General features: G+C 46.0%; 1 protein-coding gene across 1 annotated transcript; it reads left to right on the forward strand.

Moving 5' to 3' along the window:
• Positions 1-288: 288 nt before the first annotated feature.
• Positions 289-30,960, forward strand: LOC140198303 (zinc-binding protein A33-like). The gene is made up of 6 exons (XM_072259375.1): positions 289-743; positions 830-925; positions 10,780-11,013; positions 12,515-12,537; positions 12,634-12,752; positions 30,272-30,960. Exons 1-6 carry the CDS (start codon positions 333-335, stop codon positions 30,850-30,852), a joined length of 1,464 nt encoding a protein of 487 aa, XP_072115476.1. The 5' UTR covers positions 289-332; the 3' UTR covers positions 30,853-30,960.
• The last annotated feature ends 41,129 nt before the right edge of the window (positions 30,961-72,089 follow it).

Here is a 72,089-nt window from a genome sequence, read left to right on the forward strand (position 1 = left end):
GACACACGTTCAGTGGGGCAGAAGCACCCAGGAGCAGGGTCGGACAATAGGCCAACAGTCTGTCTCGCTTTTCAGGAATTGCCCCTTCCGGTTCTGCCTTACACTGAACCAGGCTCCGCGCTCCGGGTCCATTTATATTCAGACCTCTTCAATGTGTTTCTGATCCCACCCTGACGTGGAAATTGCTACGATTCCTGCCCAGAGAACACTTGCAGCAACTTTATGTTCATTCCCCAGACTACAGCGCATCTACTGGACAATCGCGGTACTGCAGGAGTTCAGCAGCTCCCCGAAAGTGAAAGGATCCTGAACCAGGAAGTGCCGGAGTTAACATGGCTTCGAAAGGACAGGTCGAGAGTTTAACCGAGGAGGCAATTTGTCCCATCTGCCTGGATTTCTTTACCGATCCAGTGTCACTGGAGTGTGGTCACTACTTCTGCCGCTCCTGCATCACACGGTGTTGGGAAAAGGCGGAGAGAAACTCCTGCCCGGAATGTAGAGAGGAGTTTGCGGACCGCACCCTCAGGGTCAGTCGGGCCTTAGCAAATCTGTCTGAGAAAGCTCGAAAATTAAACCTGAATCCGAAAGAGAAAGAAAGTAAACTTCACTGCGAGGAACATGAGGAAGAACTGAAGATCTTTTGTGAGACGGACAAGACACTGATCTGCGTGATCTGTAGAGATGCACTGGAACACAAGTCTCACAACTTCATGCCGATTAAAGAAGCCGTTAAAATTTACAAGGTAAAAATAACTTGCTTTCGATCGTCTTTTTGTCTGAGCCAAGAGTGACGTCTTTTTGTCTAATCCATTCACTCTTTGATTCTCAGGATCGGGTTAAATCTTCCTTAGACTCTTTCACGAAAAAGAAATCAGACTTTCAGGAAATGGAGCAGCAACAGAAAGAGAAGATTTCTGGAGTTCGGGTGAGGCTTCCTGAGCAGAATTTCCAATATTGCTGTGTAGTTTTGTTCCCTTTAATGCAGAATAGCAGAGAATCGCAGCTCCAGTGCCCTGGGTTCGATCCTGACCTCTGGTGCTGTCTGCGTGGAGTTTTCACGTTCTCCCCGTAACCAGTACCTTCTTTTCCCCGAAATTCCATGGTTGAACGGTAAACTAGCTACTGTAATTAACCCCGTGAAGGGGGTATGTATGTGAATCAGGTGGGAGTTAATAGGTAAGTGAGGAAGACTGGGTTGCAGGGAAATGTCATCGAAGATCTGAGATTCACTTACCTACTGCCTGTTATGCCACTGGCGTTTGGGACAGCAATAAAGGTCCTCCACCTTGGACTTTCATATGAAGAAAGACTGGATCAACTAGGCTTATACTCGTTGGAATGTAGAAGATTGAGGGGGGATCTGATTGAAACGTATAAAATCCTAAAGGGATTGGACAGGCTAGATGCAGGAAGATTGTTCCTGATGTTGGGGAAGTCCAGAACGAGGGGTCACAGTTTGAGGATAAAGGGGAAGCCTTTTAGGACCGAGATTAGGAAAAACTTCTTCACACAGAGAGTGGTGAATCTGTGGAATTCTCTGCCACAGGAAACAGTTGAGGCCAGTTCATTGGCTATATTTAAGAGGGAGTTAGATATGGCCTTGTGGCTAAAGGGATTTGGGGTATGGAGGGAAGGCTGGTACAGGGTTCTGAGTTGGGTGATCAGCCATGATCATACTGAATGGCAGTGCAGGCTCGAAGGGCCGAATGGCCTACTCCTGCACCTATTTTTTATGTTTCTATCTCTGGCAGTGTTCATGTCTTCATTGAACATGTCAGTAGCTACTTCTTGGTTTTCACCGCTGTCAGTCATGCAGGTCCTGAGTGAAGACTCAGCAATAGTATGGCACTCAAATGTAGAAAGAGTGGAGAGCGGCCAGTGAAGGAGTGGATCTTTGAGGTTTTGGCAGTTGGATTGTGCAATCAAGTCAATCAAGATTTGAATAGCTCAGACTCAGCAGAAAGCAGATGACTGGGCAATCGAGGTCAGGTGACCAAGCAGTTTGATTGGGCAATCTAAAATTGAAAAGCTCAATAAATAAATAAAAAGAGGGGTAGCTCAAGAGGAGTGACCAGTGGAGAGCAGCCAGTGGTGTGAGTGGAGATTTGAGGTTTTGACTCAAGAGGCTTTGGTGAGTGGAGGATGAGCTTGCTCCTAGTGAGGTGAGGCTGGGTAAGTTTCCTTAATTAATTTGCTAGCATGGTTCAGGAGGGTTTAAACTAATTTGCAAGGGGGATGGGACCCAGAGCGATAGATCAGTGAAAGAAGTGCATGGAGTAAAGCCAGATCTAACATACAGAGAGGCTTTGAGGAAAGAGAAGCAGAATAAATGGTGTAAAGACAGTAAGGTAGAAGGGCTGAAATGTGTGTACCTCAATGCAAGAAGCATCAGGAACAAAGGTGATGAACTGAGAGCTTGGATACATACATGGAATTATGATGCAGTGGCCATTACAGAGACTTGGCTGGCACTTGGGCAGGAATGGATTCTCAATATTCCTGGATTTAGTGCTTTAAAAGGGATAGAGAGGGTGGAAAAAGGGGAGGAGGGGTGGCATTACTGGTCAGGGATATTATTACAGCTACAGAAAGGGTGGGTAATGTAGCAGGATCCTCTTTTGAGTCAATATGGGTGGAAGTCAGGAACAGGAAGGGAGCAGTTACTCTACTGAGGGTATTCTATAGGCTCCCTGGTAGTGGCAGAGATACAGAGGAGCAGATTGGGAGGCAGATTTTGGAAAGGTGCAAAAATAACAGGGTTGTTATCATGGGTGACTTTAACTTCCCTAATATTGATTGGCACCTGATTAGTTCCAAGGGTTTAGATGGGGCAGAATTTGTTAAGTGTGTCCAGGATGGATTCCTGTCACAGTATGTGGACAGGCCGACGAGGGGGAATGCCATACTAGATCTAGTACTAGGTAATGAACCGGGTCAGGTCACAGATCTCTCAGTGGGTGAGCATCTGGGTGACAGTGACCACTGCTCCCTGGCCTTTATAATTATCATGGAAAAGGATAGAATCAGAGAGGCAGGAAATTTTTTTTAATTGGGGAAAGGCAAATTATGAGGCTGTAAGGATAGAACTTGTGGGTGTGAATTGGGATGATGTTTTTGCAGGGAAATGTACTATGGACATGTGGTCGATGTTTAGAGATCTCTTGCAGGATGTAAGGGATAAATTTGTCCTGGTGAGGAAGATAAAGAATGGTAGGGTGAAGGAACCATGGGTGACAAGTGAGGTGGAAAATCTAGTCTGGGGGGAAGAAGGCAGCATACATGAGGTTTAGGAAGCAAGGATCAGATGGGTCTATTGAGGAATATAGGGAAGCAAGAAAGGAGCTTAAGAAGGGGGTGAAAAGAGCAAGAAGGGGGCATGAGAAGGCCTTGGTGAGTAGGGTAAAGGAAAACCCCAAGGCATTCTTCAATTATGTGAAGAAAAAAAGGCTGACAGGAGTGAAGGTAGGACCGATTAGAGATAAAGGTGGGAAGATGTGCCTGGAGGCTGTGGAAGTGAGCGAGGTCCTCATTGAATACTTCTCTTTGGTATTCACCAATGAGAGGGAACTTGATGATGGTGAGGACAATATGAGTGAGGTTGATGTTCTGGAGCATGCTGATATTAAGGGAGAAGAGGTGTTGGAGTTGTTAAAATACATTAGGACAGATAAGTCCCAGGGGCCTGATGGAATATTCCCCAGGCTGCTCCACGAGGCGAGAGAAGAGATTGCTGTGCCTCTGGCTAGGATCTTTATGTCCTCGTTGTCCATGGGAATGGTACCGGAGGATTGGAGGGAGGTGAATGTTGTTCCCTTGTTCAAAAAAGGTAGTAGGGATAGTCCGGGTAATTATAGACCAGTAAGCCTTGCGTCTGTGGTGGGAGAGCTGTTGGAAAAGATTCTTAGAGATGGGATCTATAGGCATTTAGAGAATCATGGTCTGATCAGGGACAGTCAGCATGGCTTTGTGAAGGGCAGATCGTGTCTAACAAGCCTGATAGGGTTCTTTGAGGAGGTGACAGGTATATAGATGAGGGTAGTGCAGTGGATGTGATCTAAATGGATTTTAGTAAGGCATTTGACAAGGTTCCACACGGTAGGCTTATTCAGAAAGTCAGATGGCATGGGATCCAGGGAAGTTTGGCCAGGTGGATTCAGAATTGGCTTGCCTGCAGAAGGCAGAGGGTGGTGTTGGAGGGAGTACATTCAGATTGGAGGATTGTGACTAGTGGTGTCCCACAAGGATCTGTCTGGGACCTCTACGTTTTGTGATTTTTATTGACGACCTGGTAGAAGGGTGGGTTGGCAAGTTTGCAGATGACACAAAGGTTGGTGGTGTTGTAGATAGTGTAGAGGATTGTCAAAGATTGCAGAGAGACATTGATAGGATGCAGAAGTGGGCTGAGAAGTGGCAGATGGAGTTCAACCCAGAGAAGTGTGAGGTGGTTCACTTTGGAAGGACAAACGCCAAGGCAGAGTACAAAGTAAATGGTAGGATACTTGGTAGTGTGGAGGAGCAGAGGGATCTCGGGGTACATGTCCACAGATCCCTGAAAGTTGCCTCACAGGTGGATAGGGTAGTTAAGAAAGCTTATGGGGTGTTAGCTTTCATAAGTCGAGGGATAGAGTTTAAGAGTCGCGATGTAATGATCAGCTCTATAAAACTCTGGTTAGGCCACACGTGGAGTACTGTGTCCAGTTCTGGTCGCCTCACTATAGGAAGGATGTGGAAGCATTGGAAAAGGTACAGAGGAGATTTACCAGGATGCTGCGTGGTTTAGAAAGTATGCATTATGATCAGAGATTTAGGGAGCTAGGGCTTTACTCTGGAGAGAAGGAGGATGAGAGGAGACATGATAGAGGTGTACAAGATAATAAGAGGAATAGATAGAGTGGATAGCCAGCGCCTCTTCCCCAGGGTACCACTGCTCAATACAAGAGGACATTGCTTTAAGGTAAGGGGTGGGAAGTTCAAGGGGGATTTTAGAGGAAGATTTTTTTACTCAGAGAGTGGTTGGTGTGTGGAATGCACTGCCTGAGTCAGTGGTGGAGGCAGATACACTAGTGAAGTTTAAGAGACTACTAGATGGGTATATGGAGGAATCTAAGGTGTGGGCTTATATGGGAGGCAGGGTTTCAGAGTCAGCACAACATTGTGGGCCGAAGGGCCTGTACTGTGCTGTACTATTCTATGTTCTTAATTAACGTAGGAGTTGGTAATGGAGGCAGTAGATAGGACAGTCCAATGCTCCGATTGCAGGATGTGGGAAGTCAGGGACAGCACAATTGTCTCTGATGACTACACCTGCAAATGATGCATCCAGCTGCAGGTCTTGTCAAACCAAGTTAGGGAACTGGAGCTGGAGCTGGATGAACTTTGGATCATTCGGGAGGCAGAGGCAGTAATAGATCGGAGTTTCAGGGAGACAGTCACCCTGTCACCCTGAAGGAGACAGGTAACTGGGTGACTATCAGGAGAGGGAAGGGAAATAGACAGAAAGAGCAGAGCACCCCTGTGGCCGTTCCCATCAACAATAAGTATGCCGTTTTGGATGCTGTTGGCGGTGACGATCCACCAGGGACAAGTTGTAGTGGTCACGTCTCTGACACCGAGACTGGACCCTTATCTCAGAAAGGAAGGAGTGGAAAGAGGGGAGCAGTAGTGATTGGGGATTCGATAGTTACGGGGACAGAGAAGAGATTCTGTGGGAAAGATTGACAATCCCGGATGGTCTGTTGCCTCCGTGGTGCCAGGGTCCGCGATATCTCAGATCAAGTTCTCAGTATTCTCAGGAGAGAGGGTCAGCAGCCAGATGTCGTGGTCCACGTGGGGACCAATGACATAGATAGGAGTAGGGATGAGGTCCTGAAGAAGGAATATAGGGAGTTAGGAAAGAAGTTTAAAAAGCAGGACCTCAAGGGTGGTAATCTCAGGATTGCTGCCTGTGCCGTGAGACAGAGAGGGTAGGAACAGGAAGTGATGGCAGATGAATGCGTGGCTGAAGAGTTGGTACAGGGGGCAGGGGTTCAGATTTCTGGATCATTGGGATCTCTTCTGGGGAAGGTCTGACCTGTATAAAAAGGACGGGCTGCACCTGAACTGGAAAGGGACCAATATCCTGGCGCGCAGGATTGCTAGAGCTGTTGGGAGGGTTTAATCTAGTTTGGCAGGGGGGTGGGAATCAGAATGTGAGTGCAGAGATTAGGGTAGAAGGACAAGGGTATGATGCTGTGTGTTCTGAGTTAGTGAGGAAGGACAGGCAAGGGACAAAACATAAATGTAGCCAGTTAGAGGGGTTGAAATGTCTCTATTTCAATGCTAGGAGTATAAGGAAAAAAGGGGATGAACTTAGAGCATGGATCAGTACGTGAAACTACGACGTTGTAGCCGTTACTGAAACTTGGCTGGAGGAAGGGCAGGATTCACTGATGCAGGTGCGGGGGTTTAGGTGTTTAAAAGGAAGAGGATGGGAGGTAGAAAAATGGAAGGAGTAGCAGTACTGGTCAGGGATAGTATCACGGCTATAGAAAGGGAGGACGCTGCAGAGGGAGTGTCCACTGAGTCGGTGTGGGTGGAAGTCAGAAATAGGAAGGGATCAATCACTGTGCTGGGAGTAGTCTATAGGCCCCCAAATAGCCCTCGGGACACCGAGGAGCAGATAAGCAGGCAGATTTTAGAACGGTGCAGAAAATACAGGGTTGTAGTTATGGGTGATTTCAACTTCCCTCATATTGACTGACACCTCCTGACTGCAAGGGGGGTAGATGGGGCTGAATTTGTCAGGTGTGTTCAAGAAGGATTCCTGACACAGTATGTTGACCGGACTACGAGAGGAGAGGCCATACTGGATCTAGTTCTGGGTAATGAGCCTGGTCAGGAGGCAGACCTCTTGGTGGGGTGCGTTTTGGTGAGTGTGGCCACAACTCCCTTAGCTTCAGCATAGCTATGGAAAAGGATAAAAACAGACAAAATGGGAAAGTGCTTAACTGGGGAAGGGCTAACTATGAAGGGATGAGGCAGGAACAAGTGAGAGTAAATTGGAAACAGATGTTCAAGGGTGAAAGCACAGAAGTAATGTGGAGGAAGTTTAGGGATCACTTGTGCTGGGTTCAGGATAGGTTTGTCCCACTGAGACTAGGGAAAGGGAACCGAGGCTGACGAAACACATAAGGCAACTCATCAAGAGGAACAGGAAGCATATGTTAGATATAGGAAGCAGGAAGCAGGAGGGGCTTATAAGAAATATAGGGTAGCCAGGAAGGAGCTTCAGAAAGGACCTGGGAGAGCTCGAAGGGGGCATGAGAAGGCCTTGGCGTCTAGGATTAAGGAGAACCCCAAGGCGTTCTGTGCTTATGTGAAGAACAGAAGGATGACAAGAATGAAGGTGGGGCTGCTAAAGGATAAAGAAGGCAACATGTGCCTAGAGGCGGAGGGGGTTGTGGAGGTCCGAAATGAATACTTTGCTTCAGTATTCACAAGAGAAAAGTTCCATGATCAGGGTGAGGTCGAAATAGAACAGGCCTGTGTGCTGGACAATGTGGAGATTAAGGAAGAAGAAGTGTTGGATCTTCTTAAAAACATCAATATTGATAAATCCCCAGGGCCGGACGTGGTATGCCCCAGGTTGTTGAGAGAAGAGATCGCTGGAGCAGTAGCTCTGATCTTTGAATCCTCTTTGGCTGCAGGGGAGGTGCCGGAGGATTGGAGAATGGCAAATGTAGTTCCCTTGTTTAAAATAGGGAGAAACCTGGGAACTATAGACCGGTGAGTCTTACGTCGGTGGTCTGCAAACTATTGGAAAGGATTCTTAAGGATAGGATCTACGAGCATTTGAAGTACAGTCTATTCAAGGATAGTCAACATGGCTTTGTGAAGGGAAGATCATGCCTCATGAGTCTAATTGAGTTTTTCGAAGAGGTAACAAAAGAAATTGATGAGGGTAGGGCAGTAGGTGTGGTCTACATGGATTTTAGCAAGGCATTTGACAAGGTCCCCCACGAGAGACTCATCCAGAAAGTCATGAGGCATGGGATCAGTGGAACCTTGGTTGTTTGGATAAAAAATTGGCTTAAAGGAAGAAAGAAGAGGGTAGTTGTGGAGGGAAAGTATTCTGCCTGGAGGTTGGTGACTAGTGGAGTGCCACTGGGACCCCCGCTATTTGTGACTTTTATAAATGACCTGGATGAAGAGGCGGAAGGATGGGTAAGTTTGCGGATAACACGAAGATTGGAGGAGTTGTGGACGGAGCTGTAGGTTGTTGAAAGTTACAAGAGGATAGAGACAGGATGCAGAGTTGGGCAGAAAAGTGGCTGATGGAGTTCAATCCGGGTAAGCGTGAGGTGATGCATTTTGGAAGGTCAAACCAGAAGGCTGAGTACAGGGTTAATAGTCAGTTACTTAAGAGTGTGGATGATCAAATCCATACATCCCTCAAGGTCACTGCACAGGTTGATAGGGTAGTTAAGAAGGCCTATGGGATGCTAGGCTTCATTAATAGGGGGATTGAGTTCAAGAGTAGAGAGGTCAAGTTGCAATTCTACGAATCTCTGGTGAGACCACACTTAGAGTATTGTGTTCAGTTCTGCTCACCTCATTAGTCATAGTCATACTTTATTGATCCCAAGGGGAAATTGGTTTTCATTACAGCTGCACCATAAATAATATAGTAATAGAACCATAAATAGTTAAATAGTAATATGTAAATTATGCCAGTAAATTATGAAATAAATCCAGGACCAGCCTATCGGCACAGGGTGTCTAACCCTCCAAGGGAGGAGTTGTAAAGTTTGATGGCCACAGGCAGGAATGACTTCCTATGACGCTTTGTGCTGCATCTCGGTGGAATGAGTCTCTGGCTGAATGTACTCTTGTGCCCACCCAGTACATTATGTAGTGGATGGGAGACATTGACCAAGATGGCATGCAACTTAGACAGCATCCTCTTTTCAGACACCACCGTCAGAGAGTCCAGTTCCATCCCCACAACATCACTGGCCTTACGAATAAGTTTGTTGATCCTGTTGGTATCTGCTACCCTCAGCCTGCTGCCCCAGCAGACAACAGCAAACATGATAGCACTGGCCACCACAGACTCGTAGAACATCCTCAGCATCGTCTGGCAGATGTTAAAGGACCTCGGTCTCCTCAGGAAGTAGAGACGCTCTGACCCTTCTTGTAGACAGCCTCAGTGTTCTTTGACCAGTCCAGTTTATTGTCAATTTGTATCCCCAGGTATTTGTAATCCTCCACCATGTCCACACTGACCCCCCGGATGGAAACAGGGGTCACCGGTACCTTGGCTCTCCTCAGGTCTTCCACCAGCTCCTTAGTCTTTTTCATGTTAAGCTGCAGATAATTCTGCTCACACCATGTGACAAAGTTTCCTACACTCCCTGTACTCAACCTCATCTCCCTTGCTGATGCATCCAACTATGGCAGAGTCATCTGAAAACTTCTGAAGATGACAAGACTCTGTGCAGTAGTTGAAGTCCGAGGTGTAAATGGTGAAGAGAAAGGGAGACCAGACAGTCCCCTGTGGAGCCCCAGTGCTGCTGAAAACTCTGTCGGACACACAGTGTTGCAAGCACAGGTACTGTGGTCTGCCAGTCAGGTAATCAAGAATCCATGACACCAGGGAAGCATCCACCTGCATCGCTGTCAGCTTCTCCCCCAGCAGAGCAGGGCGAATGGTGTTGAACGCACTGGAGAAGTCAAAAAACACGACCCTCACAGTGCTCGCTGGCTTCACCAGGTGAGCGTAGACATGGTTCAGCAGGTAGACGATGGCATCCTCAACTCGTAGTCGGGGCTGGTAGGCGAACTGGAGGGGATCTAAGTGTGGCCGGAGCAGCTTCAGAACAAGTCTCTCCAGGGTCTTCATGATGAGGGAGGTCAATGCCACTGGTCTGTAGTCATCGAGGCCGCTGGGGCGCAGCGTCTTCGGCACAGGGACGATTATAGGAAGGATGTGGAAGCTATAGAGAGGGTGCAGAGGAGAGTTACCAGGATATTGCCTGGATTGGAAAACAAGTTTCATGAGGCAAGGTTAGCAGAGCTGGGACTTTCCCTTTGGAGCATAGAAGTATGAGAGGGGATTTCAGAGGTCTACAAGATCATGAGAGGCATAGATAGAGTGGATAGCCAGTACCTGTTTCCCAGGGCACAAATAGCAAAGACCAGAGGGAATACGTACAAAGTTAAGGGAGGGAAGTTCAGGGGAGACATCAGGGGTAAGTTTTTTACACAGTGGGTTGTGGGTGCCTGGAATGACTTGCCAGGGATGGTGGTGGAGGCTAAAACATTAGGGGTATTTCAGAGCCTCTTGGACAGGCACATGGATGAAAGAAAAATAGAGGGTTATGGGGTAGTGTGGGTTTAGTATTTTTTTTAAGGATTATATGGGTCAGCACAACATTGAGGGCTGAAGGGCCTGTACTGTGCTGTAGTGTTCTATGGTTCATTGTTTCTGCAGCAATTTTGTTTCACCGGTCAGTATTGTTAGCCCTGAGCTGAACCCATCAACCTGGAGGACCAGTAGACCACTCTTACTCTGGCCTCTACCCTTTGACCTGTTTGTCATGGGTGACCCCACCAAGAGTCAAAGCATAAAGCCCACATTCCAGCCAATATAGTTCTTTGGGTCATTGAGGCTCACAATCCTCCAAACGCAACGGCAAGGTTGTGGTCCTCTTGGAAGATAATGGGCTGGATAGACCTTCCATATCATAAGGAAATACATCAGGGCCAGATAATAAACCAGCCTCTCCTTTCATTTGACAGGAACAGTCACAAAGCGTTCAGTCCCACATCACATCCCAGTTTGATGAACTGCGCCGGATTATCACCGAGAAAGAGCAGCGCGCGCTCCGAGATGTCAGGGAAGAAGAGGAGAGGATTCTAAATCCAATGGAGAAAAATCTTCGAGAGATTCAAGAGAATTTAAATTCTATCCAGGAGGAAATCTCAAAGTTACAGACACGGATGGATCAGAAAGACAATGTGAAATTCCTCATGGTGAGAGATTTGAGTTTGGATCCGTAAAAGTGCACAGTCACAAAATGATGCATTTTAAATCAGTGTGGTATTTACAAATACTGTCATTGTAAACTGATTTAAACCTGGCAGATGTTTTCACTGTTCCGGACTGTTGTCATTCCCCAAACCGGCCTCCCACAACATCTGTACATTACAGGACAGTCTGCAACCTTCTCGGGAATGAGTTACTCTGATCAGAGCACGGAGCTGGTGATCGTTTCTGTGATTCTCACGTATAATTTCCCCTGATACTCGAGTAACACCCAGTTACAGTCACAGGCTGTGAGTGTGCCTGGTGTGGTGGGTGTGAGAGTCTCTCTGTCAATCAGTGGGAACTGAGGTTGAATTGCAGAATGTGACCCACACATCAGATTTACCGTCTTTCTCTGGTTTGTATCAGGTTCATTGTTTTAGAGAATTTGTACCATCTGTTTTGTTTTTCAGATATATTCTTTTTTGGATTATATCCCATTTTCCATCAAAGACAGGTCTCTCAGCCCTTCTTCTCCTATCAATTTTCCTGCTTCACAAGCAACCTTCCACACATTCACCACACAGAGCAACAGTGCCCCGAACTCCATGGTCCCTCATGTGTTTATGCAGCTTCCCCATTACATTCAATCTCTGCTGTTCCACTTCAGCCACTCCTGTGAGTTCCACATTCTCTTCACCACATTTCTTGTGGCATTTATTCACCATCAATTGATGTTTCATCTTTGACTTTTGGTCTCTGCCCAAGCAGAAATATTTTCTCCACTCCCACCCCATGAAATCCATTTGGAATCTTAAATTCCTTTATCTTATCCTCTCTGACATCATATCCAGATGAAAATTCACAACCTGTCCAGTCTCTCCTGTAAGTTCCATCCCCTCAGTTATGGTATAATTTTCATAAACATTCCTTGTACTTTCTCCTGTGGTTCTGTGTCCCTCTTTCATGCCTTATGAAAACAGGTTGAGTGAACTGGCCTTTTCTCCTCGGAGTAACGGAGGATGAGAGGTGACCTGATAGAGGTGTATAAGATGATGAGAGGCATTGATCGTGTGGATAGTCAGAGCTGAAGTGAGTGCCACAAGAGGGCACAGGTCTATGGTGCTTGGGAGTAGGTACAGAGATGTCAGGGGTAGGTTTTTTGTTACACAGACGGTGGTGAGTGCTTAGAATGGGCTGCCGGCAATGCTGGTGGAGGCGGATACGATAGGGTCTTTTAAGAGACTTTTGGATAGGTACACAGAGCTTAGAAAAATAGAGGGCTATGGGTAACCCTAGTAATTTCTAAAGTAGGGACAATTTCGGCACAACATTGTGGGCCGAAGGGCCTGTATTGTGCTGTAGGTTTTCTATGTTTCTTTCTCCATGTGTGTCAGTGGAAGTAAGTGGGAATTTTCAGCAGTTTGTAATAACTTGTCTCAGATTCCTGCTGTTCGGATGCCGGCAGTAAGTCTCAGTCAATTGAGATCTGTGTTTTATTTATTTCAGGAGGAAGCTCGTCGGAAGAGGAGGTAGGACATGGTCTTGACTGAAACTCTGGATGGATTTGTAAAATAGTTCAAATATCACTGATGCTCAGTTTATAACCAGCTGTATCATATTTACAGGATCAGTGATGAACTCCAGACCTTGTCAGTGACAGATGGTGCTCTACTGGTTGAAAAGTTCGCTCATCCCTATTTGCTCGACATAGCGTCGGAAGAAGTGTTCGACAGCATTAAGCGAGGTAAAACATACAGATTCATTTCTCTTTGTTTATGAGACACAATTAAGTTATAATTCGACGCAAAATATGACTGTAATAATAGGGTTGAAGGGGATCTAGAGACAATAAGACATAGGAGCAGAATTAGTCTATTTGACCCATCTTTGAACATCCTTTGAACCCCCTCCAATGCCATCACATCTTTTCTCAGATCAGGAGCCCTAAACTGTTCACAATACTCAAGGTGAGGCCTCACCAGTACCTTATAAAGCCTCAGCAACACATCCCTGCTCTTGTATTCTAAATCTCTTTAAATCAAATGCTAACATTACATTTGCCTTCCTCACCACTGACTCAGCCAGCAAGTTAACCTTCAGGTTGTTCTGCACAAGGACTCCCAAGTCTCATTTGCATCTCTGATTTTTGGATTTTCTCCCCACTTAGAATACAGTCTGCAGATTTATTTCTCCTACCGAAGTGCATGACCATGCATTTTCCAACATTGTATTTCATTTGCTTCTTTCTTGCCCATTCTCCTAATCTGTCTTAGTCCTTCTACATCCTACCTATTTCCTCAACACTACCTTCCTCTCCATCAATTTTTGTATCATCTGCAAACTTGGCAACAAAGCCATCTATTCCATCATCTAAATCATTGATATACAGCATAAAAAGAATCGGCCCCAACACCGACCCCTGTGGAACAACACTAGTTACTGGCAGCCAATGAGAAAATGATCCTTTTATTCCAAGTCACTGCCTCCTACCAATCAGTCAACTCTTTAAACATGTCAGTAACTTTCCTGGCTCTTAACTTGGTAGCAGCATCGTGTAGCACCTTGTCAAAAGCCTTCTGGAAGTCCATTTATACAACATCCCCTTCATCTATCTCGTCATGTAATCTCGTCAAAGAATTCCAACAGGTTCGTCATGTAATCTCGTCAAAGAATTCCAACAGGTTCGTCATGCAAGATTTTCCCTGAAGGAAACCATGCTGACTTTGTCCTATCTTGTCCAGTGTCACCAAGTACTCCATAACCTCAACCTTAACAATTGACTCTAACATCTTCCCAACCACTGAGGTCAGGTGAACTGGTCATAATTTCCTTTCTGCTGCCTTCCTCTTTTAAAGAATGGAGTGGCATTTGCAATTTTCCAGTCGTCTGAAAGATAGTTTCAAATGCAATGTTAGCATTCATTTCAAAAGGTCTAAAATACAAGAGCAAGGACAATGGCCACTCCACTTGTCCCTTCCGTACTTTTAAACAAGCGTTGCCAACCTGCGAGGAACCTCGCCGCTGAGGCCTGCTCCTGCCGCTGATTGGGCCGTCAGAATGAGGCCGAACGCCTGTGAAGCTCTTCTTTTAAACAAGCGTCGCCAACCTGCTGGAACCTCGTCACTGTGGCCTGTTCCTGCCACCAATCGGGTCATCGGAATTGAAGTTAATTCCAGCACCAACCCCACCTGTCAGGAAGCATCACTGTCACATGGTCAGCTGGAGATGTCAAATCCCTGAACAGACTGACACAGGGGCAACATACAACCAATACACGGCACTGTTATCCACTGCATCCTGATCCCATTCACACTGGACAAATACACCAATGCATGAGTTTGAATCCCAACACAGTAGCTCTTGAATTAACATTCAATGAATGATATTAAAGGGGATAAAATCTGGTATCACTGTGGTGACAGGGATTGTCAGAAAAATACACCAGTCCTTCGTGCCACTCACCCTGTCTGACCTGTCCGTGACCGCAGTCTGATTGACTCAGCTCTGCCCCCTGCTGGACACATAAGTCTCACTGTTGTTATCAAACCACCACATTGAAGCATCGTCAGACTGAGCCCGGACTCACCGATCAGCATTGACCTTGGTGAACGATTGGAGAAGATCATGTAACCAGCCTGGCAAATCTCCCTCACACACATGCACAAGCACGATTGATAGATTGTAGTCAGAGCCTCAGCATTGCACAGCATTACACACGCACACGCACACACACACACACCAACAAGTGATAACTACCCAGACGCACCAGTAGACTGGGACACAGCGTCAGAGACACAGACACCACCTTTATTCAACCTGCCTGTTTTTGTGGCACTGAACTGCCCTCTGGACTGACGTCACACCAACAGTTCACAGACAGACTCCAGGGTGAGATTCCTCGGGAGGATGATCTGGGAAGGGGTTTGGTAGATGTTGAACCCATGGCCCAACTCATCCATCCGGGCTAAGATGTCTTCTTGAGTAAGTCCCATTTCCGTATGTTTGGCCCATATCCCTCTAACCATTTCCTATCTGTGTACCTGTCTAAATTTATTTGAACATATTTTAAATATTTTAATGTTTGAAATTAAACCATAGACCATAAGACTAAGATATAGGAGCAGAATTAGGCCATTTGGCCCATCAAGTCTGCTCCGCCATCTCATCGTAGCTGATCCAATTTTCCTCTAAGCTGGAATCTCCTGCCATCTCCCCATATCCCCTCATGCCCTGACCAATCAAGAATCTATCAACCTCTCACTTAATTATACATAAAGACTTGGCCTTCACATCAGCTTGTGGCAAAGAATTCCACAGATTCACCACTCTCTGGCTAAAGAAATTCCTCCACATCTCCGTCCTGAAAGGATGCTTCCCCATTGTGAGACTGTGTCCTCTGGTCTTGGACTCTCCCACCATAGGAAACATCCTCTCCATATCCACTCTATCAAAGCCTTTCACCGTTCGATAGGTTTCAATGAGATCACCCCTCATTCTTCTGAATTCCAGTGAATACAGGCCCAGAGCCCTCAAACGCTGCTCATATGACAAGCCATTCAACCTCAAATCATTTTCATGAACCTCGTTTGAACTCTCTCCAGTTTCAGCTCATCCTTTCTGAGATAAAGGGCCCAAACCTGCTCACAATACTCCAAATGAGGCCTGACCAGTGCTTTATAAAGTTTCAACATTACATCCTTGCTTTTATGTTCTAGTCTTCTTGAAATGAATCCTAACATCACATTTACCCTCGTCGCCACAGACTCAATCTGCAAATTAACATTTCGGGAATCCTGCACAAGGACTCCCAAGTCCCTTTGCACCTTAGTTTTTTAATATTTTCTCACAATTTAGAAAATAGTCAAGCCTTACATTTCTTCTACCAAAGTGCATGACCAACACTTCCCAACATTGTATTCCATCTGCCATTTCTTTGCCTATTCTCCAAAACTGTCAAAGTCCTTCTGTAGCTTCTCTACTTCCTCAAAAGTACCTGCCCTTCCACCTATCTTCAGATCGTCTGCAAACTTTTCAACAAAGCCATCAATTCTATCATCCAAATAATTGACTTACAATGCAAAAAGAATCAGTCCCAACACGGACCACTGTCGAACACCACTAGCCACTGACAGCCAGCCAGAAAAGGCTCCCCTTATTCCCACTCTTTGCCTCCTACCAATCAGCCACTGCTTTGTCCGTGCTAGGATCTTTCCTGTAATACCGTGGGCTTGTAGCTTGTTAAGTAGCCTCATGTGTGGCACCCTGTCAAAGGCCTTCTGAAAATCCAAATATACAACATCAACTGATTCTAAAAACGCAAATGTTTTTGCGTTTTCCCTCCTGGCACTTATCCGTGTAAGCGGAACAAGTGCTACACATGCCCTTACACTTCCTCCCTTACCACCATTCACGGCCCCAAACAGTCCTTCCAGCTGAGGCAACACTTCACCTGTGAGTCGGCTGGGGTGATATACTGCGTCCGGTGCTCCCGATGTGGCCTTTTATATATTGGCGAGACCCGACGCAGACTGGGAGACCACTTTGCTGAACACCTACGCTCTGTCTGCCAGAGAAAGCAGGATCTCCCAGTGGCCACACATTTCAATTCCACATCCCATTCCCATTCTGACATGTCTATCTACGGCCTTCTCTACTGTAAAGATGAAGCCACACTCAGGTTGGAGGAACAACACCTTATATTCCGTCTGGGTAGCCTCCAACCTGATGGAATGAACATCGACTTCTCTAACTTCCGCTAATGCCCCACCTCCCCCTCGTACCCCATCTGTTACTTATTTTTATACACACATTCTTTCTCTCACTCTCCTTTTTCTCCCTCTGTCCCTCTGAATATACCCGTTGCCCATCCTCTGGGTCCCCCCCCCCCGCCCCCCAGTCTGTCTTACCGGACCTCTTGTCCCATGATCCTCTCGTATCCCTTTTGCCAATCACCTGTCCAGATCTTGGCTCCATCCCTCCCCCTCCTGTCTTCTCCTATCATTTTGGATCTCCCCCTCCCCCTCCAACTTTCAAATCCCTTACTCACTCTTCCTTCAGTTAGTCCTGATGAAGGGTCTCGGCCTGAAATGTCGACTGTACCTCTTCCTAGAGATGCTGCTTGGCCTGCTGTGTTCACCAGCAACTTTGATGTGTGTTGCATCAACTGATTCTCCTTTGTTTATCTGGCTTGTTATTTCTTCAAAGAATTCCAACAGATTTGTCAGGCAAGATTTTCCCTTGAGGAAACCGTGTTGACTACGGCCTATTTTATCATGTGCCTCCAAGTACCCTGACACCACCACCTCAATAATCAACTTCAACATCTTCCCAGCCACTGAGGTCAGACTAACTGGCCCAGAGTTTCCTTTATTCTGCCTCTCCCTTCTTGAACGGTGAAGTGACCTTTGCAATTTTCCACTCTTCCAGAACCATTCCAGAATCTAGTGATTCTTGAAGGATCATTACGAATGCCTCCACGATCTCTTCAGCCACCTCTTTCAGAACTCTGGCATGTTCACCATCTAGTCCAGGTGACAGCTACCTTAAGATCTTTAAGGTTCCCAAGAGCTTTCTGTCTAGTAATGGCAACTTCACACACATCAATCCCCCTGACATCTGGAACTTCCATCATCCTGCTCGTCTCTTCCACAGTGAAGACTGATGCAAAATATTTCTTTAGTTCATCCACCCTTTCATTGTCCCCCATTACTACCTCTCCAGCCTTGTTTTCCAACAGTCTGATATCCACACTTGCCACTCTCTAATCCAGAAATTAGCATCTCCTGCGTACTAATTTCTGATTGCTGCCTGTGACACACGCCACTGAGGGTAGAAACAGGATGATTTGGCAGATAAATGTGTGGCTGAGAAGCTGGTGCAGGGACAGGGCTTCAGGTTCTTGGATCTCTTCTGGGGGAGGTATGACATGATCAATAGTGATGGGTTGCACCTGAACCCGAGGGGGACCAATATTCTCGCAGGCAGGTTTGTTAGAGCTGTTGGGGAGGGTTTAAACTAATTTGGCAGAGGGGTGGGAACTGGAGTGAAGGGACTCATGATAGGATGGATGGTAAAAATGTAAAGACAGCGTGCAGTCAGACTGTCAAGAAGGACAGGCAGGTGATGGGACTCAGTTGCAGCCAACAGGCTGAGTATCAAAACATTAGGGATGCAGAATCAGAAAGGACAGCAAATACGTCCTCAAGGTGTTGTATCTAAATGCACGTAGTATAAGAAATAAAGTGGATGATCTTGTTGCACGATTGCAGATTGCCGGGTATGATGTTGTAGCCATCACTGAATTGTGGCTGAAGGATGATTGTAGTTGGGACCTGACTGTCCAAGGTTACACGTTATATCGGAGTGATAGGAAGGTAGACAGAGGGGGTGGTGTGGCTCTACTGGTAAAGAATGGCATCAAATCAGTAGAAGAATGTGACACAGGATCGGAAGATGTTGAATACTTGTGGGTTGAGTTAAGAAACTGCAAGGGTAAAAGGACGTTGATGGAAGTTATAAACAGGCTTCCCAACAGAGCTGGGAGGTGGACCACAGATTACAACAGGAAATAGAAAAGGCGTGTCAAAAGGGCAATGTTATGGTAGTCATGGGAGACTTTAACATGCAGGTCGATTGGGGAAAATCAGGTTGGTAATGGATCTCAAGAGAGTGAGTTTGTTGAATGCCAAAGAGATGGCTTTTTAGAGCAGTATGTGATTGAGCCTACAAGGGAATCAGCTATACTAGATTGGCTGTTATGTAATGAAACCGAGGCGATTAGGGAGCTTAAGGTAAAAGAACGCTTCGGAACCAGTGATCACAGTATGATTGAGTTAACTTGAAATGTGATAGGGAGAAAGTGAAGTCTGATGTAGCAGTATTCAGTGGAGTAAGGGAAATTACAGTGGTATGAGAGAGGAGCTGGCCAAAGTAGATTGGAAAGAGCTGCTGGCAGGGATGTCAGCAGAGTAACAATGGTTTGCGTTTCTGGGAAAAATGAGGAAGCTGCAGGACATGAGTATTTCTTCATTTCCTCCAACAGTGGAGAAATACTCAAATGGTAAAATAGTCCAACCATGTCTGACAACGGAAGTCAAAGCTATTGAAAAAGCAAAAGAGAGGGCATACAACAAAGCAAAAATTAGTGGGATGATAGTGGATTGGGAAGTTTTTAAAAACCTACAGAGAGCAACTGAAAAATCATTGGAGGGGAAAAGATGAAATATGAAAGCAAGCTTGCAAATAATATCAAAGTGGATGGTAGAAGTTTTTTCCAAGTATGTTAACATTAAAAGAGAAATATGTCCCAGAGTGGATATAGGACCACTAGAAAATGAGGCAGGAGAAATTATAACAGGGGACAAGGAGATGGCAGATGAACTAAATGACTATTTTGCATCACTCTTCTCTGTGGAAGACACTAGCAGTATGCCTGATGTTGTGTGTGAAGGAAGAGAAGTGGGTGCAGTTACTGTTACAAGAGAGAAGGTGCTCAAAAAGCTGAAAGACCTAAAGGTTCATAAGTCACCCGGACCAGATGAACTGCACCCTAGGGTTCTGAGTGAGGTAGTGTTAGAGATTGTGGTGGCATTAGAAATGACCTTTCAAAAATGATTGGACTCTGGCATGGTGCCAGAGGACTGGAAAATTGCCAATGTCATTCCACTCTTTAAGAAAGGAGGAAGGCAGCAGAAAGGAAATTATAGACCAGTTAGCCTGACCTCAGTGGTTGGGAAGATGTTCAAGTCAATTGTTAAGGATAAGGTGATGGGGTACCTGATGACACAGGACAAGATAGTATAAAGTCAGCATGGTTTCCTTTTGGGAAAATCCTGCCTGATGTACCTGTTGGAATTCTTTGAGGAGATCACAAGAAGGATAGATAAAGGGGATGTTGTGGATGTTGTATATTTGGACTTTCAGTAAGGCCTTTGACAAGGTGCCACACATGAGGCTGCTTCCCAAGTTAAGAGCCTGTGGTATTACAGGGAAGTTACTAACATGGATAGAGCATTGGCTGATTGGTAGTAGGCAGTGAGTGGGAATAAAAGGATCCTTTTCTGGTTGGCTGCCAGTGACTGGTGGTGTTCTGCAGGGGTCGGTGTTGAGACCACTTCTTTTTATACTGTGTATCGATGATTTAGATGATGGAATAGATGGCTTTGTTGCCAAGTTTGCAGATGATATGAAAATTGGTGGATGGGCAGATAGTGTTGAGGAAACAGGTAGGATGCAGAAGGATTCGGGCAGATTAGGAGAATAGGCAAGAAAGTGGCAAATGAAATACAATGTTGGAAAATGCATGGTCATGCACATTGGTAGTAGAAATAAATGCGTAGACTATTTTCTAAATGGAGAGAAAATCCAAAAATCTGAGATGCACAAGGACTTGGGAGTTCTTGTGCAGAACACCCTAAAGGTTAACTTGCAAGTTGACTCAGTGGTGAGGAAGGCAAATGCCATGTTAGCATTAATTTCAAGAGGTCTAGAATACAAGAGCAAAGATGTGATGCTGAGGCTTTATAAGGCACTGGTGAGGCCTCACATTGAGTATTGTGAACAGTTTTGGACTCCTCAAGATGTATGGCATTGGAGAGGGTCCAGAGGAGGTTCACAAGGATGATTCCAGGAATGAAAGGATTATCATACAAGGAACGCTTGATGGCTCTGGGTCTGAATTTCAGAAGGATGAGGGCGGGATCTCATTGAAACCTTTCGAATGTTGAAAGGCCTAGACAGAGTAGGTGTGGAAAGGATGTTTCCCACTCTGGGAGAGTCCAGGACAAGAAGGCACAGCCTCAGGTTAGAGGGGCACCCTTTCAGAACAGAGATGCGGAAAAATTTCTTTAGCCAAAGGGTGGTGAGTTTGTAGACTTTGTTGCCACATGCAGCTGTGGAGGCCAGGTCGTTGGTGTATTTAAGGCAGAGATTGCTAGGTTCTTGAATGGACGTGGGGTTGAGGAGTAGATTTAAAAAAAAAAAAAAAAAAAAAAAAAAAAAAAGGATCAGCCATGAGTGAATGTCGCAGCAGAATTGACGGGCAGATGGCCTAATTCTGCTCCTGTGTCTTATGGTCTTTCACTCTTTATGTATCTGAAGAAACATTTGTTAACCTTTTTAATATTATTGGCTAACTTAATTTTGTATTCCATCTTTACCTTCCTTATTACTTTTTAGTTGCCTTCTGTTGATTTCAAAAGTTTCCCAATCCTCCAATTTCCCACAAATTTTTTTTGCTCTTTTATGTGCCCTTTCTTTGGCTTTTATGTTGGCTTTGACTTGTTAGCCACAGTTATATCATCTTGCCTTTAGAATACTTCTTCTTTGGGATGTAGAAACATAGAAAGCCTACAGTACAATACAGGCCCTTCAGCCCACAAAGCTGTGCCAAACATGTCCTTATCTGAGAATTTACCGAGGGTTACCCATAGCCCTCTATTTTTCTAAGATCCATGTACCTATCCAGAAGTCCCTTAAACAACCCTATCTTATCTGCCTCCACCACCATCGCTGGCAGCCCATTCCATGCACCCACCACTCTCTGCATTAAAAAAAACTTAACCCTGACATCTCCTCTGTACCTACTTCCAAGCACCTTAGAACTCTGCCCTCTCGTGTTAGCCATTTCAGCCCTGGGAAAAAGCCTCTGACTATCCACATGATCAATGCCTCTCATCATCTTATACACCTCTATCAGGTCACCTCTCATCCTCCGTCGCTCCAAGGAGAAAAGGCCGAGTTCACTCAATCTGTTCTCATAAGGCATGCTCCCCAATCCAGGCAACATCTTTGTAAATCTCCTCTGTACCATTACAATGGTTTCCACATCCTTCCTGTAGTGAGGCAACCAGAACTGAGCACAGTACTCCAAGTGGGGACTAACCAGGGTCCTATATAGCTACAATATTACTTCTCAGCTCCTAAACTCAATCCCTTTGTTGATGAATGCGAATGAACTGTATGCCTTCTTAACCACAGAGTCAACCTGCACATCAGCTTTGAGCATCCTATGGACTCGAACTCCAAGATCTCTCTGATCCTCCAGACTGCCAATAGACTTACCATTAATACAGGTTTCCCCCGCCATCCGAAGGTAAAGCGTTCCCAAGAAATGGTTCGTAAGCCGAAATGTCTTAAAGCGAAGAAGCAATTACCATTTATTTATATGGGAAAACTTTTGTGAGTGTTCGCAGATCCAAAAATAACCTACCAAATCATGCCAAATAACACATAAAACCTAAAATAGCAGTAACATATAGTAAAAGCAGGAATGATATGATAAATACACAGCCTATATAAAGTAGAAATACTTTTCCACAATCATTACTGAACTGTTCTCCGTAGCGAAAATCTCACGCAAACGCCGTCGACAGAAAATCTCACGCAAGTGCTGTTGGCAAGAACACTCTCTCCAGTAACCTTTAAGCTATGAAGCTGCCAAATCATACCAAATAACACGTAAAAATACTCAGCCTATATAAAGTAGAAATAATGTATGTACAGTGTAGTATCACTTATGGGAATCGGGAAGATAGCTTGCCGAGCACAGGGATGATGGTGTGTTAGACTGAGTCGTCGCAGGTTGGGTGGTGTAGTGGTCCCCACCCTCCAGGCCGCTGAGCGATACATTGCCGCGAGGCACGCAGGGGTCCAGCGGTAGCCAGGAGGTACACAGCACATATGTCAATATGAGTGGAAGTCAGGAACAGGAAGGGAACAGTTACTCTATTGGGGGTATTCTATAGGCCCCCTGGTAGCAGCAGAGATACAGAGGAGCAGATTGGGAGGCAGATTTTGGAAAGGTGCAAAAATAACAGGGTTGTTATCATGGGTGACTTTAACTTCCCTAATATTGATTGGCACCTGATTAGTTCCAAGGGTTCAGAATGGGCAGAGTTTGTTAAGTGTGTCCAGGACGAATTCCTGTCACAGTATGTGGACAGGCCGACCGGGAGAATGCCATACTAGATCTAGTACTAGGTAATGAACCGGGTCAGGTCACAGATCTCTCAGTGGGTGAGCATCTGGGGGATAGTGACCACCGTTCCCTGGCCTTTAGCATTATCATGGAAAAGGATAGAATCAGAGTGGACAGGAAAATTTTTAATTGGAGAAAGGCAAATTATGAGGCTATAAGGCTAGAACTTCCGGGTGTGAATTGGGATGATGTTTTTGCAGGGAAATGTACTATGGACATGTGGTCGATGTTTAGAGATCTCTTGCAGGATGTTAGGGATAAATTTGTCCCAGTGAGGAAGATGAAGAATGGTAGGGTGAAGGGACCATGGGTGACAAGTGAGGTGGAAAATCCAGTCAGGTGGAAGAAGGCAGCATATATGAGGTTTAGGAAGCAAGGATCAGATGGGTCTATTGAGGAATATAGGGAAGCAAGAAAGGAGCTTAAGAAGGGGGTGAGAAGAGCAAGAAGGGGGCATGAGAAGGCCTTGGCGAGTAGGGTAAAGGAAAACCCCAAGGCATTCTTCAATTATGTGAAGAAAAAAAGGATGACAGGAGTGAAGGTAGGACTGATTAGAGATAAAGGTGGGAAGATGTGCCTGGAGGCTGTGGAAGTGAGTGAGGTCCTCAATGAATACTTCTCTTTGGTATTCACCAATGAGAGGGAACTTGATGGTGAGGACAATATGAGTGAGGTTGATGTTCTGGAGCATGTTGATATTAAGGGAGAGGAGGCATTGGAGTTGTTAAAATACATTAGGACAGCTAAGTCCCTAGGGCCTTACGGAATATTCCCCAGGCTGCTCCATGAGGCGAGAGAAGAGATTGCTGAGTCTCTGGCTAGGATCTTTATGTCCTCGTTGTCCACGGGAATGGTACCGGAGGATTGGAGGGAGGTGAATGTTGTCCCCTTGTTCAAAAAAGGTAGTAGGGATAGTCCGGGTAATTATAGACCAGTGAGCCTTACGTCTGTGGTGGGAAAACTGTTGGAAAAGATTCTCAGAGATAGGAACTATAGGCATTTAGTGAATCATGGTCTGATCAGGGACAGTCAGCATGGCTTTGTGAAGGGCAGATCGTATCTAACAAGCCTGATAGGGTTCTTTGAGGAGGTGACCAGGCATATAGATGAGGGTAGTGCAGTGGATGTGATCTATATGGATTTTAGTAAGGCATTTGACAAGGTTCCACATGGTTGGCTTATTCAGAAAGTTGGAAGGCATGGGATCCAGGGAAGTTTGGCCAGGTGGATTCAGAATTGGCTTGCCTGCAGAAGGCAGAGGGTGGTGGTGGAGGGAGTACATTCAGATTGGAGGATTGTGACTAGTGGTGTCCCACAAGGATCTGTTCTGGGACCTCTACTTCTCGTGATTTTTATTAACGACCTGGATGTCAGGGTAGAAGGGTGGGTTGGCAAGTTTGCAGACGACACAAAGGTTGGTGGTGTTGTAGATAGTGTAGAGGATTGTCAAAGATTGCAGAGAGACATTGATAGGATGCAGAAGTGGGCTGAGAAGTGGCAGATGGAGTTCAACCCGCAGAAGTGTGAGGTGGTACACTTTGAAAGGACAAACTCCAAGGCAGAGTACAAAGTAAATGGCAGGATACTTGGTAGTGTGGAGGAGCAGAGGGATCTCGGCGTACATGTCCACAGATCCCCAAAAGTTGCCTCACAGGTGGATAGGGTAGTTAAGAAAGTTTATGGGGTGTTAGCTTTCATAAGTCGAGGGATAGAGTTTAAGAGTCGCGATATAATAATGCAGCTCTATAAAACTCTGGTTCGGCCACACTTGGAGTACTGTGTCCAGTTCTGGTCACCTCACTATAGGAAGGATGTGGAAGCATTGGAAAGGGTACAGAAGAGACTTACCAGGATGCTGCCTGGTTTAGAAAGTATGCATTATGAACAGAGATTAAAGGAGCTTGGGTTTTACTCTTTGGAGAGAAGGAGGATGAGAGGAGACATGATAGAGGTGTACAAGATATTAAGAGGAATAGATAGAGTTTATAGCCAGTGCCTCTTCCCCAGGGCATCACTGCTCAATACAAGAGGACATGGCTTTAAGGTAAGGGGTGGGATGTACAAGGGGGATATTAGAGGAAGGTTCTTTACTCAGAGAGTGGTTGGTGCGTGGAATGCACTGCCTGAGTCAGTGGTGGAGGCAGATACACTACTGAAGTTTAAGAGACTACTAGACAGGTATATGGAGGAATTTAAGGTGGGGGCTTATATGGGAGGCAGGGTTTGAGAGTTGGCACAACATTGTGGGCTGAAGGGCCTGTATTGTGCTGTACTATTCTATGTTCACATCTTTAAGAAAAAAGCCGAAATAAACAAGCTAATTAATTAGGTGCCGTCCGACACGTAATTGTCAGCCCAGATCAGTGCTGATTTTCAATTGCGTCATCTCTGCTTGTAGAATCTTGCTTGTCCTGGCCTCACCAGCATGTTGCACGGAGAGCAATCCTGAGATCACAACCCTGGGGGTCCTGCCCTTTAACTCAGCACCTTATGCCTTAAACTCCCTTTGCAGAAACTCGTCACTCATCCTACCCATGTCAGTGGTACCAATATGGAGCACAACTTCTGGCTGTTCACCCTCACACTTAAGAATGCTGAGGACTCAATCCGAGATATCCCGGACCCTGTTACCCGGGAGGCAACATCCTATCTGGGAATCTCGTTCTCGCCCACAGAGCCTCCTGTCCTTTTCCCCAACTAACAAATCCCCTGTCACCACCGCATGCCTCTTCTCTCCCTTCCCTTCTGAGTCACAGAGGCAGACTCAGTACCAGGGACCCGACCACTGTGACTTTCCTCTGTTCGGTTGTTCCCCCCCCAGACAGTATCCAAAATGATATACCTGTTGTTGAGGGGGATGGCCACAGTGGTACTCTGCACTGGCTCCTTAAACCCCTTTCCCTTCCTGACTGTCTCCCAAATGATCCGGAGTTCATCCAGTTCCAGCTACAACTCCTTAACGTGGTTTGTCAGAAGCTGCAGCTGGATGTACATCTCACAGTTGTAGTCCTCCGGGACACTGGAGGTCTCCCTGCCTTCCCACATCCCACAAGAGGAGCATTTGACTATCCTGCCTGGCATCTCTACCGTCCTAGCTGAGCAGATAAAAAGAAGAGAAGGAAAAAATTTGAGCTTTTCTTTCCTTTGTATTCCCTGTGCGAAGCCTCTTTTCACTGAAGCCTCAAGATCACCACTCTGATGATGTCCACTCAGACGATCGCTGCTGTGTTTGCCTGTCTTCCTTTAATTTGCTCTTCCTAATCAATCCCAGATGCCGATTGGTCACTGGTTGTCCTGCACCTCCCTTAAAAAACCTTCCCCTCTCAACCTTCCCTCTCTGCCCTCTGGTTTTGGACTCACCCTTTGTGGGGGGGAAAAAGACCGTGAGCCTGCACCTTACGTCTGCCCCTCATGATTTTATATACCTCAAATAAGGGTCACCCCTCAACATCCATCGCTCCAGGGAAATAGCCTCAGCTTATCCAGTCTCCTTTTAACCCAAGCCCTCCAGCCATTGTTACAGCTTCCTGACCAGTGTAATGACATCTTCCTGTAGTCGGGGACCCAGAAATATACACAATACTCTGTGTGTGGTCTACGATCAACATCAAAGGCCTTACTGAAGATTATGTGGACAATGTCTACCACCCTGTCCTGGTCAATCCTCTCTGTCACCTCTTCAACAAACTGGAATTTGTGAGATGTGATTTTCCATGCACAACGCCATGCTGACTGTCCCTGATCTATCCTTGTCTTTTCAAATGCAGCAGGCAGGATGCAGGGAGGATGTTTCCCCTGTCTGAGGAGTCAAGGGTCAGGGGTCACTGTCTCAGGATGGGGTGGACCCTCAGAGGATGTTGTGTCTGGAATTCTCTGCACCGGAGACTGTGGTGTCTCAGTCATTCAGTTCATTTAAAGTCAGAGTTATCATTGTACAGTATTGAAATGGGCCCTTTGGCCCGTCAGCTCTGTTCTGACCTGTTTAGGTCAGTCTCCTTCTGTGCCTTGTCTATTGAAGTGTCTGTCTGAGTGTCTCGTAAATAGAGTGATTGTATCTGATTCCATCACCTCCTCTGGCAGCAAGTTCCAACATCAACCACTCACTGTTCAAATAAATTCACCTTTAAAGTCCTTCCTCTCACCTGAGACATGTGACCTGCCATCTGCTCAATCTACACCCTTCATTACATTATATATTTCTGTCAGATCACCCCTCAGCCCATCTACCTGCATTTAGCTCGTACCCTTCTAAACCTTCCCTGTCATCATTTCTCTGTCGCAGGCCTCAACTTCTCTTCTGTGTCAGTTCCACAGGGCCCTCAATTCCCCCGTGCTACAGAAGCTGATCGATCTCATTTTCCACCACATTACAGAAGCGAATGTGCTGCAGGTCCTAAAATGCAGAAATGTCGATAAACGCCAGGTCCTGATCAAGTGCATCCCAGGACATTGTGGGAAGCTCAGGACAAAAGTGTGGAGCCCTTTTGGAGATATGTGTGTCATTGATAGCTGTGGGTGGGGGGCTGAAAGACTGGAGGGTGACTAATGTAGAAACTTTATTGAAGGTAGGTGTTGGGAAAAGCCTGGGAAGTACGATGATTTACAGTACCAGTGACCCACGTTCACGTCCCATCACTGTCTGTCAGGAGTTTGTACGTTCTCCCCGTGTCTGTGTGGATTTCCTCCGGGTTCTCCAGTTTCACAGTCCAAACCCGCCCCGGTTGGCAGGTTAATTGGTTATTGTAAGTTGTCCCATGGTGAGGCTCGGATTAAGTCAGGGGTTGCTGGGCGGTGGGGGTCAAAGGGCCGGAAGGGCCTATTCCGTGCTGTATCTCAATAAATAAATTACAGCTGGTGAACGTGCAGTAGACATCGTCTCCATGGAGTTTAGCGAGGGATTTGACAAGGTAGCAGAGAGTTAGATCACATGGGATACAGTATGATCTGGAATAGGATACAGAATTGTCTGGGTGGAGTCCTGTGACCAGCGGTTGTGCTGCAGGGATCGGTGCTGGGTCCACTGTTTTTCATCATTCATATGAATGATTTGGAGAGAATGTAGGTGACATGTTTAGTAGGTTTGTGAAGGACTCTAAAATTGGTGGTTTCATGGACAGTGAGGAGGTTATTTATTTATTTAGATACAGTGTGAAACAGACCGTCCCAGACCAATGACCTGCTCCACCCAGCACCCCAACTATTTAAAACTAGCCTAATCACGGGGCAATGTACAATGACCATTTAACCTACAAACCGTTATGTCTTTGTACGAGCGTCACAGAGTGATAGAAACTAACAGCACAGGCCCTTCAGCCCACCTGGTCTGTACCGCAACATTTAAACTACCTGCTCCCATCGACCTGCACCGGGACCATCGTCCTCCAACTCCTGCCATCCATGTACCTGTCCAAACTTCTCTTAAATGTTTAAATCGAGCTTGCATGTATCACTTGCACTGGCAGCTCGTTCCACCTTCTCACAACCCTCGAAATGAAGAATTTTCCCCTCATGTTCCCCTTAAACTTTTCATCTTTCACCCATAACCAATGACCTCTGGTTGTATTCCCACCCAACCTCCGTGGAAAAAGCCTGCTTGCATTTATCCTATCTATACCCCTCATAATTTTGTATACCTCTATCAAATCTCCCCTCAGTCTTCTATGTAACAGGAATAAAGTCCTAAACTATTCAATCTTTCCTTATGACTCAGGTCCTCCAGTCCCAGCTACATCCCTGTAAATTTTACCTGTAACACCACTTTCGATGTACTCTGGACCTGTGTCCCCAAATCTGCTGCAGAACAGAGTCCTCAGTGCCCGACCATTCACTGTGTAAGACCTACACTGGGGTCTTACAGAAGTGCAACAGCTCACACTTGTCTGCATTAAATTCCAGCTGACACTTTTCAGCCCATTTTTCCAGCTGCTCCAGATCCCACTGCAAGTAATGATGGTCTTCCTCACTGTCCACTCCTCCCCAATCTGAGGGATGAATCAAGAGGACCCAGAGGAAACGCATGAGGTCACAGGGAGACCGTACAAACTCCTAACAGATGGTGTCGGAATTGATCTCTGAACTCCAGAACGTCCCGACGTGCAACAGTATTGTGTTATCCAATACATAACCCTGTTGCTCATGGTTTAGTCAACGATGAGATCTTGATGAATTGGGTCTCTGGGCCATTGGATGGAAATTGATTTTCATTCAGAGAGATGTGGGTGTTGCATTTTGGAAGGTAAACCAGGACAGGATTACACAGGAATCAGTGGGGCCCTGGAGGGTGTTGTGGATCAGAGAGACCAGGAGGTGATTGCCTTCATCAGTCAGAATACTGAGTACAGGAGCTGGGACGTCACTTTATGAGTGCACAAGACATTGGTAAGGCCACATTTGGAGCAGAGGGACACACACAAATTGCTGGAGGAACTCAGCAGGTCAGGCAGCATCTATGGATATGAATAAACACTCAATGATTTGGTCCAAGGTTTCGTGTGTGTTGCTTTGGATTTCCAGCATTGTCAGACTTTCTTGTCTTTATGATTTGGATCACTCTGTACAGGTCTAGTTATCTTTCTACAGGAAGGATCTCATTAACCTGAGCAGGTATAAAATGGATTTACAAGGATGTTATTGGGACTGGAGGGTTTGGGTTATAACGAGAGGCTGGACATTCTGGGTCTTTTCTCCTGGAGCTCAGGAGGCTGCCAAAGGAAACTGTAGAGGTGGATACAGTTACAATGATTTAAAGGATGTCTGGACAGGTATGGGGGTGGGAAAGGGTTAAAGGAATGATGGATAAAAACAGGCAAATGGATCTAGTTCATTAAAGTGAGTTGGTCAGCACAAATGAATTCTGCCTGACCTCCTCTTTAAATGCCTCCAGTGTTCACTCACCCCATCCTCATCTGGATCCAGTTGCTCCACCCCTTCCTCATACCCGTTTCCACTGCTTTCTCCCGTCTTTCTTTCCAATCTTGAGGTAAGGTCTCGGCTTGAAACATCGACTGTACATCTCCTTTAAGACATGCTGCTTGACCCGCTGAGATCCTCCAGAATTTCGTGTGTGTTGATCGGGAGACATCCGCTCTCCATGTTGGGGAAAAATCTCGGGAAGATGCTGATTGCTCAGCCGCTGTGTTTGGGTAAAATCCTGGGAAAGGGTCCTGTCGGCCACCCGACTGAGCCTGAGGCCGAGCGGCCTCTCCCCCGGTCCTGTCCCGGGACCGTGCTGCCTGAGTCTCCCCCCGATCCCCGGGGACTCTCTAATTCTCTGCTTCTCCCCCCAGTCTCTGTCACCCTGGATGTGGAAACGGCGCATCCGGAGCTCGAGGTGTCTAGGGATCGGAAGAGTGTGAGACGGACCGGGACCTGGAGGGATCTCCCTGACACCGGGAAGAGGTTCACAGACTGGCTTTGTGTGCTGGGATCGGAGGGATTCACATCGGGGAGACATTACTGGGAGGTGGAGGTGACGGGGAATCAGCGCTGGTATCTGGGAGTCGCCGCAGAGTCTGCGGAGAGGAAGAGACGGGTCAAACAGAAACCGCAGACCGGATTCTGGTTTCGGCTCTTTGGACGGTTCACACTGAGTCCGGAGACCGGATTCTGGATCATCAGGCGGTTTGATGACGAGATGAAGGTTTACACCTCCCCTCAGTCCCGTCTCCCTGCCGGTCCCATCCCCGGGAGGGTGGGAGTTTATCTCAGTTACCAGTCCGGGACAGTTTCATTTTACAACGCGGAGACCAAGTCCCATCTCCACACCTTCACTGGGAATAAATTCACGGGGAAACTTTATCCTTTCTTCCGGACTGGAAATGAAAACGAGTGGCTGAGAATCTGCTCCGGTTCCGCTCCGGGTCTGTAAACGGGTCGGGTCCGGGACCGGCGTCAGGAGTAAGTCAGTGTAAATATAAATGTGCGGAGAGTGAAATAAACACGATGTGAGAATTATCGATCCATTAATTTTAACTCGTTCACCGCATCCGTCAACGGGACAGAAACACCGCGGATTCAGCAGCAGCCGCGGGCGGCGGGTCCTGAGCTCCCCGGCTCCCCCGGGTGCTGAAGACCACTAGGACTGACAGGGTAACTGGGACAAGTGGTGGTGGTGCTGACTGGGAGAGGGAGGTCAGGGCGACTCTTGCGGAGCCGGGACATGTGATGGTAACAGGCTGGAGAATCTCAGCGTGTCGGGCAGCATCTATAGAGGGAAATGGATAATTGATACGTTGGTTCTGCGCCCTTCAGTTGGGCTGAAAAGAAAAGGAGAGGTGACCGGTGTGGAATGATGAAGAGAAGGGTGGGGTAAGAACTGGCGGGTGATGGGTGGATCCATGTGAGGGGGTGATAGACAGATGAGGGAGGGGTAGAGGGTGGACATGTGTCAGAAGCTGGGAGGTGAGAGGTGGCAGTGACAAAGATGATGGAATCTGTTGGGAGAGGAAAGTAGAGCCCAGAATAAACGGAAGGAGGTGGGGGGAGTGTTTGGGGGATGGGCAGATAGGGACTGTGGGGAGGAGGGGGAAGAGACAGGGTGAAAGGGGTTGGTTGATCAGGAGGACAGAGAGAATTAAAAAGGAAAAGTGACAGGGAGGGTGAGGGAGTAAATACGGGAAGTTTCAGAATTTGATGTTCATGCCGCTAGGTTGCAGGCTGCCCAGATGAATGAGACAAATAGAACTGGGATCCCAGCAGGATTCAGCTAGTTGGTTTCAAACCTATTTTTGTTTGAGGAGATGCAGGAAACGTGCATCACATCAGTCCGAATCCCTGGAGTTCGTATTCCATGCCAATTCCCTCTCCTGGAATCTCCACCTATCACCTGCCACCGTGTACATCTTCCTCACATTCCCCCACCTTTTCAATCTGACTTCTCCCCTTCCTTCCCAATCCTGCTGAAGGGTTTCAGCCCAAAACGCTGACTGTATTCCTTTCCATAGATGCCGCATTGCCTGCTGACTTCCCCACACAAAATGCTGGAGGAACTCAGCAGTCCAGGCAGAATTGATGGAACAAAGCACAGTCGAGGGTTTGGCCCGAGACCCTTCAGCAGAACTGGAGAAAAAACAAAGCTGAGGAGTAGATATAAAAGTTTGGGTGGAGGGGAGAGAGAAACACCAGGTGACAGGTGAAACCTGCAGGGAGAGGGATGAAGTAAAGAGCTGGGAAGAGATCAGTGAAAGAGACAGAAGGCCACGGAAGAAAGAAAAAGGGGGAGGAGCACCAGAGGGAGGCGATGGGTGGGCGAGGAGATCAGCTGAGGGAGGGAAAATGGTGAAGTAGGAAGGGTGGGGGGAGGGTTATTACTGGAAGTTGGAGAAATCGATATTCATGCCATCAGGTTGGAGGCTACCCAAACGGAATATAAGCTGTTGTTCCTCTAACCTAAGTGTGGCCACATCACGACAGTAGAGGAAGTCATTGGTGCACATATCGGAATGGGAATGGGAAGTGGAATTAAAATGAGTGGCCACTGGGAGATACCACTTGTTCTGGTGGACGGAGTGTAGGTGCTCGGTGAAGTGGTCTCCCAATCAACGTCGGGTCTCACAGATATACAGGAGGCTACACTGGGAGCACAGAACACAGTAAATGACCGCAACAGAAGTGTCACCCATTTTAATTCCACTTCCCATTCCCATTCCAGTACGTCATCTCCCAGTGACCACCCATTTGAATCGAGAGAGATAAATATTAATTATCCTATGGTCGCCAACCAGTCCATCACAATCGACCAGTCGATCTTTGAGACTTTCCCAGTAGATCCTGAAGAAAAAAAATGAAAAATGAGCACGGGGCAGAAAAGACCAGAAATAAAACCCCACAACCCCAGAAACAACCTCTCTTTACAAACAGCGGGAGTATTGCTATATTACCAATATCCTCATTGGTGTTAACTTACCTTTATAATGCTCACATTACCACATTTCTCCCCCTTTAAATTCCAACATTCCCCAAATGTAAAAGAACTGGGAAACAAAAAGCAGTGGTGTCATTAGCTTGCGTACCCCTGAAACTTATACTAGTATCTCAGTAACAGTTTACCAATACAAAACACCTGAAAAATGTGGCAGATTCAACATTCAGTCTAACAAAGGAAACTGTCCATTGAAATATTCAGTCTGTCAGGAGGTTTGCGAGGGCGCTGTGCTGCAACAGATGAAAATTATTAGATCTTCTATTTGTAAGTACGGAGCTGTCTTACTGACAGACACCTCTCACACTGGATGGCTGTAGTTATGAGCCAAATTTCAGGGAACTAGCAGAAAGTATTCAGCCCCAGAAATCACACTGAGTGCAACAGTCAATTTTTATTGCTTTATTTTTCGTGTTGAAATAAAATTAAATAATGAAACACTGAATTAAAGGTGTTGTTATGTGAGCATTATAAAAATAGGTAATACTAATTAGGATAATGGTCATATAACAACACTCCTGCTACAGAAAGCTGTTTGTAAAGAGAGGTTGTTTCCGGGGTTGCGTGGTAGATACAGAAGACAGGAAACTGTGTGGACGAAGTTAAGACTGGGGCACTGTGCATTAAACAAAACATTGAAAATGATCGGGAAACACCAGACAGGATTGTGTGAGGAATGTCAGGAAGAGGAGTCAGTAGACCATGTAGTTCTGAGTTGCAGGAAGTATGGGATACAGAGAGAGATGACGAGAATTAATCTTAGGGAATTGGGGATGCAGGAATTCACATTAAAAGGTTTGCTGGACATGGGTGAGAGAGCACAGATCAGGGTATTTTTCGTGTTTTTAAGGGACATGGTTTTTTTTATATAGGATATGATGGATAAACAGGAATAGGGTACTAGGAAGGCCATAGATGGGAGGATAAAGTGGAGGGTAGGGTATATATGTGCAAACAACAGGAATTCTGCAGATGCTGGAAATTCAAGCAGCACAGATCAAAGTTGTTAGTGAACGCAGCAGGCCAGGCAGCATCTCTAGGAAGAGGTACAGTCGACGTTTCAGGCCGAGACCCGTCGTCAGGACTAACTGAAGGAAGAGTTAGTAAGAAATTTCAAAGTGGGAGGGGGAGGGGGAGATCCAAAATGATAGGAGAAGACAGGAGGGGGAGGGATGGAGCCAAGAGCTGGACAGGTGATTGGCAAAGGGGATATGAGAGGATCATGGGACAGGAGGTCCGGGGAGAAAGACAAGGGGGAGGGGGGGGGTAAAAAACCCAGAGGATGGGCAAGGGGCATAGTCAGAGGGCATAGCCATAGTCAATGTTCATGCCAGCCTTAGCGGAAGTTGAACATTGACTTCTCTAACTTCCGCTAATGCCCCACCTCCCCCTCATACCCCATCCGTTATTTATTTTTATACACACATTCTTTCTCTCACTCTCCTTTTTCTCCCTCTGTCCCTCTGACTATACCCCTTGCCCATCCTCTGGGTTTCCCCCTGCCCTTGTCTTTCTCCCCAGACCTCCTGTCCTATGATCCTCTCATATCCCTTTGCCAATCACCTGTCCAGCTCTTGGCTCCATCCGTCCCCCTCCTGTCTTCTCCTATCATTTCGGATCTCCCCCTCCCCCTCCAACTTTCAAATCTCTTGACTAACTCTTCCTTCAGTTAGTCCTGACGAATGGTCTCGGCCTGAAACGTTGACTGTACCTCTTCCTAGAGATGCTGCCTGGCCTGCTGCGTTCACCAGCAACTTTGATGTGTGTTGAGGGTATACATGTGTGTGTGATTGGGTGAAGGGATTCAGAATGGAAGTCTCTCGCTTATTCCGGAGCAGGAGGTGGCGGTAATGCACCATTAAGCTGGGTGCCAACCGCCGTAAAACAAGACGGAGAAGAAAAGGAAGAAAGGGTTGTGGGATTTTACTTACAGTCTTTTTTGCCCGGTGCGCTTCCGTGAGTCGAGGTCGATCTTGCTTTTCACTAAGGCCGAGGTAGGGAATCTTGGGCTTAAAAAGGTTGGCGACCACTATGTTAATAGAATACTAACCTTAATAAACAATGTTTAACAATATTGTTAAGAACAGATTTATATGGATGACACCACACGGAATGTAGTAGCTTAAGTCGCTCATTTTTCAAGGACATTCGGTGGCAGTAAATGTTGGTCCTGCTGTTGGAGCCCACATTCCGTAAACAATAAATTCTTGCCCCTGTCCCCCACCGCCACTGAGAGTTGCCTCATTTTCTTTCCGCTCCTCCTGCTGTACCAGTTCCCGCCAGCAGGTGGGGATCCTGCTCCGTGAAACTGCGCAGGTCTCTGGGCCGCCCGTCACCGCCACCCTGTGGTTAAATGTGGCACTGCAATGAACTGAACTCCAAACATCCATCATTAATGAAAACTATGTACAGTAATGTCATTTCCAGTACACAAGTGTAAACGAGAGCGAAATAATTGTCACTCCGGATCCGATTCAGCTAAGAAAAAGCGCAAAACATAAAGAACGATTGAGCAACGGCCAATCGGCGATCCGAAGCATGAGAAATCGTTCAGTGACGTGAGGCTTCAGTCAGAGAAAGAAAAAAGCTGTAGGTAGATTTTATTCCCTTCACAGTTTATTGATTGTTTTTCCTTTATATTTGTTCAGTTAGGATTGCTGGGCAGGATAGTACAATGCTCTTCTTGGTAGTTTGTGGGAAGGCAGGGAGATCTTTAGTGTCCCTGACAACTTCACCTGCGAGAAGTGCATCCAGCTGCAGCTTCTAGCAATCCACGGTAAGGAGTTGAACCTGGAACTGAATGAACACCGGATCATTCAGGAGGCTGAGGGGGTGACAGCTAGGACATATAGACAGGTAGTTACACCCAGGCAGCAGAATACAGGAAACTAGGTGACTTCCCTCAAGAGTATCACCGTGGCAATCCCCCTCAAGAGTACCACTGTGGACATCCAAAATATCAACTTTGGATATCGTTCGGAGGTGGGGGGGGTTACCATAGAAACTACAGCACAGAAACAGGACTTTTGGCCCTTCTTGGCTGTGCCGAACCATTTTCTGCCTAGTCCCACTGACCTGCACACGGACCATATCCCTCCGTACACCTCCCATCCATGTATCTGTCCAATTTATTCTTAAATATTAAAAAAGAACCCGCATTAACCACCTCATCTGGCAGCTCATTCCACACTCCCACCACTCTGTGTGAAGAAGCCCCCCCAATGTTCCCTTTAAACTTTTCCCCCCTCACTCTTAACCCATGTCATCTGTTTTTTCTCTCCCCTTGCCTCAGTGGAAAACGCCTGCTTGCATTCACTCTATCTATACCCATCATAATTTTATATACCTCTATCAAACCTCCACTCATTCTTCTACACTCCAGGGAATAAATCCTAACCTATTCAACCTTTCTCTGTAACTCAGTTTCTCAAGTCCAGGCAACATCCCTGCAAACCTTCTCTGCACTCTTTCAACCTTATTTATATCCTTCCTGTAATTTGGTGACCAAAACTGAACAGAATACTCCAGATTCAGCCTCACCAATGTCTTATACAACCTCATCATAACATTCCAGCTCTTATACTCAATACTTTGATTAATAAAGGCCAATATACCAAAAGCTCTCTTTGTGACCCTATCTACTTGTGACGCCACTTTTAGGGAATTTTGTATCTGTATTCTCAGATCCCTCTGTTCTACTGCACTCCTCAGTGCCTTACCATTAACCCTGTATGTTCTACCTTCATTTGTCCTTCCAACATGCAATACCTCACACTTGTCTGTATTAATCTCCATCTGCCATTTTTCAGCCCATTTTTCCAGCTGGTCCAAGTCCCTCTGCAGGCTCTGAAAACCTTCCTCACTGTCTACTACACCTCCAATCTTTGTATCATCGGCAAATTTGCTGATCCAATTTACCACATTATCATCCAGATCATTGATATAGATGACAAATAACAATGGACCCAGCACTGATCCCTGTGGCACACCACTAGTCACAGGCCTCCACTCAGAGAAGCAATTCTCTACCACCACTCTTTGGCTTCTTCCATTGAGCCAATGTCTAATCCAATTTACCACCTCTCCATGTAGACCGAGCGACTGAATTTTCCTAACCAACCTCCCATGCGGGACCTTGTCAAAGGCCTTACTGAAGTCCATGTAGACAATATCCACTGCCTTCTGTCATCCACTTTCATGGTAACCTCCTCGAAAAACTCCAATAGATTGGTCAAACATGACCTACCACGCACAAAGCCATGTTGACTCTCCCTAATAAGTCCCTGTCCATCCAAATGCTTGTAGATTCTGTCTCTTCGTACTCCCTCCAATAACTTACCTTCTACTAACGTTAAACTCACCGGCCTATCATTTCCCGGATTACTTTTCGATCCTTTTTTAAACTTCGGAACAACATGAGCCACTCTCCAATCCTCCGGCACCTCACCCGTAGACAGCGACATTTTAAATATTTCTGCCAGGGCCCCCGCAAATTCAACACTAGTCTCCTTCAAAGTCCGAGGGAACATTGTCAGGTCCCGGGGATTTACCCACTTTAATTTTCCTCAAGACAGCAAGCACCTCCTCCTTTTCAATCTGTACAGTTTCCGTGATCTCACTACTTGATTCCCTCAATTCCATAGACTTCATACCAGTTTCCTTAGTAAATACAGACGCAAAAAACCTGTTTAAGATCTCCCCCATTTCCTTTGGTTCCGCACATAGCCGACCACTCTGATCTTCAAGAGGACCAATTTTATCCCTTACAATCCTTTTGCTCTTAATATACCTGTAAAAGCTCTTTGGATTATCCTTCACTTTGACTGCCAAGGCAACCTCATGTCTTCTTTTAGCCCTCCTGATTACTTTCTTAAGTATTTTCTTGCACTTCTTATACTCCTCAAGCACCTGATTTACTCCCTGTTTCCTAAACCTTTCATACAACTCCCTCTTCTTCTTTATCAGAGTTGCAATATCCCTTGAGAACCAAGGTTCCTTATTCCTATTCAATTTGCCTTTAATCCTGACAGGAACATACAAACTCTGCACTCTCAAAATTTCCCCTTTGAAGGCTTCCCATCTACCAATCACATCTTTGCGAGAGAACAATCTGTCCCAATCCATGGTTTTTAGATCCTTTCTCATTTCTTCAAATTTGGCCTTTTTCCAGTTCAGAACCTCAACCCTAAGGCCAGATCTATCCTTGTCCATGATCAAATTGAAACTAATGGTGTTATGATCACTGGAACCAAAGTGCTCCCCTACACAGACTTCCGTCACTTGTCCTAACTCGTTTCCTAACAGGAGATCCAATATTGCATCCCCTCTAGTTGGTCCCTCTATATATTGATTTAGAAAACTTTCCTGAACACATTTTACAAACTCTAAACCATCTAGACCCCTAACAGTATGGGAGTCTCAATCAATGTATGGAAAATTAAAATCACCTACCACCACAACTTTATGTTTCCTGCAGTTGCCTGCTATCTCTCTGCAGATTTGTTCTTCCAAGTCTCGTTGACTATTGGGTGGTCTGTAATACAATCCCACTAATGTGGCCATACCTTTCCTGTTTCTCAGCTCCACCCATAACATAGAAACAAAGAAAATAGGTGCAGGAGTAGGCCATTCGGCCCTTTGAGCCTGCACCACCATTTATTATGATCGTGGCTGATCATGCAACTCAGAACCCCGCCCCAGCCCTCCCTCCATACCCCCTGACCCCCGTAGCCACAAGGGCCATATCTAACTCCCTCTTAAATATAGCCAATGAACTGGCCTCAACTGTTTCCTGTGGCAGAGAATTCCACAGATTCACCACTCTCTGTGTGAAGAAGTTTTTCCTAATCTCAGTCCTAAAAGGCTTCCCCTCTATCCTCAAACTGTGGCCCCTCGTTCTGGACTTCCCCAACATCGGGAACAATATTCCTGCATCTAGCCTGTCCAATCCCTTTAGGATCTTATACGTTTCAATCAGATCCCCCCTCAATCTTATAAATTCCAACGAGTACAAGCCCAGTTCATCCAGTCTTTCTTCATATGAAAGTCCTGCCATCCCAGGAGTCAATCTGGTGAACCTTCTTTGTACTCCCTCTATGGCAAGGATGTCTTTCCTCAGATTAGGGGACCAAAACTGCACACAATACTCCAGGTGTGGTCTCACCAAGGCCTTGTACAACTGCAGTAGTACCTCCCTGCTCCTGTACTCGAATCCTCTCGCTATAAGTGCCAGCATACCATTCACCTTTTTCACCGCCTGCTGTACCTGCATGCCCACTTTCAATGACTGGTGTATAATGACACCCAGGTCTCGTTGCACCTCCCATTTTCCTAATTGGCCACCATTCATATAATAATCTGTTTTCCTACTTTTGCCACCAAAGTGGATAACTTCACATTTATCCACATTAAATTGCATCTGCCATGAATTTGCCCACTCACCCAACCTATCCAAGTCACCCTGCATCCTCTTAGCATCCTCCTCACAGCTAACACTGCCACCCAGCTTCGTGTCATCCGCAAACTTGGAGATGCTGCATTTAATTCCCTCATCCAAGTCATTAATATATATTGTAAACAACTGGGGTCCCAGCACCGAGCCTTGCGGTACCCCACTAGTCACCGCCTGCCATTCTGAAAAGGTCCCGTTTATTCCCACTCTTTGCTTCCTGTCTGCTAACCAATTCTCCACCCACACCAATACCTTACCCCCAATACCATGTGCTTTAAGTTTGTACACTAATCTCCTGTGTGGGACCTTGTCAAAAGCCTTTTGAAAATCCAAATATACCACATCCACTGGTTCTCCCCTATCCACTCTACTAGTTACACCCTCAAAAAATTCTATGAGATTCGTCAGACATGATTTTCCTTTCACAAATCCATGCTGACTTTGTCTGATCATTTCACCGCTTTCCAAATGTGCTGTTATCACATCCTTGATAACAGACTCCAGCAGTTTTCCCACCACCGACGTTAGGCTAACCGGTCTATAATTCCACAGTTTCTCTCTCCCTCCTTTTTTAAAAAGTGGAGTTACATTACCCACCCTCCAATCCTCAGGAACTAGTCCAGAATCTAACGAGTTTTGAAAAATTATCACAAATGCATCCACTATTTCTTGGGCTACTTCCTTAAGCACTCTAGGATGCAGACCATCTGGCCCTGGGGATTTATCTGCCTTCAATCCCTTCAATTTACCTAACACCACTTCCCTACTAACATGTATTTCGCTCAGTTCCTCCAAGGACTCAGTAGACAAGCCCTCTAATCTGTCCAGCCTGAGCACTGCTGTAATATTTTCCCTAACAAGCAATGCTACTCCCCCACCTTTCATTCCTCTGCCTCGATCACATCTGAAACATCAGAACCCTGGAATATTAAGCTGCCAGTCCTGCCCCTCCTGTAGCCAAGTTTCACTAATTGCTATAACGTCATAATTCCATGTGTCAATCCACGCTCTCAACTCATCCGCCTTCCCGGCAATACTCCTAGCATTGAAATATATACACCTCAGAAGATTTTTACCACCACTCACAACCTTTCTATCAGCGGATTTGCTTGAACTTTCAACATCATTTATTTTCACCCCAGCCACACTGTCAGCTCTGGCACTCTGGTTCCCATCCCACTGCAAATCTAGTTTAAATCCTCCCCAATAGCACTAACAAACCTTCCTGAAAGGATATTGGTCCCCCTGTAGTTCAAGTGTAACCCGTCTCTTTTGTACAGGTCCCACCTGCCCCAGAAGAGGTCCCAATAATCCTGAAATCTGAAACCCTGCCCCCTACACCAGTTCCTCAGCCACTTGTTCATCCTCCAGAGCATCCTATTCCTACCCTCACTGGCACCTAGCACAGGTAGCAATCCTGAGATTATCACCCTCAGGGTCCTGCTTTTCAACTTCCTACCAAGCTCTCTATACTCACTCTCCAGGACCTCCTCACTCTTCCTTGCTATGTCATTGGTACTGATGTGCACCACGACATCTGGCTGGTCACCCTCCCACTTCAGAATGTCATGCAAGCGATCAGAGACATCCTTGACCCTGGGACCCGGGAGGCAACAAACCATCCTGGATTCTGTCACGATCACAGAACCTCCTATCCGCACCTCTAACTATCGAGTCCTCTATCACTACCGCTCTCCTCTTTTTCCCCCCTCCCTTCTGCACTGCAGAGCCAGACTCAGTGCCAGAGATCCGGCTACTGCAGCTAGTCCCAGGTAAGTCATCCCCCCCAACAGTATCCAATGCGGTATTCTTGTTGTTGAGGGGAATGGCCACAAGAGAACCCTGCTCTGCCCGCCCTTTCCTCTTCCCACGCCTGACAGTGACCCAATTTCTTGTGCTCTGCTCCTTTGGCGTAACTACCTCCCTGTAGCTACGATCTATAATCTCCTCATTCTCCCGAATGATCCGCAGGTCATCCAGCTCCTGCTCCAGTTCCCTAACGCGGTTTGTCAGGAGCTGCAGCTGGATGCACTTCTTGCAGGTGTCGTTGTCAGGGACACCAGAGGGCTCCCTGACTTCCCACATCCTGCAAGAGGAGCATTCCAACATCCTGCCTGGCATTCTCTCTACTCTAAACAATCTGAACAAAAAAACTTACCGGAACCTACCCTGGCCTCTGCCTGTTCTCACTGAAGCCTGTTGAGCCAAAGCCGTCCCACTCTGACTCAGTCCACTCCGACGATGGCCGCTGTATATGGAGGTCTGCTTTTAAACCTTGGCGCGCTATGTCACGCGCCTGCGCAGTGCAGACCCTTCTCCCCGAGCAGCGTTTTAAAAGAAATGACTTTTTCTACCCGATTTCTTCCACTCTTCTTCTCAGCTGCTTGCTTCGACTGAAACGTCGCAGAGAAACGTCAAAGCGGTCATGTCTCTGGCACAGAGTCTGGCTCTGACTCAGAAGGGAATGGGAGAGAAGAGGCAGACTGTGGTAATAGGGAATCATTAGTTAGGGGAACAGAAAGACGTCTATAGACAAGAACAAGGTTCCCAGGTGATATGTTGCCTCCTGGATGCCGGGGCCTGGAACATCTCAGATTGAGTGGGAGGGTGAGCAGCCAGAGGCCGTGGTCCATGTAGGTACCAGTGACATTGGCACAAGGAGTGACGAGGTTCTGCCAAGTGAGTTCAGGAAGTTAAAGGGCAGGAACTGCAGGATTGAGATCTCAGGAATGCTACCTGTGCCATGGGCTAGAGAGGGCAGACAGGAAGATTGTATAGTTTAACATGTGGCTAAGGAGTTTGTGCAGGAGGGAGGCCATCAGGTTTTTTGATCAATGGGCACTCTTACAGGGAATGTGGGACTGTACAGAAGATACGCTTTGCTCCTGAACTGGAAGGGGACTAATATCCTCGTCGGGAAGTTTTCTCATGCTGCACGGGGTGGGGTGGGTGGGTAGTTTAAATTAGAGTTGCAGGGGAATGGGAACCAGATTATGGAGACAGATGTTTTTAAGCCCTCAGACAAGGTCAGGAATCAAAAGGTTGAGCATGGTGCGTCTGATGTCCTGAGCTGCGTAATTTCAATGCAGGAAGTACCGTAGGAAAGGCAGATGAGCTCAGGGCATGGATCAGCACATGGAATTACGATATTGTAGCCGTTAGTGAGACTTGGTTGCAGGAGGGACAGGACTGACAGCTCACTATACTGGGGTTCCATTGTTTTACACATGACAGAGCGAGATGGATTGAAGGAGGAGGAATGGTGTTATTAGTCAGGGAAATTGTCCTGCTAGTGCTCAGCCAGGTACAGACTGGAGAACTGTTCGAGTGAGGCTTTGTGAGAGGAACTGAGGAATAAGAAAGATCGCAGATTGTTACAGGAAACATAAGGTTGTTAGAGTAGATTATTTTAATTTTCCACATATTGACTGTGGCTCCCATACTGTTAAAGGACTAGATGGGATAGAGTTTGTCAAATGTGTTCGGGAAAGTTTCCTTTATCAGAATAGAAGTCCCAACGAGAGAGTGTGCAATACTGGATCTGCTATTTGGGAATGAGACGGGGAAGTGATGGGTCTTTGTGCAGGGGAAGACTCTGCATCTATGACTCATAATGCCATTAGTTTCAAAGTAAATATGGAAATATATAGGCCTGGTCCTCGGATTGAGATTCTAAATTGGTGAAAGAGCAATTTTGATGCTATCAGAACGGATAGGGCAAGTGTGGATTGGGACAGACTGTTTTCTGGCAATGGTGTACTTGGTGAGTGGTAAATCTTTAAAAGTGAAATTTTGAAAGTATAAAGCTTGTGTGTGCCTGTCAGAATAAAAGGTAAAGATAATAACCATCGGGCAGTGAGAATCGGAGCGAGAGTGCGGAGGAAGCCATTTTTGAATTTTTCATTTCCACCGGCGTTCAGAGAGGCGGGGCTGCGCAGGCGTGTGACGTCAGGCAGTGCAACGCGGCAGATTTAAAAGGAACAGAGCCTCATACAGCGGGCAGTGTAGTTTGCGGGCGGCGAAGTGAGCCGGGAGCTGAGTGAAGGCTTAAGGGCTTCGGCTCAACGGGATTAGGTGGAAACGGGCGAGGCGAAGAGGGTTTGGTATTCATTTTTTGTTCTTATTTGAGGAGAGGGGCAGTATGAGTGTGAGGGCAGTTTGTTGTTCTTGGTGCTGGATGTGGGAAGTCCTGGCGTCTCCAAGCCTCCCGGACATCCACATCTGTGCCAGGTGCGCTGCGATGCAGCTCCTAAGGGACCGCATTAGGGAACTGGAGCTGCAGCTCAATGACCTTTGTCTGGTCAGGGAGAGTGAGGAGTTGATGGAGAGGAGTTACAGGCAGGTGGTCACACCGGGGCCACGGGAGGCAGACAAGTAGGTCACAGTTAGGAGGGGGAAGAGGAAGAGTCAGGTAATAGAGAGTACCCCGGTGGCTGTGCCCCTTGACAATAGGTACCCGTTTGAGTACTGTTGTGGGGGGGGACAGCTTACCTGGGGGAAGCGACAGTGGCCGTGCCTCCGGCACAGAGTCCGGCCCTGTAGCTCAGAAGGGTAGGGGAAGGAAGAGGAGGGCAGTTGTGATAGGGGACTCGATAGTGAGGGGGTCAGATAGGTGATTCTGTGGACGCAGTCCAGAGACCCGGATGGTAGCTTGCCTCCCTGGTGCCAGGGTCCGGGATATTTCTGATTGCGTCCAAGATATCCTGAAGTGGGAGGGTGAGGAGCCAGAGGTCGTGGTACATATAGGTACCAATGACATAGGTCGGAAAAGGGAAGGGATCCTGAAAAGAGAACATAGGGAGTTGAGAAAAAGGACTGCAAAGGTAGTAATCTCGGGATTACTGTCTGTGCCACGCGACAGTGAGAGTAGGAATGCGATGAGGTGGAGGATAAATGCGTGGCTGAGGATTTGGAGCAGGGGGCAGGGATTCAAGTTTTTGGATCATTGGGACCTCTTTTGGCGCAGGTGTGACCTGTACAAAAAGGACGGGTTACACTTGAATCCTAGGGGGACCAATATCCTGGCAGGGAGATTTACAAGGGCTACTGAGGTGACTTTAAACTAAAATGATTGGGGGGTGGGAATCAAATTAAAGAGACTAGGAGAGAGGAGGTCAGCTCACAACAGGGGGATGGGAACAAGTGCAGAGAGACAGAGGGGTGTAAAATGAGGATAGAAGCAAAAAGTGGTACGGTGAAAAGTAAAAGTGGCAGGCCGGCAAATCCAGGGCAAAAATCAAAAAGGGCCACTTTTCAACATAATTGTACAAGGGCCAAGAGTGTTGTAAAAGCAAGCCTGAAGGCTTTGTGTGTCAATGCAAGGAGCATTAGTAATAAGGTGGATGAATTACAAGTCCAGATTGTTATTAATGAATATGATATAGTTGGGATCACAGAGACATGGCTCCAGGGTGACCAAGGATGGGAGCACAACATTCAGGGATATTCAATATTCAGGAAGGATAGACATGAAAGAAAAGGAGGTGGGGTAGCATTGCTGGTTAGAGAGGAGATTAACGCAATAGAAAGGAAGGACATTAGCCAGGAGGATGTGGAATCGATATGGGTAGAGCTGCATAACACTAAGGGGCAGAAAACGCTGGTGGGAGTGGCGCACAGGCCACCTAACAGTAGTAGTGAGGTTGGGCATGGCATTAAACAGGAAATTAGAAATGTGTGCAATAAAGGAACAGCAGTTATAATGGCTGACTTCAATCTACATATAGATTGGGTGAACCAAATTGGTAAGGGTGCTGAGGAAGAGGATTTCTTGGAATGTATACGGGGTGGTTTTTTGAACCAACATGTCGAGGAACCAACTAGAGAACAGGCCATTCTAGACTGGGTATTGAGCAATGAGGAAGGGTTAATTCGCAATCTTATTGTGAGAGGCCCCTTGGGTAAGAGTGACCATAATATGGTGGAATTCTTCATGGATGGAGAGTGACATAGTTAATTCAGAATCAAAGGTTCTGAACTTAAAGAAGGGTAACTTTGAAGGTATGAGACGTGAATTAGATAAGATAGACAAGCAAATGATACTTAAAGGGTTGACGGTGGATTTGCAATGGCAAGCATTTAAAGATCGCATGGATGAACTACAACAATTGCTCATCCCAGTCTGCCAAAAGAATAAATCAAGGAAGGTTGTGCACCCATGGCTGACAAGGGAAATTAGAGATAGTATCAATTCCAAAGAAGAAACATACAAATTAGCCAGAAAAGGCAGCTCACCTGAGGACTGGGAGAAATTCAGAGTCCAGCAGAGGAGGACAAAGGGCTTAATTAGGAAAGGGAAAGAGATTATGAGAGAAAACTGGCAGGGAACATAAAAACTGACTGTAAAACCTTTTATAGATATGTGAAAAGAAAAAGATTGGTTAAGACAAATGTAGGTCCCTTACAGACAGAAACAGGTGAATTGATTATGGGGAACAAGGACATGGCAGACCAATTGAATAACTACTTTAGTTCTGTCTTCACCAAGGAGGACATAAATAATCTTCCGGAAATAGTAGGGGACAGAGGGTCCAGTGAGATGGAGGAACTGAAGGAAATACATGTCAGTAGGGAAGTGGTGTTAGGTAAATTGAAGGGATTAAAGGCAGATAAATCCACAGGGCCAGATGGTCTGCATCCCAGAGTGCTTAAGGAAGTAGCCCAAGAAATAGTGGATGCATTAGTGATTATTTTCAAAACTTTTTAGATTCTGAACTAGTTCCTGAGGATTGGAAGGTGGCTAATGAAACCCCACTTTTTAAAAAAAGCAGGGAGAGAGAAACCAGGGAATTATAGACCGGTTAGCCTAACATTCGGTGGTGGGGAAACTGCTAGAGTCAGTTAACAAAGATGTGATAGCACATTTGGAAAGCGGTGAAATCATTGGACAAAGTCAGCATGGATTTGTGAAAGGAAAATCAGGTCTGACGAATCTCAGAATTTTTTGAGGATGTAACTAGTAGAGTGGATAGGGGAGAACCAGTGGATGTGGTATATTTGGATTTTCAAAAGGCTTTTGACAAGGTCCCACACAGGAGATTAGTGTGTAAACTTAAAGCACACGGTATTGGGGGGTAAGGTATTGATGTGGATAGGGAATTGGTTGGCAGACAGGAAGCAAAGAGTGGGAATAAACGGGACCTTTTCAGAATGGCAGGCAGTGACTAGTGGGGTACCGCAAGGCTCAGTGCTGGGACCCCAGTTGTTTACAATATATATTAATGACTTAGATTAGGGAATTAAATGCAGCATCTCCAAGTTTACGGATGACACGAAGCTGGGCGGCAGTGTTAGCTGTGAAGAGGATGCAGGGTGACTTGGATAGGTTAGGTGAGTGGGCAAATTCATGGCAGATGTAATTTAATGTGGATAAATGTGAGGTTATCCACTTTGGTGGCAAAAAACTGGAAAACAGATTATTATCTGAATGGTGGCCGATTAGGAAAAGGGGAAGTGCAATGAGACCTGGGTGTCATTATACACCAGTCATTGAAAGTCGGCATGCAGGTACAGCAGGCGGTGAAAAAAAGCGAATGGTATGCTGGCATTCATAGCGAGAGGATTCGAGTACAGGAGCAGGGAGGTACTACTGCAGTTGTACAAGGCCTTGGTGAGACCACACCTGGGGTACTGTATGCAGTTTTGGTCCCCTAATCTGAGGAAAGACATTTTTGCCAAAGAGGGAGTACAAAAGAATGTTCACCAGATTGATTTCTGGGATGGCAGGATTTTCATATGAAGAAAGACTGGATCGACTAAGCTTATACTCGTTGGAATTTAGACGATTGAGGGGGGGAGCTTATTGAAACGTATAAAATCCTAAAGGGATTGGACAGGCTAGATGCAGGAAGGTTGTTCCCGATGTTGGGGAAGTCCAGAACAAGGGGTCACAGTTTGAGGATAAAGGGGAAGCCTTTTAGGACCGAGATTAGGAAAAACTTCTCACAGAGAGTGGTGAATCTGTGGAATTCTCTGCCACAGGAAACAGTTGAGGCCAGTACATTGGCTATATTTAAGAGAGAGTTAGATATGACCCTTGCAGCTAAAAGGATCAGGAGGTATGGAGGGAAGGCTGGTGCAGAGTTCTGAGTTGATCAGCCATGATCATACTGAATGCCGGTGAGGCTCAAAGGGCCGAATGGTCTACTCCTGCACCTGTTTTCGGTATTTTTATCAATGTAAATAAATCACACATGTTAGCAATTATATATATATAAAGTAAGTGTGGAATATATATATATGAAAACCAAGCTTCTTTAAGTCTAGGGGTAAAAAGATACAGTCTTACGATGTTGAGTAAAGTTTGGGGGAGAGAGGGGGAGAGAAGAGTCTTCAGGTGAGCTGATGCTGTCGATCTCCTCGTCGTCCTCCGAAATCCTTTACAAGTCACTGACTGTGACTTTAACCAGGGGGACTGGTTTTCCTGTGGTGGAGCTATCACCCCGGCAAGGGTGGAAACATAGACAACTCCCCACCAGTCAACCCCTTCTTCACCGCTGGAATAGCAGTTTGGAATCGATCCTCCAAACCCTCTTTCTCTGCGGGCAAAACAATACCCATTCAGTGTCCAGATCATGTGTCTGAGGTCTCTATCATCTGACCGCCCATTTCACCAGGCTGAGCATCAACTGTCATTCAAAGAGTCCCTCCTTCCTTTGTCTGTGAAGAAATGCACAAGCAGGCAACAAGTCCTTGAAAAAATTTCCACAACCTGCTGAAAATCATAACATCAAGTGTCCAGTAAATAACACCGCCTGCGGTCACCATAGCAACTTACGAGCTGCTCGGTGCTGTCTCCAACTCCAAATTCAGTAAAAATCCAAAGTTACTTCCAATGTCTTAAAGTGACAGTCCAACCGTTAATCTTCGTCTCTCTCTCCTTTCCAAAAGGAACATATCAGTGGTAAATAACTCTCTCTCTCTCTCTCTCTCCCCTCTCCAAACAAACCATCAATGATAAATGTCTCTCTCCAAACAGTTAATAGGGGCGCTCCTGCATCCCCTAACACCCCAAAACCAGGCAAGGATATGACATGGCTTCAGGACAGGACGTGACTGGGGTCCAGAGCACTGAGCTTGGAGACAAGACAATTCTCGGACTCCGAGCCCGAGACTGGACAAGGACCCAGAACCTGGGTCTTGCCTCGGGCTCGAGCCCCAGAACCAGGCAAGGACATGACATGGCTTAAGGCTGGTGTCTTGGGTCTTGAGCTCGGCTGCAGGATCCTCGAGGCTTGGGTTCTTGGAGCTCGGCTGCGGGATCCTCGAGGCCTGGGGTCTTGGAGCTTGAGCTTGGCTTGGGGTCTTCGTCTTCAAATGCAGAGGCTGATAACTCAGAGGCTGGAACTGAAAGACACACTGGGAACTGAACATTAGCATAGAGCTGGGACTTATCCTTCGACAAGCCAGGACTCATCTTTAACACGACACTAACATGAAACAGGACAGAACATAGACATAGAGCCGGGACTTATCCGACAACAAGCCGGGACTCAACTTCATCTCCACACCAAGGTGGGACAGGTCCACCTCTTGGGTAATGGCAGGACAGCCAGACATCCAACAGAGGCAAAGACAAGACATGTCCCATTGCAGGGCAACAGCAAGACTTACCCCACGGGGGTGAGGACAACACATGACCACCACCCCACCCCCCAGCAGGGCAGCAGAAAAATGGCCTGACTTATCCCATGGAGGTGAGGACAAGACAAGACATGAACCCCCTTGGGACAACAGCAGAACAGCCTGACTTACCCCACAGAGGCAAGGACAAAAAGAGACAAACACAAAAGAACAACAGCCAGTTCCATCTCTGCTCTGGGGTAGTTCCAAGTCTCAGTTCAGCCAGCAACCTCAGCTGGCTACGGAAACAGCCAGATCCCTACCTAGCTCAGAGTGGCTGCCAGCCACTCAGCTGGCCCAGGAAACAGCCAAATCCATACCGCAAAGACCACTCCAATGAGTGGCAACAAGGCTCCATGAAGCAGTGGTCCTCCAACCAGGCCTAGAGATCACAAATGGTTTCACTAGCCTTCCATCAGCAGGTTGCTCCAAGGGGGACTGACAAATCAGACCAGCAGCCCATACTCAATCCCAAAGCTACTTATATTGCAAGCCCAAAGATAGGAATCAAGTGCCTTTGAATTAGTCAAACAAGGGACAGCTGGAAGACTCGGAGTAGTGAGTCCATGGATCGGACCGTGAACCGGAATGCAGACTTCACGGACCGGACCATGACAAGTAGAGGCAGTGTGTAGACTGTCTGTCAGGAAGGACAGGCAGGTGTTAGGGCAAAATTACAGTCAGTGGGATAAGTAGCAGTGTAACAGGGGGACAAAACTGAAAAGGGTGATGAATACAGGACTGGAGGTGTAATAATGAATGCACTCAGTATGTATACGAAATAAGGTAGCACGGTTAGAGATTGGCAGGTCTGATGTAGGCATCACTGAATCGTGACCGAAAGAAGAGTTTACATAGAACATAGAATAGTACAGCACAGTACAGGCCCTTCTGCCCACAATGTTGTGCCGACACTCAAACCCTGCCTCCCATATAACCCCCCACCTTAAATTCCTCCATATACCTGTCTAGTAGTCTCTTAAACTTCACTAGTGTATCTGCCTCCACCACTGACTCAGGCAGTGCATTCCACACACCAACCACACTCCGAGTAAAAAACCTTCCTCTAATATTCCCCGTGAACTTCCCACGCCTTACCTTAAAGCCATGTCCTCTTGAATTGAGCAGTGGTGCCCTGGGGAAGAAGCGTTGGCTATCCACTCTAACTATTCCTCTTATTATCTTGTACACCTCTATCATGTCTCCTCTCATCCTCCTTCTCTCCAAAGAGTAAAGCCCTAGCTCCCTTAATCTCTGATCATAATGCATACTTTCTAAACCAGGCAGCATCCTGGTAAATCTCCTCTGTACCCTTTCCAATGCTTCCACATCCTTCCTATAGTGAGGCGACCAGAACTGGACACGGTACTCAAAGTGTGGCCTAACCAGAGTTTTATAGAGCTGCATCATTACATTGCGACTCTGAAACTCTATCCTTCGACTTATAAAAACTAACACCCCATAAGCTTTCTTAACTACCCTATCCACCTGTGAGGAAACTTTCAGGGATCTGTGGACATGTACCCCCAGATCACTCTGCTCCTCTACACTACCAAGTATCCTGCCACTTACTTTGTACTCTGCCTTGGAGTTTGTCCTTTCAAAGTGTACCACCTTACACTTCTCTGGGTTGAACTCCATCTGCCACTTCTCAGCCCACTTCTGCATTCTATCAATGTCTCTCTGCAATCTTTGACAATCCTCTACAGTATCTACAACACCACCAATCTTCGTGTCGTCTGCAAACTTGCCAACCCACCCTTCTACCCCCACATCCAGGTCGTTAATAAAAACCACGAAAAGTAGAGGTCCCAGAACAGATCCTTGTGGGACACCACTAGTCACAATCCTCCAATCTGAATGTACTACCTCCACTATGACCCTCTGCCTTCTGCAGGCAAGCCTATTCTGAATCCACCTGGCCAAACTTACCTGGATCCCATGCCATCTGACTTTCTGAATAAGCCTACCATGTGGAACCTTGTCAAATGCCTTACTAAAATCCATTTAGATCACATCCACTGCACTACCCTCATCTATATACCTGTCACCTCCTCAAAGAACCCTATCAGGCTTGTTAGACACGATCTGCCCTTCACAAAGGCATGCTGACTGTCCCTGATCAGACCATGATTCTCTAAATGCACAGAGATCCCATCTCTAAGAATCTTTTCCAATAACTTTCCCACCACAGACGTAAGGCTCACTGGTCTATAATTACCCGGACTATCCCTACTACCTTTTTTGAACAAGGGGAAAACATTCACCTCCCCGCAATCCTCCGGTACCATTCCCATGGACAACGAGGACATAAAGATCCTAGCCAGAGGCTCAACAATCCATTCCCTTGCCTCATGAAGCAGCCTGGGGAATATTTCATCAGGCCCCGGGGACTTATCCGTCCTAATGTATTTTAACAACTCCAACACCTCCTCTCCCTTAATATCAACATGCTCCAGAACATCAACCTCACTCATATTGTCCTTACCATCATCAAGTTCCCTCTCATTGGTGAATACCGAAGAGAAGTATTCATTGAGGACCTCGCTCACTTCCACAGCCTCCAGGCACGTCTTCCCACCTGTATCTGTAATCGGTCCTACCTTCACTCCTGTCATCCTTTTGTTCTTCACATAATTGAAGAATGCCTTGGGGTTTTCCTTTACCCTACTCGCCAAGGCCTTCTCATGCCCCCTTAATGCTCTTCTCAGCCCCTTCTTAAGCTCTTTTCTTGCTTCCCTATATTCCTCAATAGACCCAACTGATCCTTGCTTCCTAAACGTCATGTATGCTGCCTTCTTCCACCTGACTAGATTTTCCACCTCACTTGTCACCCATGGTTCCTTCACCCTACCATTCTTCATCTTCCTCACCGGGACAAATTTATTCCTAACATCCTGCAAGAGATCTCTGAACATCAACCACATGTCCATAGTACATCTCCCTGCAAAAACATTATCCCAATTCACACCCGCAAGTTTTAGCCTTATAGCCTCATAATTTGGCCTTCCCCAATTAAAAATTTTCCTGTCCTCTCTGATTCTATCCTTCTCCTTGATAATGCTAAAGGCCAGGGAGCGGTGGTCACTGTTCCCCAGATGCTCACACACTGAGAGATCTCTGACCTGACCCGGTTCATTACCTAGTACTAGATCTAGTATGGCATTCCCCCTGGTCGGCCTGTCCACATACTGTGACAGGAATCCGTCCTGGACACACTTAACAAACTCTGCCCATCTAAACCTTTGGAACTAATCAAGTGCTAATCAGTATCAGGGAAGTTAAAGTCACCCATGATAACAACCCTGTTATTTTTGCACCTTTCCAAAATCTGCCTCCCAATCTGCTCCTCTGTATCCCTGCTGCTCCCAGGGGGCCTATAGAATACCCCCAGTAGAGTGTCTGCTCCCTTCCTCTTCCTGACTTCCACACATACTGAATAAAAAGAGGATCCTGCTACATTACCCACTCTTTCTGTAGCTGTAATAATATCCCTGACCAGTAATGCCACCCCTCCTCCCCTTTCTCCGCCCTCTCTATCCCTTTTCAAGCACTGAAATCCAGGAATATTGAGAATCCATTCCTGCCCTCCTGCTAGCCAAGTCTCTGTAATGGCCACTACATCATAATTCCATGTATGTATCCAAGCTCTCAGTTCATCACCTTTGTTCCTGATGTTTCTTGCATTGAGGTACACACATTTCAGCCCTTCTACCTTACTGTCTTTACACCGTTTATTCTGCTTCTCTTTCCTCAAAGCCTCTCTATATGTTAGATCCGGCTTTACTCCATGCACCTCTTTCACTGCTCTATCGCTCCGGGTCCCATCCCCCTCGCAAATTAGTTTAAACCCTCCCGAACCATGCCAGCGAACTTACCTGCAAGGATATTGCTCCCCATCAAGTCCAGGTGCAACCCATCCAATCTGTACAGGTCCCATCTTCCCCAGAAGAGATCCCAATGATCCAAAAATCTGAAACCCTGATCCCTGCACCAACTCCTCAGCCACGCATTCAACTGCCATCTCCTCCAATTCTTACCATCACTGTCACGTAGCACTGGCAGCAATCCTGAGAACGCCACCCTTGAGGACCTGTTCTTCAGCCTTCTGTCCAGTTCCCAAAACTCACATTTCAGGACCTCATCCCTCTTCCTGCCTATGTCGTTTAGTTGGGAGCCTAACATCTAAGGATACACATTGTATCAAATGGACAGGCAGGTCGGCAGGGAGGGTAGCAGGGCTCTGTTAGTGAAAAATGAAATCAAATCCTGTGACATGGTGACATGGGATCCAAAGATGTAGAATCGTTGTGGGTAGAGTTAAGGACCTACAAGGGTAAAAAGACTTTTATGGGAGTTACATACAGGCCTCCGAATAATAGCCAGGATATGTACTACAATTTACAATGGGAAGTAGAAAATACATGTCAAAAGGGCAATGGGGGATAGTCATGGGGGAATTCAATATTACATTAGATTAGATTATGAGGACACGCAGTCCCCTTTTATTGTCATTTAGTAATGTATGCATTAAGAAATGATACAATGTTTTTCCAGAATGATATCACAGAAACAAATGACAAACGAAGACTGAAAAACTGACAAAACCACATAATTTTAACATAGTTACAACAGTGCAAAGCAATACCGTAATTTGATAAGAACAGACCATGGGCATGGTAAAGTCTCAAAGTCACTTGGAAGTCCCATCAGCTCACACAGACGGTGAACCTCCAGCGAAGTGCAGGAAATGGAGGAGATGTGGGTGAGAGCATCATTGATGACAGCAGACGGGAAACCACGATCCTCAAAGAAAGAGGACATTTGAGATGTCCTGGAATGGAAAACCTCATCCTCAGAGCAGATGCGGCAGAGACGGAGGAACTGGGAATAGGGAATGGCATTTTTGCATGTGGCGGGTTGGGAAGAGGTATAGTTGAGGTAGTTATGAGAGTCAGTGGGCTTGTAGAAGATGTCAGTGGACAGTCTGGCTCCAGAGATAGAGATCGAGAAAGGGGAGAGAAGAGTCCGAGATAGACCAAGTGAATTTGAGGGCTGGGTGGAAGTTAGAAGTAAAGTCGATGAAATTGACGAGCTCAGCATGGGTACAGGAAGCAGCACCAATGTAGTTGTCAATGTACCGAAGGAAAAGTTGGGGAGCAGTACCAGAATAGGTTTGGAGCACAGACAGTTCCATATAACCAATCAAGAGGCAGGCATAGCTGCACCCTTAGTCTGAAGAAAGTGGGAAGAGCCAAAAGAGAAGTTATTGAGTGTGACAACCAGTTCCGCCAACCGGGTAAGGGTAGTGGTGGTGGGGAACTGGTGCGGTCTATTATCCAGAAAGTAGCGGAGGGCTTTGAGGCCTTCTTGATGCGGAATGGAGGTGTATAGGGATTGGACATCCATAGTGAAAATGAAGTCCCAACCGCCAGCCTTACAGAGAGGCCGTTATGTTAGCGTGTTACAGTAAGACCCTTCATGAGATTCACCTGGAAACATGGGACATTCTCTGGTTCTATTCAAACGCACTCCTCCCACTGTCCTGCTCAGCAAGCAGAAAGAGGTTTATCATCACTGACATGCATTTGTCATGACATTTGTTGTTTTGTAGCAGCAGTACAGTGCAAGACATTGTGGTATGAGGTGTCTGGCGTGGGGTAGCACCTCATGTGAAGGGGCTTGTTGTGACCAGTCTGGGGCAACTGACTCACCTTTGGTCCCTACTGAACACTCAGCTCTCGCCTGTGGCTCCAAATAGCTATTTGCATGTGACAATGGCCACACCCTGAACAACAGATACGACAGGTGGGCTAAACCAGGTGAGGGTAGCTGGCGGGTCACATACCCTGATAAGATAGGAACATGCCTGTTCTGGCATGCGAAGTCGGCTCCGGTAGACTATAACTATAACTATACTACAACAATAAGATCCAATGGCCAGGAAGGTTGTTCTGCAATGCTCAGTGGAGAGCGAAGGGCATAACAAGCCACAGAGGAAGACATGATCATGTCATGCACTGCAACCAAGGAAGTCCCCAGTTTGTGACAACTACTCATGACTGGACCCAGATTTCCGAGATCAAGAGTACAACAGCTTTTCCACTTTAAGACCTCTCCGGCACAGGTCTGCTGTGTTGTTTATCTCATTCTGGTTTTTGTTCTGCATCTGATCCAGAGTAACAGTTATTTCATTCTCCTTTACACTTGTGTACTGGAAATGGCATTAAACATTAAGTCTTGAATCTTGAATCTAACCCCGAATGCCATCTGTTGTTGGCCTGTGCAGGCGATTCACCCACAGGGGCTTCTGAGCTGGCACACAAAAGTCCGACGTTCCAGTCCGAGAACGGACAATGCCTGGGGAAGCCTGGCCCAATATCAACAAGGCAGCACAAAAGGCAGTTAATAAAGAGAAAGAAAACAATAATAAAATACTTTATTTTGAAAGTTTCAGGTTCTCAGTGCTGAGTTGTCTCCCTGTCGGCAATCCTGACCAATATTTTATAAACCTGCTTGAGCTCTCAGGTCATCTTCAGCCGATCTCTTAAATTTAAACAATCTCCCAAAACAGATGATTGGCAGGTCAGCTGTTTTTGAACTACGCTCCTAAACTGTGGAATTCAATACTAAAACTATAAAGGATGCAGATACTTTCTACTTTATTGTTGCCAAATAATTGGTACTAGAACGTAGAATCATCACAGCGATATTTGATTCTGTGCTTCACACACCCTGGATTACAAATATTAAATATTAATATTAAAAATAGTTAAATTAGTAAATATTAAAAATTTAAATTATAAATCATAAATAGAAAATAGAAAAATGGGAAGTAAGGTAGTGCAAAAAAAACCGAGAGGCAGGTCTGGATATTTGGAGGGTACGGCCCAGATCCGGGTCAGGATCCATTCAGCAGTCTTATCATAGTTGGAAAGAAGCTGTTCCCAAATCTGGCCATATGAGTCTTCAAGCTCCTGAACCTATTCCTGGAGGGAAGAGGGATGAAAAGACTGTTGGCTGGGTGGGTCGTGTCCTTGATTATCCAGGCAGCACAACTCCGACAGCGTGCGGTGTAAAGTGAGTCCACGGACGAAAGATTGGTTTGTGTGATGTGCTGCGCCATGTTCACGATCTTCTGCAGCTTCTTTCGGTCTTGGACAGGACAACTTCCATGCCAGGTTGTGATGCACCCCGGAAAAATGCTTTCTATGGTGCATCTATAAAAAATTAGTGAGGGTTTCAGGGGACAGGCCAAATTTCTTTAGTTTTCTCAGAAAGTAAAGGCACTGGTGGGCCTTCTTGGCAGTGAACTCTGCTTGGTTGGACCAAGTCAGGTCATTTGTGATATTGACCCTGAGGAACTTAAAGCTTTTGACCTGGTCCACTTGTGCACCACCGATGTCAATTGGGTCATGCGGTCCGCTACTCCTTCTGAAGTCAACAACCAATTTCTTCGTCTTGCTGACATTGAGGGATAGGTTATTGTCTTCGCACCATGCCACCAGGTTCTTAATTTCTCTTTGTACTCAAATTCATCATTACCCGAGATACGGCTTACAATTGTTGTGTCATCAGCAAACTTATATATTGAGTTTGATGGAAACTTGGCTGCACAATCATGGGTGTACAGTGAGTACAGCAGGGGGCTGAGTACACAGCCTTGTGGGGTACCGGTGCTCAGAGTGATTGCAGAGGAGAGCTTGTCCCCTATTTTTACAGCCTGGGTCCCATCTGTGAGGAAGTTGAAGGTCCAGCTGCAGATACGTTGGCAGTTTTAAAGACCAGCTCAAAATCTATTTAACCTTGCATTTAAGTATCTTTTAGTTTTTTTTTATTTTCATGTGTACTTTATTTTTAGTTTTTATTTTATTTTCATATTTGTGCTTTTACCCCATTACGAGGCACTTTGAATGGCATCATCTGCATGAGAAGTGCTCTGTAAATAAAGTTATCGGTATTATTATTTTTCTTCTTAGCTCAAGCTAGTAAAACCTGAGGTATGGGCATAGCTGAGTATGCTCGTTTGTGAATTGCTTGGAACTTTCAGACAATTCCCCCTCCCTCACCGGCAAAATAAAAGCATCAGCGCAGCCATCGAGCACTCACGTGTGAGCAAAGCAACAGTAAAGACACAGACTTGCAGATACCCCAAAGACTTCATGTTTCACCCGGTATTCGACAAACCACAGACTCTCTCTCTCCCTAATAAGGGAGAAAGAGGTGTCTCCATTTTTACTTCATTCTTCCCCCTCCAGGTTTCATCTATCACCTTGTGTTTCTCTCTCCCCTTCCACCACGTTTTACTCCTGAGTTTTTTTTTTCTCCAGTCCTGCTGAAGAGTTTTGGCTCAAAACGTCAACTGTGCTTGTTTCCTAGATGCTGCCTGGCCTGCTGAGTTCCTCTAGCATTTTGAGTGTGTTGATAGGCATATATGCTGACTCTGACAGGAAATGATAACGTCCTGGTGGTTGGGGGTGTGGAGGGGTGGGTTCATGGGTAGGTGGGTTGATCAGCCTTACTGCTTAGGGAAAGTAATTGCTTTTGAGTTTGCTGGTCCAGGCGTTGATGCCATGTCACCTTTTTCCTGATGGGAGTGGGACAAATAGTCCATGAGCATGATGAGTGGGAGCCTTCATGATGTTAAGACCATGAGGCCATAAGACATTGGAGCAGAATTAGGCCATTTGGGCCATTGTGCTCTTCACTATTCCATCACGGCTGATTTATTTTCCATCTCAACCCATTCTTCTGCCTTCTCCCCATAACCTTTGAAGGCCTGACTAATCAATAATCTATCTACCTCCACTTTACGTTTACTCAATAACTTGGATTCAGCAGCCATCTGTGGTGATGAATTCCACAGATTCACCTCCTTCTGGCTGAGGAAATGCCTCCTCATATCTATTTTAAAAGGACATCCCTCTATTCTGAGTCTGTGCCCTCTGGTCCTGGACACCCCACTACAGGAAATATCCTTTCTGCATCCGCTCTTCCAGGTCTTTCAATATTCAGCAGGATACGATCAGACAATTCACAATGACCAATTAACCTACTGATCGGTATCTCTTTGGACTGCGGGAAGAAACCAGAGTACCTGGAGAAAACCCACACATTCCACAGGGAGGACATTCAAACTCCTTTCAGGACATGTTGGAATAGAACTCTGAACTCTGACACCCTGAGCTCTATCTGCTGTGCTACCATGGTTTTGGCCCAGTGGATTGATGCTAATTCACACTCCAATGCCGATCCTTCGTAACCCTTTAGATTAACTCTCGAGAACCCCATAACTCAACTATACTCTTGACGAAGAGTCTCGGCCTGAAACACAACTGTTTACTCATTTCCATAGATGCTGTCTGGCCTGCTGATTTCCTTCAGCAGATTGTATGTGTTGCTTGGATTTCCAGCATCTGCAGATTGTCTGGTGTTTGTAACTATACACCAGGTCAGCTTGCAGCAGCAATTAACCCCGCGGGATGGCGCTAGTGAACAATCAGCTATATACAAGGACGCTGCACATAAAACCAACACTCAGATCCCCACTCTGAAATGTGATTATGAATTATCCTGTTTCTAATTCTCATCCCTTTTCCTAAAATTTTGGAATAGATTTCATACCCAAGATGATTTCATACCCAACAATTTCCCCAAACTTATTTATTTTGGTGTCAGTCCCCAGAGTCCTGTGTTTACTGAAGACTTTGTCCAGACTTTACTCAACCAACTCTCCGTCAGTAACCAGTAAGTCAGCCTTCCACTGACCCCAGTCTGATTCTGGAATTGCTGCCTGTGTCTGCGCCAGTGCCAGTATTCCCAGATTGTTCAGTGGCTCTTTCTGGTAGTCCCAGCAAATCAGACAGTAAGAACTCGTCCTGGGTGTGGGAATGGTGTTATCATTTCAGTGGTTCTGTTCTGGGTAACTCACCTGAGTATTTTATAAAGAATGCATGGCTCTACTTTCTTAGATGTTTGTATAGATTACAGATATAATCTAAAACTTTGGCAAACTTCTATAGATGTGCGATGGAGGGTATATTTAATGGTTGAATCAATGCCTGGTATGGAAACACCAATGACTTTCAATGAAAAAGCCAACAAAAAGCAGTGAATACAGCCTCGAACATCATGGGTAAAGCTCTTCCTATCACCAAGTGCATCTAAACAGAGCTTTGTCACAGGAAAATAGCATCCATTTTTAAGGACTTTCTCCCAGCAAACCATGCTCTTTTCTTGATGCTGCCAATAAAATGGAGGTACAAGAGCCTGAAGCCCCACACCACCAGGTTCAGGAACAGTTATTACCCCTCAGCCATCAGGCTCTTGAACCAGAGGGAATAACTTCACTTGCCCCATCACTGAACTGGACTGACTTGCAAAGGATCAAAGGGGATTTCAATATGTAAGTAGTTTGGGAAAAGCAGGTTGGTGCTAGAACCCAAGAGAGGGAATTTCTAGAATACGCATGAGATTGCTTTTCAAAACAACTCGTAGTTGAGCCCACTGGGGGGGATCAGATACTCTGGATTGGGCATTGTGCAATGAACTGGAATTGATTAGAGTGCTTAAGGTAAAGTAAACCTGAGGGGCAAGTGATCATAATATGATAGAATTCACCCTGAAATTTGAGCAGGAGAAGCTGAAGTAAGATGTATCATTATTCCAGTGGAGTAAAAGGAATTACAGAGGCATGAGAAAGGAGCTGACCAAAATTAATTGGAAAAGAACACTGGCAGGGATGATGGCAGAGCAGCAACGGCTGGAATTTCTGTGAGCAATATGAAAAGCATAGGATATATATATATATATCCCAAAGAGGAAGAGGTATTCTAAAGGCAAGATGACACAACTGTCACTGACAAGGGAAGTCAAAAACAACATAAAAGCCAAAGAGAGGGAATATAATAGAGCAAAAATCAGTAGGAAGTTAGAGGATTGGGGAGCTTTTAAAAACCAACAGAAGACAACTAGAACAGTCATAAAGCAGGAAAAGATGGAATGTGATGGTAAGGTAGCCAATAATATTTGAGACATTTCTTCAGATTCATAAAGTGTAAAAGAGAGGCAAGAATGGATATCGGACCACTGCAAAACCATGCTGGAGAGGTAAAATGGGAACAAGGTAATGGTGGATGAACTGAGTAAGTATTTGGCATCAGTCTTCTCTGTGGAAGATACGAGCAATAAGCCAGAGTTTAGGGGGCATGGAGTGTGTGAAGTTGCCATTACTAGGGAGAAGGTGCACGCGAAACAGAAAGGTCTGATAAGTCAGCTTGACCAGATGGTGTACACCCCAGGGTTCTGAAAGAGGTGGCTGACGAGATTGTGGGGACACGAGTAATGCTCTTCAAGGAATCATTTGATGCTGGCATCGTTCCAGAGGACTGAACAATTACAAATGTCACTCTGCTCTTCAAGAACTGAGAGAGGCAGAAGAAAGGAAATATAGACCAGTTAGTCTGACTTCAGTGGTTGGGACGATGCTGGAGTTGATTGTTAAGGATGTGCTTTCAGGGTACTGGGAGGCACATGATAAAATAGGCTGCAGTCAGTATGGTTTCCTTAAGGGAAAATCTTGCCTGACAAATCTGTTAAAATTCTTTGGGGAAATTACAAGCAGGATAGAAAAGGAGAATTGGTGGATGTCGTGTACTTCGACTTCCAGAAAGCCTTTGACAAGGTGCCACACGTGATGCTGCTTAACAAGTTAAGAGCCCGTGGTATTACATTGATAAAGCATTGGCAGGTTGGTAAGAGGCAAAGAGTGGAAATAAAGGGAATCTTTCTTAGTTGGCAGCCGGTGACTATGTGTGTTCCACAGGGGTCAGTGTGGGACTGCTTCTTTTTACACTTTATGTCAATGGATGACAGAATTGATGGCTTTGTGGCCAGGTTTGCAGACAATATAAAGATAGGTGGAGGGGCAGGTAGTTTTGAGGAAGTAGAGAGGCTACAGAGGGACTTAACAGGTTAGGAGAATGGGCAAAGAGGTGGTAGCAAGTGCGTGGTCATGCACCTTGGTGGAAGAAATAAAAGGGTCGACTATTTACTAAATGGAGAGAAAATTCAAAAATATGTGGTATAAAGGGACTTGTGAGTCCTCGTGTAAGATTCCCCAAAGGCTGAGTCTGTGGTGAGGAAGGCAAATTGAATGTTAGCATTCATTTTGTGAGAACTAGAATATTAAAGCAAGGATGTAATGTTAAGGCTTTATTAAGCACTAGTGAAGCCTCACGTGGAGTATTGTGAGCAGTTTTGTACCCCTTATCTCTGAAAGGATGTGCTGATATTGGAGAGGGTTCAAAAGAAAGGCTCTGGGATTGGAAGGCTAGTCATATCAGGAGCGTTTGATGTCTTTGGGCCTCTAGTCATTGGAATGCAGAAGAATGAGTGGTGATCTCATTGAAACCTATTGAATGTTGAAGAGTGGATGTGGAAAGGATGTTTTCTATGGTGTGGGAGTCTACGTCCAGAGCACACAGTCTCAGAATAGACGGACATCAATTTAGAATTGTCACAAGGAGATGGCTGGGAATAGAGCCAAGTGCAAGACACAGACACTGGAGTACTAGGGACAGGACTAGGATACAGAGCGAGGGCAAAGACATGAACAGGAAAACCGGGAACCTGGAACAGGACTGGACAAGAGAGCTAGGAGCCCGGGCTTGGACTCTGAGCCAGAGACTGGACAAGGACCCAGAACCTGGGTCTTGCCTCTTCCTCGGACCCCAGAACTAGGCAAGGATGAGGCTTGGCAGGAGGCAGGAGGCTGGAGTCTTCAGGCTTGAGGCTAGAGGCTAGAGACTTGACTCGAGGCTTGGCAGGAGGCTAGAGGCTAGAGACGAGGCAAGGCTTGGCAGGAGGCTGGAGACTTGAGGAAAGGCTTGGCAGGAAGCAGGAGGCTGTAGTCTTCAGGCTAGAGACTAGAGGCAAGGTTTGGCAGGAGGCTGGAGTCTTCAGGCTTGAGTCTGGAGACTTGAGGACAGGCTTGGCAGGAGACAGGAGGCTGAAGACTAGAGGCAAGGCTTGGCAGAAGGCAGGAGGCTGGAGACTTGAGGCAGGGCTTGGCAGAAGGCAGGAGGCTGGAGACTTGAGGCAAGGCTTGGCAGAAGGCAGGAGGCTGGAGACTTGAGGCAGGGCTTGGCAGAAGGCAGGAGGCTGGAGACTTGAGGCAAGGCTTGGCAGAAGGCAGGAGGCTGGAGACTTGAGGCAAGGCGAGGCAGGAGGCTGGAGTCTTCTCCTGAGCAGGGCGCAGTACTCCTGGGCAGGGCACGGATCACCACCCGACGGAGGCAAGGGACAGGAAGGGACAGAACCAGCCACAGGTAACGGCAAGACAGCCTGACTTACCCGGCAGAGTCAAGGGACAGGAATGGAGCTAGGTACGGGATGGCTCCAGGACAAGATTGAAGGTGAGATGAGGCGAGAGTTACCAGCAAGACCAGGCAAGGCTTCAGGCAATGCAAGGCAAAACGAGAACATCAGGAGAGGTGAGAGTTACCAGCAAGACAAGGCAAAGCTTCAGGCGAGGAAACAGAAGACAGAGGAAGGGATACAAGGAGTAAGGACAAGAACAATCCAGCAGCCACACCCTGGTCTCTGAAGCTATTTATGCAGCCAGCCCCAAAGAGCATCAGCTGCCTCAATTAGAGCTCAACAAGAACAGAAACAGGGTAGACAGGAAAACCTGGAGCAAGGGTCGATGGACCGGACCGTGAACCGGAATACGGAGTTCACGGACCGGACCATCACAAGAATAGAGATGAGGAGGAATTTCTTTAGACAGAGGGTGTTGAATACGTGGAATTCATTGCCACAGGCGGTTGTGGAGGTCAAGTCATTGGGTATTTTTGAGGCAGAGGTTGATAGATTCTTAATTAGTCGGGGCATGAAGGGATACTGGGAGAAGACAGGAGACTGGGGCTGAGAAGTAAAATGGAATTGTTCTGCAGTGTCTTATGGTTTTATGATCTTATGAACTCTTCATCTCATGTTCTATATAGTTATTTTTTATTTATTTTTATCATTATTTTGCTTTTGTTTGTTTCTTTTCATTTACTGTGAATACTGTGAATGCCCACAAGAATATGAAACTCAGGGTTATATATGACCATAAGATATAGGATTAGCCCATTTGGCCCATCGAGTCTGCTCTGCGATTTCATCATGGCTCATCCAATTTTCCTCTCAGTCCCAATTGCCAACATTTTCCATGTATCCTCTTCACGCCCTGACTAATCAAGAATATATCAAACTTGGTCTCCACATCTGCCTGTACCAATGAATTCCACATATTCACCACTCTCTAGTTACAGAAATTCCTCTTCATCTCTGTTCTAAAAGAACACCTGTCTGTTCTGAGGTGGTGTCCTCTGGACTTAGACTCTCATGCCATAGGAAACATCTTCTCCACATCCACTCTGTCACGGCCTTTCACCATTCAATAAGTTTCAAAGAGATCACCCTTTATTCTTCTGAATTCCAGCGAATACAGGCCCAGAGCCTTCAGAAACTCTTCATATGACAAGCCATTCAATCCTGGAAATATTCCCGTGAACCTTCTTTGAACCCTCTCAAGTTTCAGCACGTCCTTTCTAAGATGAGAATAAGATAGGATGTGTTGGGCACATGGCCAAGTGGTTAAGGCATTCGTCTAGTGATCTGAAGGTCGCTAGTTTGAGCCTCAGCTGTGGCAGCGTGTTTGTGTCCATGAGCAAGGCACTTAACCACACATTGCTCCAGTGTCTGTGTGAGGAGTGGCACCCCACACAGACTTTCAATCTGCGCCTTGCAAGGCCTCTCATGGTCTGAGTCGACATTCCCTCCTCCTTCCTCCCCACTCCTTTCTAAAATAAGGGACCCAAAACTGCTCACCTCACCAATGTTTTATAAAGTCTCAAAATTATATGTTTGCTTTTATATTCCAAACCTCTTGAAATGAATGCTAACATTGTATTTGCCTTCCTTACTACAGACTACACCTGAAAATTAACCTTTAGGGAATCCTGCACAAGGACTTCCAAGTCCATTTTCACCTCAGATTTTTGTGTTTTCTCTCCATTTAGGAAATATTCAACCCTTTCATTTCTTCTACTTAAGCGCATGGCCATACATTTCCTGACACTATATTCCATCTGCCATTTCTCCTAATTTGTCTGTCATTCTGTAGCCTCTTTACTTCCTTAAAACTACCAGCCTCTCCAGTTATCTTCACATTATCTGCGAAGTTTGCAACAAAGCAATTAATTCCATCATCCAAATCATTGACATATACATAACATAATATAAACAAACATAAACATTTATTAAACTCTGCTCAACAACAGTGAAAAGTAAACAAATGACTAACTTAACCGAAAGTTAACTGCTATACGGCAAATTAACAAACAGCCAAACTCTGGAACAGTTCTTAAAGTGGTAAATTCAAAGACAGTCTTAAAGTGGTAAACTTCGAAAGTCCATGTGGTTTATACAGTCAGTAAGGAAAGACTTCCCAGAAAACTGATTTCTTCGAAGACGTGACGTTACTGCTGATCCCAGCCGAGAGATGCCTTGTCCCAAAGAATTCACGACAAAGGAAATAAAACAGCTTAAAGGAACTGACCTTTTTCTGGAGGGTGAACTCTGCACAAACCTTCCTGATCTTGCAGGGGTTATATAAGATGCAGGCCACTATTCCTGAACGAAGATTCAATAAGGTCGATCCTTTATAAAACCACCGAACGACACCAACTATATTCAATCCTTGGGGTTCCCGTACTTTAGTCAAGTCTTCACTCTCCAATACTAGACTGTAAAGGTAAATCAAAGGTGCAACAAACAAAAACAGGCAGCGATTGGCGAAACTGCTGACACAACGTTTTTGTACCTTACACTAGAAAGTAAAAACTCCACTTTAAAACAAAACTGCGTTATGAGACAAATATGCAGCATAACAAAGTAACTAATGATTAACTGACGAATTAACTACATGACAACAGGGGTTTCCCCTTTATATATCTGCTGGAACATATAACGTGAGCTCACACCGGCGGGAAAATTATATCATGTGACCTCACACTGGTGAGAAAATTATATCACTCCACCATCACAAGACCATTACATCATGCTCACAAGATGTTCAATTACATCATGGTCATAAGACAGCCACAAAATACCCACGAGGTATGTAACAGTCCCAATACAGACCCATGTGGAACACCACTAGTCACTGGCAGCCAGTCAGAAAGGCTCCCTTTATTCTCATTCTTTGCCTCCTGCCAATCGGTCACTGCTCTATCCATGCTAGAATCTTTCCTGTAACACCATCGGCTCGTATTTTGTTAAGCAGCCTCATGTGTGGTACCTTCTCAGAAGTCATCTGAAACTTCAGGTACACAATATCAGCTGATTCTCCTTTGTTTATCCTGCTTGTTATTTCTTCAATTAATTCCAACAGATTTCTCAGGCAAGATTTTCCCTTGAGGAAACCATGCTGACTATGGCCTATTTTATCATGTGCCTCCAAGTACGCTGAGACCTCGTCCTTAATAATCGATTCCAACATCTTCCCAAGCACTGAGATAAGACGAACTGACCGAAAAGTTCCTTTCTTCTGTCTCTCTCCGTTCTTGAAGACTGGAGTGACATTTGCAATCTAGTGATTCTTGAAAAATCATCACTAGTGCCTCCAGAATTTCTTCAGCCAACTCTTTCAAAACTCTGGGGTGTACACCACCTGGTCCAGGTGACTTATCCACCTTCAGACCTTTCGGTTTCCCAAGAACCTTCTCTCTAGTAATGGTAGCTCACACACTTCATGACCCCTGACACCTGGAACTTCTACCAGACTGCTACGATTTTCCACAATGAAGACTGATGTAAAATACTTCATCAGTTTGTCCGCTATTTCATTGTCCCTGTTACTACCTCTCCAACACTGTTTTCCAATGGTTTGATATCCACTTTCACCTCTCTTTTATACTTTATGAATCTGAAAAAAAACTTTTGGTATTCTCTTTAGTATTACCGGCTCACTTATGTATTCCATCTTTACCTTCCTCATGACTTTTCTAGTTATTTCTGTTGGTTTTTATAAGCTTTCCAATCCTCTAACTTCCCATTAATTTTTGCTGTATTATATGCCCTTTTATATTAGCTTTGATTTCTTTTGTTAGCCACAGTTGTGTCATCTTCCCTTTGGAATACTTCTTCCTCTTTGGGATGTATATATTCTGTGCCTTCCGAAGTGCTTCCAGAAACTCCAGCTTTTGCTGCCCTGTTGTAATCCCTGCCAGTGTTCTTTTCCAATCAATTCAGACCAACTCCTCTCTCATGCCTCTGTAACTTACTTTAAAGAGGTGACATATATATGGTGACAGAGTTTGCGGAAGTATTCACCTGTGAAGATCTTAGTAGTATGGCAGTAAGTATAGAGAAATATATGGTTGTTTAAGTGACTAGAGATCTTAGAAAATGAGCTCCTGCTTCAGCTGAAAAGGCTGAAAGTTAATACATCTCCAGGGCCAGAAAGCATACATCCAAAGGTCCTTAAAGGGGGTGTGTGTTTATATTTACAAACTCGTAACATGTATTTTTCAAAAGTCAGAGAAGACTGGTGAAATCACTGAGGACTGGAAATGGGCTAAAGTCGTTCTGGTATATAAGAAGGGTGACTGCACTGACCCTGGGAAATATAGAGCAGAAGCTTAAACGTGCATTGTAGGTAAGATAATGGAAACACCAATAAAGAATGAGATGGAAAAACAGCTGGTAAGAACAGACAATTTAGCAGAAAGCCAGCGCGGGTTCAGAAAGTGAAAATCATGCTTTACTAACATGCTGGAGTTCTGCGAAGAGGCAGTTAAAATTTATGCTACCAATAGAGTGGTTGATATAATTTACTTGGTCTTTCAGAAGGCTTTTGACAAGGTGCCCTACAAGAGGTTAATAATCAAATTACAGGAGGTATGGATTCAGGGTAAAGTGTCCGAATGGGTGCAGAATTGGCTCAAAAACAGAAAACAATGCATTATGGTGAGAGGATCATTGTCACGCCTAGAAATGTTAGAAGTGGAGTTCTGCAGGGATCAGTTTTGGGTCCGCTGCTGTTTTTAATTTACAATAATGATCTGGATAAATGCATAACAAATAAACTAGTAACGTTTGCAGATGACACAAAATTAGGCGTATGGGCTGATAACACTCAGGCAGCAGAATCAATGCAGTTAGATCTAAACAAAAACCAGGTGTGGGCAGATAGAGACATAGAAACATAGAAAACTACAGCCCAATACAGGCCCTTCGGCCCACAAAGTTGTGCCGATCATGTACCTACCTTAGAAATTACTAGGCTTGCTGATAGCCCTCTAGTTTTCTAAGCTCCATGTACCTATCCAAAAGTCTCTTAAAAGACCATATCGTATCCGCCTCCACCACCATTGCCGGCAGCCCATTCCACGCAATCACCATTTTCTGAGTAAAAAAACTTACCCCTGACATCTCCTCTCTACCTACTCCCCAGCACCTTAAACCTGTGTCCTCTTGTGGCAACCATTTCAGCCCTGGGAAAAAGCCTCTGACTATCCACACGATCAATGCCTCTCATCATCATATACACCTCTATCAGGTCACCTCTCATCCTCCGTCGCTCCAAGGAGAAACGGCCAAGTTCACTCGACCTATTCTCAAAAGGCATGCTCCCCATTCCAGGCAACATCCTTATAAATATCCTCTGCACCCTTTCTATGGCTTCCACATTCTTCCTGTAGTGAGGCGACCAGAACTGAGCACAGTACTCCAAGTGGGGTCTGAACAGGGTCCTATATAACTGCAACATTACCTTTCGGCTCCTAAATTTAATTCCACGATTGATGAAGGCCAATACACCGTGTGCCTTCTTAACCACAGAGTCAACCTGCGCAGTTGCTTTGAGTGTCCTATGGACTCGGACCCCAAGATCCCTCTGAATCTCCACACTGCCAAGAGTCTTACCATTAATACCATATTCTGCCATCATATTTAACCTATCAGAATGAACCACTCCACACTTATCTGGATGAACTCCATCTGCCACTTCTCAGCCCAGTTTTGCATCCTGTCAATGTCCCACTGTAACCTCTGACAGCCCTCCACAATATCCACAACACCCATCATCTTGCTCAAATGGATTTATTACAGCCTTCGTACACCACGGTTCCTGTACCCTACCATAAATTCCCTGTCTCATTGGAACATACCCGTGCAGAACTCCACACAAACATCCTCTGAACATTTGCCACATTTCTTCTGTACATTTCCCTGAGAACATCTGTTTCCAGTTAAAGCTTCCAATTTCCTGCCTGATAGCCTCATAATTCCCCTTACTCCAATTAAACCCTTTTCTAACTTGTCTGTTCCTATCCCTCTCCAATGCAATTGTAAAGGAGATAGAATTATGATCACTATCTCCAAAATGTATCCCACTGAGAGATCTGACACCTGACCAGGTTCATTTCCCAATACCAAATCAAGTGCAGTCTCTCCTCTTGTAGGCTTATCTACATATTGTGTCAAGAAACCTTCCTGAACACACCTAACAAACTCCTCCCCATCTAAACCCTTTGCTCTTGAGAGATGCCAATCAATATTTGGGAAATTAAAATCTCCCATCATGGCAAGTCTGTTACAACTTTCCAGGATCTGTTTCCCTATCTGTCCCTCGATATCCCTGTTACTATTGGGTGGCCTTTCAGAAACACCCAGTAAAGTTATTGAACCCTTCTTGTTCCTAACCTCCAACCACAGAGACTCCGTAGACAATCCATCCATTTCTGAAGCCGTGACATTATCTCCGAACAACAGTGCCGTGACCCTCACCACTTTTGCCTCCCTCCCTGTCCTTTCTGAAACATCCAAAACCCGGCACTTGAAGTAACCATTCCTGTCCCTGAGCCATGCAAGTCTCTGAAATGGCCACCACATCATATCTCCAAATACTGATCCACGCTCTAAGCTCATCCGCTTTATGGCAGATGAAATTTAATGTAAGTAACTGTGAAATATTACATATAGGAAGTAGAAATATTAGCTGTGAATATACAGTGGGTGGTCTTGAGTAAGGAAGTGCAATGCATGAGAAGGACTCGGGCATCCTGATAGACTCATCGCTATCAACATCCTGACCGGGGTTTCTCAGCCGCTATTGCACCGAGCCCTCGGGTTCTGTGAGAGTTCGCTAGGGATTCCGCGAGAGATTATGGGTAAAGAAATAAACATTGTTTTTTGAACTTCGTGATGTTAGCGTTCTCAGCGGTGGGCAGTGACGGAGCAGCCTCGTTAGCAATCTCATTACGGGTCTCTCAGCCCGGTATGGCAGTGCACAGTAGGGCTGCGTTTATTTGGTTGAGTCCATTCTCAGTTTTTGATGCAAGGTAGGACATTCAGTGAGTGTTGTTTTGCACAGAGGGGAGGATGGTAGGCTGATAATTGGTGAGCGCTATATTGCATGGACGGGAGGACAGTCGGATGATCATTGGTTAGCGCTGTTTTGCACAGAGGGGAGGTTGGTGGGGTGATAATTGGTGAGCGCTGTATTACACAGAGGGGAGGACGGTAGGCTGATAGTTGGTGAGCGCTGTATTACACAGAGGGGAGGACGGTAGGGTGTTAATTGGTGAGCGCTGTTTTGCACAGAGGGGAGGTTGGTGGGGTGATAATTGGTGAGCGCTGTATTACACAGAGGGGAGGACGGTAGGCTGATAGTTGGTGAGCGCTGTATTACACAGAGAGGAGGACGGTAGGCTGATAGTTGGTGAGCGCTGTATTACACAGAGGGGAGGACGGTAGGCTGATAGTTGGTGAGCGCTGTATTACACAGAGGGGAGGATGGTGGGGTGATAATTGGTGAGCACTGTATTACACAGAGGGGAGGATGCTGGGGTGATAATTGGTGAGCGCTGTATTACACAGAGGGGAGGATGGTGGGGTGATAATTGGTGAACACTGTATTACACAGAGGGGAGGACGGTGGGGTGATAGTTGGTGAACACTGTATTACACAGAGGGGAGGACGGTGGGGTGATAATTGGTGAACACTGTATTACACAGAGGGGAGGATGCTGGGGTGATAATTGGTGAACACTGTATTACACAGAGGGGAGGATGGTGGGCTGATAATTGGTGAACACTGTATTACACAGAGGGGAGGACGGTGGGGTGATAATTGGTGAACACTATTACACAGAGGGGAGGATGGTGGGGTGATAATTGGTGAACACTGTATTACACAGAGGGGAGGATGGTGGGGTGATAGTTGGTGAACACTGTATTACACAGAGGGGGAGGATGGTGGGGTGATAATTGGTGAACACTGTATTACACAGAGGGGAGGATGGTGGGGTGATAATTGGTGAACACTGTATTACACAGAGGGGAGGATGGTGGGGTGATAGTTGGTGAACACTGTATTACACAGAGGGGAGGATGGTGGGGTGATAATTGGTGAACACTGTATTACACAGAGGGGAGGACGGTGGGGTGATAATTGGTGAACACTGTATTACACAGAGGGGAGGATGCTGGGGTGATAATTGGTGAACACTGTATTACACAGAGGGGAGGATGGTGGGCTGATAATTGGTGAACACTGTATTACACAGAGGGGAGGATGGTGGGGTGATAGTTGGTGAACACTGTATTACACAGAGGGGAGGTTGGTGGGGTGATAATTGGTGAACACTATTACACAGAGGGGAGGTTGGTGGGGTGATAATTGGTGAACACTGTATTACACAGAGGGGAGGATGGTGGGGTGATAATTGGTGAACACTGTATTACACAGAGGGGAGGATGGTGGGGTGATAGTTGGTGAACACTGTATTACACAGAGGGGAGGACGGTGGGGTGATAATTGGTGAACACTGTATTACACAGAGGGGAGGTTGGTGGGGTGATAATTGGTGAACACTGTATTACACAGAGCGGAGGATGGTGGGGTGATAATTGGTGAACACTGTATTACACAGAGGGGAGGATGGTGGGGTGATAATTGGTGAACACTGTATTACACAGAGGGGAGGATGGTGGGGTGATAATTGGTGAACACTGTATTACACAGAGGGGAGGATGGTAGGGTGATAATTGGTGAACACTGTATTACACAGAGGGGAGGATGGTGGGGTGATAGTTGGTGAACACTGTATTACACAGAGGGGAGGTTGGTGGGGTGATAATTGGTGAACACTGTATTACACAGAGGGGAGAATGGTGGGGTGATAATTGGTGAACACTGTATTACACAGAGAGCAGGACGGTAGGGTGATAATTGGTGAACACTGTATTACACAGAGGGGAGGATGGTGGGGTGATAATTGGTGAACGCTGTATTACACAGAGGGGACGATGGTAGGGTGATAATTGGTGAACACTGTATTACACAGAGGGGAGGATGGTGGGGTGATAGTTGGTGAACACTGTATTACACAGAGGGGAGGTTGGTGGGGTGATAATTGCTGAGCGCTGTATTACACAGAGGGGAGGTTGGTGGGGTGATAATTGGTGAACACTGTATTACACAGAGGGGAGGTTGGTGGGGTGATAATTGGTGAACACTGTATTACACAGAGGGGAGGACGGTGGGGTGATAATTGGTGAACACTGTATTACACAGAGGGGAGGATGCTGGGGTGATAATTGGTGAACACTGTATTACACAGAGGGGAGGATGGTGGGCTGATAATTGGTGAACACTGTATTACACAGAGGGGAGGATGGTGGGGTGATAGTTGGTGAACACTGTATTACACAGAGGGGAGGTTGGTGGGGTGATAATTGGTGAACACTATTACACAGAGGGGAGGTTGGTGGGGTGATAATTGGTGAACACTGTATTACACAGAGGGGAGGATGGTGGGGTGATAATTGGTGAACACTGTATTACACAGAGGGGAGGATGGTGGGGTGATAGTTGGTGAACACTGTATTACACAGAGGGGAGGACGGTGGGGTGATAATTGGTGAACACTGTATTACACAGAGGGGAGGTTGGTGGGGTGATAATTGGTGAACACTGTATTACACAGAGCGGAGGATGGTGGGGTGATAATTGGTGAACACTGTATTACACAGAGGGGAGGATGGTGGGGTGATAATT

The sequence above is a fragment of the Mobula birostris genome, chromosome 5, assembly GCF_030028105.1.
Source record: "Mobula birostris isolate sMobBir1 chromosome 5, sMobBir1.hap1, whole genome shotgun sequence".
NCBI classification, from domain to species: domain Eukaryota; kingdom Metazoa; phylum Chordata; class Chondrichthyes; order Myliobatiformes; family Myliobatidae; genus Mobula; species Mobula birostris.

Bases quoted from the DNA above. Each gene is read 5' to 3' on its own strand.
- LOC140198303 (XM_072259375.1), top strand. From the start codon at position 333: ATGGCTTCGAAAGGACAGGTCGAGAGTTTAACCGAGGAGGCAATTTGT. The intron at 744-829 runs GTAAAAATAACT...TTTGATTCTCAG, and splicing joins AAGCCGTTAAAATTTACAAG to GATCGGGTTAAATCTTCCTT. The intron at 12,538-12,633 runs GTAGGACATGGT...TCATATTTACAG, and splicing joins GAAGCTCGTCGGAAGAGGAG to GATCAGTGATGAACTCCAGA.